At 49.8% G+C, this 68,592-nt stretch overlaps 3 protein-coding genes and 1 long non-coding RNA gene across 9 annotated transcripts; 3 read left to right on the top strand and 1 right to left on the bottom strand.

Moving 5' to 3' along the window:
• Positions 1-15,845: 15,845 nt before the first annotated feature.
• MFAP3 (microfibril associated protein 3) lies at positions 15,846-27,606 on the bottom strand. Of its 4 annotated transcripts, none has more exons than XM_053990821.1 (3): positions 27,546-27,606; positions 22,566-23,026; positions 15,846-21,211 (listed from the first exon to the last, which is right to left on the bottom strand). In XM_053990821.1, exons 2-3 carry the CDS (start codon positions 22,843-22,845, stop codon positions 20,439-20,441), a joined length of 1,053 nt encoding a protein of 350 aa, XP_053846796.1. In that variant the 5' UTR covers positions 22,846-23,026; positions 27,546-27,606; the 3' UTR covers positions 15,846-20,438. The 4 variants fall into 4 exon arrangements, with proteins under 4 accessions (XP_053846796.1, XP_053846799.1, XP_053846797.1 ...); XM_053990824.1 differs by having other exon boundaries at positions 15,846-21,184; XM_053990822.1 differs by lacking the exon at positions 27,546-27,606 and adding an exon at positions 27,357-27,397.
• Positions 27,442-37,939, top strand: FAM114A2 (family with sequence similarity 114 member A2). 3 transcript variants are annotated; one of them, XM_053990819.1, is made up of 14 exons: positions 27,442-27,517; positions 28,732-28,937; positions 29,142-29,238; positions 29,680-29,775; positions 30,069-30,181; positions 31,140-31,274; positions 31,440-31,598; positions 31,953-32,076; positions 33,040-33,119; positions 33,731-33,859; positions 34,073-34,212; positions 34,960-35,032; positions 35,577-35,630; positions 36,359-37,939. In XM_053990819.1, the coding sequence occupies exons 2-14, from the start codon at positions 28,734-28,736 to the stop codon at positions 36,455-36,457; spliced, it is 1,503 nt and encodes a 500-aa protein (XP_053846794.1). In that variant the 5' UTR covers positions 27,442-27,517; positions 28,732-28,733; the 3' UTR covers positions 36,458-37,939. The 3 variants fall into 3 exon arrangements, with proteins under 3 accessions (XP_053846794.1, XP_053846793.1, XP_053846795.1); XM_053990818.1 differs by lacking the exon at positions 27,442-27,517 and adding an exon at positions 27,648-27,730; XM_053990820.1 differs by lacking the exon at positions 27,442-27,517 and adding an exon at positions 28,285-28,617.
• Positions 37,940-42,472: 4,533 nt separating this feature from the next.
• LOC128814705 (uncharacterized) lies at positions 42,473-43,378 on the top strand. Its single transcript, XR_008439461.1, has 3 exons — positions 42,473-42,591; positions 43,029-43,085; positions 43,243-43,378. It is a non-coding gene; the product is annotated as an uncharacterized LOC128814705 (long non-coding RNA).
• Positions 43,379-53,168: 9,790 nt separating this feature from the next.
• On the top strand, positions 53,169-66,734 carry LOC128815037 (LON peptidase N-terminal domain and RING finger protein 1-like). The gene is made up of 12 exons (XM_053991421.1): positions 53,169-53,638; positions 57,295-57,413; positions 57,835-57,957; positions 58,167-58,280; positions 58,935-59,070; positions 59,844-59,937; positions 61,070-61,184; positions 61,816-61,937; positions 62,337-62,495; positions 62,969-63,131; positions 63,217-63,363; positions 64,474-66,734. Exons 1-12 carry the CDS (start codon positions 53,266-53,268, stop codon positions 64,669-64,671), a joined length of 1,863 nt encoding a protein of 620 aa, XP_053847396.1. The 5' UTR covers positions 53,169-53,265; the 3' UTR covers positions 64,672-66,734.
• Positions 66,735-68,592: the final 1,858 nt, after the last annotated feature.

Raw genomic sequence — 68,592 nt, 5'->3', positions numbered from 1 at the left:
AGTCCCTTACAAATAAATGACTTGGAAAACATATAGGGGTGTTGGGGGGATGTGCTGCTGTGTATTTCCATAGAGGTTAGAGAGGGAACTGGAATGGTCCTGTGGGAACAGGGCTCTGGGATTCTGCACCCAGGGTGCCCCATCCCAACATGCAGGCTGTGGAACCGAAGAGGGTTTGACAAAAAATGAAGTGGCTAATTAAGAGCCTCTATAGATGAAAATGTTGTGATGGGAGCATGGGGACAAGAACAATTCCCACTGAACGTCTCCAAAACATCTGGGCTTTGGATGGCTTTGCCTGCAGTCGGTTTGGGAATTTAACACGACACTCAAGAGCAGGGGTGGGAAACCCAGAACCTGCTTTGCCTTTTCTCCATATGTGCTCACAGGCTCCCTGTCATTTTTGTGGTGTGTTTGCTCTTTTTTTTCCAACAGCTTGTGTCTTATTGAGGAATTATGATCTAAACCACTGAGGCCCTGAGGGACCAGGGCTCTGAGCAGAGAATTGCTGTGTAACACCTCCCAGGGCAGATGAATGCTGGCAGACACTGCACTAGAACAAGAAGTTCAGGTGGTTTAAGATAAATGGCGTGTGCTGGGTTTTAATGCGTATGCAGAGCTGCTCTGGTTTCTGACAAAGGCAAGAGACTGGCACTTCTGAATCTGCAGCTCATGAAAATTACTTACAGCAAAAATGATTAATATTACCTACAGGAAGCTGTGCATGCAGCCCTTGATCAGCACGGCGTCCCACAACGGAGATTTCTGCTTTCTTGGAGTATTTGTTCAGTGTCCAGAGCTGAGCAGCTGCTCGAGGCAAGAGCAGTTTTGCCTGGTGATGGAGCAGCCACAGAGCTGGGTGTGAGCTCTGCCAGGAGCAGCATTACAGGGGGTGATTGTCCCAAAGGGAACAGAGCCAGCCCCTCGTTCTCTCTCACGTCTCAGGCAGATCATCTGGAGGCACATCAGAAGGAAAGGAAACCCACAATCACAAAGAAGGAAACCCTTTTCCAACCAGTGGGTCTGTGCACTAAACATTGCAACTCACAATATTTTCTGGGCAGCTCACCTCAAGCCCCTCATCTCCCTGGATGTCCTTGTCTGTGTTTGGCATCCCTTTGCTCCCTGGTACATGCAGAAGTGTTTGCCACCCCTGCTGTGCAGCTCTTGTACCGGAGTCCCAAGTGTGAGCAGAGCCCTTGAGCATCTAATTTTTAAGAAATCAAAGCACTATTTCTCCAGCACTGAGCCTTCCCCCTGTCCCCTTGCTGCCTGCATGTTCAGTGAGGCAGCAAAGGCTGCTGAGAGTATCAAGGGGACCCTGCAGGGCACCTGTGACTCAGGATAAATCCTGGTTGCTAACCCTAAAATCTTTAAAAACATAAACAACTGATATGCCCTGGACTACTTCTCCTCTCTGGCTCCCAGATACCTTGGGAGTGCATGAACAAAGGGCTGTGTTCCACATATGAATCCACTATAGTGATCAGCTGTGTTGAGCAGGAGCAGGTAAGGAGCAGGTAAGTACTGTCGATGGACTTAGGATTGCAACCTGATGAGTCCTCTCCTCTCCTCTCCTCTCCTCTCCTCTCCTCTCCTCTCCTCTCCTCTCCTCTCCTCTCCTCTCCTCTCCTCTCCTCTCCTCTCCTCTCCTCTCCTCTCCTCTCCTCTCCTCTCCTCTCCTCTCCTCTCCTCTCCTCTCCTCTCCTCTCCTCTCCTCTCCTCTCCTCTCCTCTCCTCTCCTCTCCTCTCCTCTCCTCTCCTCTCCTCTCCTCTCCTCTCCTCTCCTCTCCTCTCCTCTCCTCTCCTCTCCTCTCCTCCTTTGCTGCAGCCAGACGTTGATGGCTCCATAACTCAGGGCTGGTGGAGCACAGCACAGTCCCAGTGTGTTACAAGGTGATCAATAATGAGTAGGAATTAATGCACTGGAAATGATGGATTCTGAGTCAGTTTGGAGTGTGGCTGTGGGCTGTCACTGTTGCTTGGCCTCGTGGGGACAGCAGAGCAAGTCGTGGGTCACAGGCAGCTCCCAGGGCACTCCCTGCATCTGTCTGGGCTCAGAGATGTGCACCCCATCTTGGCTGAGCTGGCTGCAGTCAAACAGCTCATGCAGACCTTCCCAGGAGCCTGGGGATGTCTGACCACGGTGATAAAGGTGAAATAAATCCCAACCTCAAGGCACCTCATGCCTAGGCTTCCAGGCAGAAAAGCAAAGCTCTTTATGGACTGGAGATAAAACTGAGACCCTGTTGAAGCTCTTTAAAGAGTGGCTGGCTGCAGCTCAGCGTGGGCAGAGCAGCCTTGATGTGGCAGCAGGACCCTTCCTAGCTTTTCCCTGGGTGATGCACAGTCTCAGCTGTGGTGGCTGCACTCCACTGGGTCGGCTGAAGGAGTCCTGGCTCTGTGTTTAGCAGGGAAAAGCAGCAGCATTTCCTCTCCTGCAGCCACCAAATATTGCTCTAATAATCAAAAGGCTTTTCATCACTGTAAACCATGTCCTGCTAATTCTTCCTGCAGACACAACCCAGAACCCATCCTCTCCCACCTCACTCATTTTCCACTTTCTCTGACCCTTTATTGCCTAATAAATGTTGTCTGATTCAATTCTGGAATCTGCTGCTACGGTGGTGGTCCTGCCCAGGACAGGCACCACCCCTGGCTTGCCTGGGCTCCTGCCCCCACGTCCTGCAGGAGCAGCACTGCCGAGGGGATGGGGCTGAGTGGAGAGGCTGGAGCTGGAGCAGAAAGCTCCTGGGTCCCTCCAGTGAGGAGGTGGAAGCTGTTTCTGAGTGAGCCCTGATCAGGAGATGACCTCTCTCAGTGCAGAACTGGTTCATCTCTTTGGCCAAGCATGCAAAACGGATCCACATTTTGGCCTGTCACCCCAAAGCAGTGATTGATGGCACCGAGGGGACAGGGGCCATGGGAACTGTGTGACAATTCAGAGACTTCAGCCCCAGATCAGGCCAGGGGCTCTCTGGGGTGATGAGTGGCCTCAGAGCTCCAGGAAGGGTGGAGGGTGGCACAGTGTGGGCCGTGGTACTGGCACACACCCAGAGGTGGTCCCTGCCTTTGCCTCCCCCCTGGGAGGCACTGGGGGAGGCAGCACTCACAGCAGACACATCTGCACCTCTCCACGTCCTGGGTTTGCCAGTGCTGCTGTCATCTAAACATCTTCTGGTCTCTTCTGCATCAAAGAGGGATCTCTCCATTTGCAGCAAGCAAGCCAGAGGGTCCTGTGTTTCCAGCAGCTGCTGAGATGAGGAGTCTGCAGGAAGCTTCGTGCATCGTCTGCCATGGTGAGCCCACCAGCTCCAAATGTCTTCTGTGAGCTGGAGACAGCAAGTGGCTCCTTTGGCAGGCAGAGCCCATCCTGACACCCTGAACTGTAATGTTATAAACATGGAATCTCATCAGGGCTGCCAAGGAAAAAGCTCCAAATCACAAATACCTGCCATTACAGCCACATGGCCAAGCAAACAGCTTCTTGCACCAGTGCTGCCTCTTAAGTGCTCTCAGCTGGGGTCTGTTGCAGCTTCTTTAGGTTTGTGGTTCAAGAGAGAGAAAACAAATCCATTTTTATTTTAAACAGCAAAATCTTGGTCACTGCCCAGATTCACTGACTCAAACCCCTTTGGCATGATGAATGTTTTAGCCAGGGAGCAAGAAAAGTGTTTCTCTTTTGTGGGGAGGGGGTGGGTGCCTGGTCCCATCCCTTCCCTGCAGGAGCTCTGTGCACATTGCTCCCAGCAGCTCTCCAGGCACTGTGGTGAGCTTCCCCGAACACTTTAGTGCATAATAGGACTGGTTCAATAATCCCATTACAGCCTGTCTTCAGGATGCCAGGACTAATTGGCAGGCACTGGGACCTTCATCCCCAGCTGGAATTTTATTGCTCATCACAATTAACCACAATGCTAACGTCCCTCAGCCGCACATGTGCCATTAGCTCAGTCTGGAGCTGTGTCCTCGCTGGGCACTTTGGGGGTCCCACTGCACCCTGTCCCCAGCCTCCAGCAGGGAAAGTTCCCACTTATTGCTGCAGCTGATTTTCTTTACTTCAAGCAGTTTGCAGCTTAATGGGATTTATTTTGCGCATGTCCGGTTGGAGCCACTTCTGCACGGAGCACTGGCTGGCAGCCACTGTGCCAGCAGAGCTGGGGAAGCCAAGGACAGCCCCAGCCTGGTGCTGTGGCCATGGGATGGGGAAGAACAGCCTGAGCTGGCACTGCCAGCCTGAGGGGCCGTGGGAGGGGCTGTCATTAGGCTTTGCTGGGCTGGTGACATCTCTCTATCGCAGCTCTTGCCCTCACCAGACTGCCCTTCCCCGCTGAGCACTTGACATGTGCTCCACTTGGAAGGCAGCCAGAGGCACAGCCCACCCCAGTGCAACGGGCACCTTTGTTAAAGTCTGGGCTTTGGGTTTTTCCCTGCTCTAAAGCAGTTAAACAGCAACTGTGGCTCATGCTGGTGGCTTGTTTTCATCTGGGATGGATCTTTTAGGGAGAGAGCAGAGAGCTGAGGACAAACTCTGATAACACAGCTGGTGTTGGTTTTATTTCCTCTTAAGTCTGAAGAGAGTCTCAGACTTCAGAGACTCTGTTCCCACTGGGGCACTTGGTGGTGATGAGGAGTAAACTCCTGGCCTCTGTGTTTGTGTTTCCCATCTTCAGATGTGTCTCAGATCCCAGTGTCACAGACTGAGCCTTTGGAAATACACAAAGCTCCACCCACAACGTGTCCTTCAGCTGGAGACTAATTACAAGATGATACTGGACATGCCAAAACTTTACAAGGCTTCAGAAAGTGATTAGACAAATTCTAAGAAGAAAAAAGATCCATCAAGAGCTATTAAGCATCAAGACAAGGTACCCAGATGGGAGGATGCCAGGAAAAAGTCCCTCTAGACTGTCTGTTCTCTCCACTACATCCATCCACTCTTCCAGAACCAGAACTGGGATGTTGGGCTAAAGAGACCTTTAATCTGGCTCAGACACACTAATTTTGGCCTCCTCTCCTCTCCTCTCCTCTCCTCTCCTCTCCTCTCCTCTCCTCTCCTCTCCTCTCCTCTCCTCTCCTCTCCTCTCCTCTCCTCTCCTCTCCTCTCCTCTCCTCTCCTCTCCTCTCCTCTCCTCTCCTCTCCTCTCCTCTCCTCTCCTCTCCTCTCCTCTCCTCTCCTCTCCTCTCCTCTCCTCTCCTCTCCTCTCCTCTCCTCTCCTCTCCTCTCCTCTCCTCTCCTCATTCACTAGGGATTATTTCAGGGTCTGTGTGCTGTGCAGGGCTCTTTGCCATCAGTTTCTGGAGGTTTTTTTACTCAAGAGCTGGTATCTCTTGGTGCTGGAGCAGAATGTCAGGCGCATCTGGAGTGCTGCATAGAAGCCTTTGGGATGAGGATCTGTCATGGGGAAAGCAAAGTGTGGCTCTTCAGACAAAAACTTGTTGAAAAGAGGAGAAAAAGGAGGCTGGAAGAGACTTCTCTCGGTTTTCACAGCTGAAGCTGGCATGCAGGAGTGACAAAGCCTAAAAGCCCACAGGATGCAGCTGGGGAGGGCTGTGCCATCAAGCTGCACCAGCAGCTGGCAGGGTTCAGCTGCTGCTGGAGAAACCACACCACAGGAGTGATGGCTTTTATGTTAGATGTGGGCTACAGAATCAGGTATCCACTGAGCAGCAACCTCAAGTACATTTCAGTACTGTCTTCATTGCTTTTAGATTGGATAAACCCCTGGTTCAGTCCATTTCTCCCAGCTAGAGCTGTTAGTCTAAATAAAAGCCTGCCCTCTTTCTGGCTCCAGGTCCTGCTGTCTTGGTTTCAAGCCCATCACCCTGCCCTGCCAGAACCTGGCAGCACAGTGGGGTGCTGTGCCTAAAGCCACCCCTGGGAGCCTGCCATGCCCCAGGAGAGGCAATGTGCCTGATCCCTTTGGTGCCCAGCTCCTGTGGATCCCCCCTGCCTGTGCCTGCCCAGGGCTGCCCAGCAGTGCACTCACCAGTGTTACTTTTTCCCAAATAACTGAGCCACTCCCGTGTCCATCACCTTTTGGAGGATGAGATGTTGGTCACACAGGTGTGGTTCACTGCCTCTTCCCTGCCCAGCTGGGAGGTGCTGCTGGCTTTGGGCTGCCTGCCCCTGGCCCTGTCCCAGGAGGGGACCTGGGGATGGGGAGAGGTGAGCGCTTGGCTTCTGCCTCCTCATCTGGGTTTGAGCTGTGATTCCAGCACAGAGCTCTGTGTTGGGGCAGTATTTCATGCTTGCTGGTGTCGGCTGATAAACCTTTGATTTTCACTTCTGGGAATAATAGCACAGTAATGAATTATATTCACAAGAATAACTGTAATAGTCATAAAACCGCAAATAGAAGAAAATTGTAAATCAGTCACCCCCTTGTAATGTGCTTGCTTCATCTGAATCACCCTCCCTGGGCAGATTATCAATTTTATTTGGCTTTTCCATCCTAAACTTTTATTAAGTGGGGTGCCTCATGCGTAAAGATACCGAGCACAGGCCATATGTTCCAGGGATTTATCTGTTTACTTTGCCTTCCTTCCCTCCCTCCCCCCTCCCTCTCATGGCTCTCAGGACCCACAGGCAGCTGACCTCGGACCATAAAAGACACATGTCCCCAATGTCACTTTACCTTTATTATGCAAAAAAAAAAAAAAAAAAAAAAGAAAAAAAAGAAAGAAAAATCAGGCTGACAGTGATGCAGAGGCCTTCCTCTGTGCCATGCAGCATTAGCCAGACCCTGCAGCTTGTTTAGACTTCCATGTAATTAAAAAAGAAAGCCATTAGCATAGCTCCAGGGTAATCAAGAGGACACATCCTCAACTCCAGCGTTTCCTGGACTGTGGCATGAAGATGCTGCTGCTCCCAGTCCATGGGACAATGCTCATCCTGAGCCCTGTGTGTAAATGGGACAGCCCCTGTGCTCAGAGAGGGGTGGGAGGCAGCAGGGAAGCATCAGGGGCAGGATGGTGACAATTTACTGCTGTGCTGGTGAGAATTTGCCCCTGTGCTGCTGGGACTGAGCAGATGGAGAGTGTGGCTCTGAAGGCAGAGCCATGGCACCAAGTGCTGTCTGTGTCTCTGCTGTGGCACTCCCTGTGTTTTATCCTGGCCGTGGAGGGGGCAGCAGCAGACAAAACTTCTGGGCCCAAAAATCTTCTCTTGCTTGGTGCTGCACAGTAATTTTTAGCAAAGTCTTCATCTTCTCCCTTTCTACTCCAGAATCATATTAAAAAAAAAAAAATCCCTTTCTTTTTCCCCTAAAAGCCACCTGTTCATGCCTTTTTCCTTGTCTTCCATCCTCTCCAGAAATCCTCTGGTTTCAGTTGTGTTCAAGGGGTGCAAGGCTGGCACACAACCAACTCTAAATCAATGCTGATGGGAAAGAGGTGAGAGCAGCCCAGTGAGCTGGGGAAAGGTGCAAATTCCAGTCAGCAAAACACAGCTGTTGGGTTCAGTGACCCTTTTGGAGACAAGCTGCATGCAGGAGTGGAGTTTGCTTCAGCTGGATGTGAACCTGCCAGGGCCTGCATAGTATTTCATGGCTTTTGGAAACACTGACTGCAATTTTCCATCATAACACAGCAGGGGAAAAGGGAAAAACCACAGACCGTGTGATTTACGAGATGCTTCTCTTGGATTTCCATCTGTGATCTGAAATTACCAAGTAATGTAGAAACCCCAAATTGTTGCTCCAACTGCTCCCATCGTGGGTGCTTTTGCCATGATTTTTCATGCAGCTCCAGTTTCTCCTTCCCCATGCCCAGCAGAGCCGTCTCTGGCCCCTTGCCCAGCAGCAGGTTGGTTTTGTGGTTCACGATGGTCAGAGCATTTTGGGTTGTTACTGATGGCTAGTGGAGCTGAAACCATCTGCACCCATCAGAGACTCTTGGTCAGTCTTTTTAGAGCTTAGCAGGACCTGGAACATCTGTTGAGTGGAGGATGTGCTGGAGACCAACATTTTCTGCTCTGGCAAATAGCTCCTTGCAAACTCAGGCTCATTTGGCTGAGCAACAGGGTCTTGGCAATCACTGGAGCTGTGAGTGTGTGTTAGTGCAGGCACCACCCTGGGCTCGTCCTCCTGGCCCTGCACACGTGGCCATTGCCTGGCTTGTCATGAGTGCAGGCTCAGGAGTGACCACAGAGGGGTCAGGGGGTTCTGTCCAGCTCCCCCATTCCTCCTCTCATCTCTTCTGCTGAGGGGTTGGGCCAAAGCCAGGCATGTAATGTGGTTTTCTCAGTCTTCCTGGAGGGGCTTGCATTTTCAGCCTGGAGCTATCTCAGATCAGCAGCCCTGCTCCTGCTGCTGCTGGATTCATTTGGGCTTTTCCAGAGCTCCTGTTTGGCCTCATCTAAGGAAAACCAGAGCCTGCCAGGCATGCACCATCAGGAAGGCTCCAGCCCTGCTGTGCAGCTCAAATTGTTCCTGGCTTTGGCAGAGCTGGAAAACAGGCTGAGAGCACCTGAGCTGCAGAGGTGGCTGGGCAGGGGGTGGGTGGAGGACAGGCACGGGGCACAAGGTCACTGTGACTCCTGCAGGTGCTTCACTTAGCACCCAGCACCAGGCATTACCTGCTCCTCTGTGATCCAAGAGGCTCATCAGGGGGGAAGAACTGTCACTGGGGCATGGAGAAGGGAGGTGGGAGTGGGAAAGCTTGAAAATACCACAGCATCTGCTGGCAGCTCAGCCCAAGAGCTCCTCCCCAGAGAGGGTCTTGCTTGCATTTTCCGGGTGATGGATTGACATGTGCTCCCCAGTCCTCTGTTTCCAGGGATGCCAGAGGCTGGGGGGAGCCCATGATGAGAGCATGAGAGCAGAAAATCCCTTGTGGGATTCCTGCAGGGTGTGTGAACTGCCCTTGCTCCTCCAAAAAGCACTGTGGGAGTGAGTTGCTCGTGCTGCTTCACAGCACTGCAAGGGGTTGGGACAAAAACCTCACAGGAATTGGATTTTAAAGGCAAGTTCAGAGTTCAAAAGTAGCTGTAATGTGAACAGAAATCTGCTCTTTGCAGCCAATTAGCAAGGCTGTGAAAGCAGCAGGAGCATCTCATGTTTTGACAGCATTAAAAAGGCAACAAAACTAAACAGTGTGGATTGAACATGGCACTCACAAGAGCTGCTCAGAACCGATCTGGTGCTGGCTGCAGCAGCACAGCAGGTCCAGGGACCAGCAAGGTCCCAGCAAAGTCCCAGCCTGCCCACCAGAACCAGCATCCCTGCCCTGCCCTGCCTGGCTGCTGTTGGCAGGAGAAAATGACACATTTTTTGTTGACTCCATCCAGAGCAGTTTTGTGTGCAAGGGTCTGTGTTTGCTCCACGTGGTCCCCTCTTTATTCTTTTTGGGTTGAAAATTTTCTTGGGTGGAGAGGTCTGGTTTTGGGCTGTCTCTGTGCAGGGCAGGCAGCATAAGGGGATGCTCTGTCTGCCTGGCTGTGCTTGCATGAACAGATGAGTATGCAGCTGTTTCACTGTCCCAGCAGAGTGAATCAATGAGTCTTCAATTAATTTATTAATAAAATAATATTAGTTAGTTTACATTAATTATTTTAGCAGACTTGGGGAATTGCACAGGTCTGGCACAGTATCCAGGGTGTCACCTAGGGAGGACAGGAGGAGGATTCTTCCTGAGAGGGGCTTCCCTGTGTGTAGGGTGAGGGATGCTCCATTGTCCTGAGGATGCAGGAGACGGTTCCTCAGGTGATTCCTTTAGGGCCTATGAAACACTGAGGCTCCCAAAGAGACAGATTTTGCTTCTTTTTGACTAACAAATAGTGAAAGGTTCCACTTTTGCTGTCTGGGGCTCACACACACAGAGTCCCTCTGGGACCTGCTCGTATCAAGAACCTCTTGATGCAATCCCCTATGTTTTTTTTTTTTTTTGTGAAAAGGGGCTGATGTGGTCACCACAGTGCAGGTGTGCCTGTAAGTGAGGGCTCCAAGTGCCTTTTGTCCCAGCTGGGGCAACAGGAGGCTCTCCAGACACTTGTTGCACGTGGCAGGAACGGGAGCAAGCAGGATCTAAGCCCCCTTTATTTTGGCACCTGAGAAGGGTGGAGACCCCGTCCCTGGGGACCGTCCTGCCCCACTGATGAGCTGTGTCCCCTTCTCGGGATGCTGCTCCAGCAACAGCAAGCGACCAAGCCAGTGGCTTTGGGAACGGCACTTGGAGGCAGCTCCGGTCCCAGGCGGAGCCGGGGTGGAACCGCAGCCCCCGCAGCAGCCCCAGCTCCCGGCTCCGCAAGCGGATAAACGAGGAGCAGCAGCGGGAAGGGAGGATGTTCTCGGTGGCTCAGTGAGCCGCTCCCTGCTCAGGGCTTCTGTTCTGGAGGTGAGCACTGGAAAGCAGCTCCCTCCTTCCCTCCCTCTCCCCTCCAAGCCAAAAAAAAAAAAAAAAAAAAAAAAAAAGCGGTGACAGCTTGATTTAGGGCTGGATAATGAGACAATTGCGAGGAGGATGGGTACAGCGGGAGCCGTCGCTTGCCAAATCATTTGGCTTAATTGATCAAATATTTTTATGCATCGTTTATTCCTTTAAGGTGACCACAAGCCGCTTCTCCTGCAGCTCTGAAATGAACAGAGCAAGGCTGGAACTCACCCAGGCTGAACCCGGCGCGACAGAGAGGGGTGGGTGGCCCCAGGGACCTCCTGGCCACCGAGGACTCGCCTGGCGGCCGGCGCTGCCCGCGCCAAGCGGAGGTGGGCGAGCGGATCCGGCCTATCCAGGGCCTCCCGGGGCACGCAGCGGGCAGGGGCACCGCTGCAGGTGCCATCCGTCTGGCGGGGCTTGTGCCACCCGGGCTGTGGCTGCCCTTCCCCGGGGACGGCTGTGTGCCGGGCCAGGCTGCTCCTGCCATCCGCCGTGCGAGGGAAACACCCGGCGAGCCAAGGCGGGCACGCGAGAAATTGCCAGGAAATGTGTTCCCTGTGCAATTAAGTCACTGTGATCGCTAAATACTTCACTCAGAGCTGGATCTGTTAAGCTACAGAGGAAAAAAGGACAAATCAAATCCGTTCCTTGTCGGCTGTTAGCTCCCACCTTCCCGCTGCAGGATTCCAGGGGTGGGAATTGCTCTCGGTGCGGGCAGGAGGGGGGCACACACCTCAAATTCCAACCTTCTCCTCCGGGTATCGCTGCTCCCAGGTGCCCACTTCAGCCCCCGGAGCCCCCCATGTCCCTGCAACCCCTCGTCCTTTGGGTTCAGGCTGGCTCCCACGGGGGTTTCTTCGCCCACGCAGGCTTTAACACACGGTGTGTGGAGAAAAGCGGCTGCTGAGGGTGCTCTAGGATCCTGGCTAGGCTGTGGCGAGGGGCTGCAGCTCCCCGGCGGAGGAAGGGCCGGCAGGAGCAGCTCCATCGCTCCGGGCACAGCGCTCGGCTGCTGCTCCGTGCTCACAGCAAACCAAGAGCTGCCTCTAGCGGGGCTTCGCGGGGCTCCAGGCGAGGAGCTCCTGCCCGGCCCTGCCCCGGGGATGCTGCCTGGCTGCGGTGTGTCCCCATCACCCAACAACGGCCCGGAGAGGGATCCCACCGCATCCCACCGCATCCCACCGCATCCCATCCCGTCCCGTCCCGTCCCATCCCGTCCCGTCCCGTCCCCACCTGCATCTCCCTTTGTTATCCATGTTTCCCTGGTCCCTGGCACGGTGCTGCTCCTCCTGCCGCTGTCAGCCCAGATCCTGGCTCTGAGCTCACCTGCATGTTCTCGTGTTTGGATTCTGCATGGCAGATAAAAACCTTGACCCAGGCTCCCTTTGAGCTGAACAAAAGAAAGCCCTGGCTGCTGAGATGAGAGCGGCAGCAAAGGTACACCTGGCACTTTGCTGCGTCACTCCAAGGACAGTTAAAGGGAAGAAAAGCACAGGTGCTCACAGGAAAGGGAGAGAACAGCAGGGATGGCTGGCAAAGGATAAACACGTGGAACATGTGTGCTCCTTTCCAGGGGTGGCTTCACTGGTGTCCCAGGAAATGTCAGGGATTGAAGAGAATTGGTCCGTCCCGTTGTCCCCATGCCCGAGAGCTCCTGCTCAGCCCTCAGCATTGTCCCCTCACACACTGTGTCCTGTTCTGCCTCTAAGTGTTGCATGTAGGTAAAACCTTACAAAGTAACCTTACAAACCTTGTAAAACCATGGTTCAGGCCTGCTACTTTGGCTAAGCAGAAAAGGACTCCGGGAAAGTGACTCAGCTGAGTTAGAGGGAGAAAAACAAGTCATGTAACCATCTTGTGTTCATGTCGTGGTGTGTGGTGGTTGGTTGAATGATGTTTGTTATGATTTAAAGCTATGTAGCTGATAACAGCTTATTGCTTTTAAAGGCTGGGTTTTTGCTGTCCTTTGCACCTGCTTGGGGACCCTGTGTCACTACGGACCCTCACCTCACATCTAAGGACACCTTTCCAAGCCAGGGGATGCTGGAACATGCTCTCTTAAGATGGGGCAGCTCATGAGTACAACATCCCCAGGTGCTAATTTGGACTCTCACAGCCACCAGATTCTGTTTTCTCTTAGTCAAAAACCTCCCTGTGACAAACCTCCACTAACTGTCCTCTTGCTTCACCTAGAGAATCAGCAGGCAGAAAACCTCCTGGTCCTTCTGGAGCTCCTGGCCAGGTGAGCTCCACCAGCACCCACGGGAAGCAGGGGTCTCCTCTCCCACATGCTGCTGGTCCCCTGCCCTTCCCCCTTTGTTCAGAGCAAGTCAAGTGACATAAGATTGCCTTGATCACACACCCAGGGGTGCTGCTCTAAACTTCTGTGCTTGAGGAATGAGCAACTAGACTGTGGGGCTTCAGAAGAAGGCTGGAAATCCTGGAAACATTGGAATTGAAATGCAGGGAAGAAGACAACGAGATAGAGGTGAATTGGCAGCTGGGGCTGACAGTGCCAGCCCAGACTCATAGGAGGAAGAGGGGCTGGCCTGTGCTCCCTGCTGCCAGTCAAGGAAGGTCACTGTGGCTGAGGCATGTCAAGAGAGCTCTCATTCTCTATGACCACTAATGGTATTTGCAGCTCTGCATTTAAAAATGATGATAAAGGTCATCAAACTGTCAGGAACAAAGACAGATGGGGAGCTCCCTGGAGCCAGTGAGGGATTCCCTGCTTTCAGTGAGCAGCAGCCATTTATATTTCACTTGCACTATGGACTCAGAGCAAGGAGCAGGGCAGAAGTGCTTTGCAAAAACACAGTAGGAAGGAGCACACAGACACTGAATGTGTCTCTGCTTGAGCTTCTAGACCTTTTTATGCCTCTTTAGACATCACCAGGAGATATTGCAGGGATTATAAACTTTTCCCAGAAAATACTTTGATGAGCAGAAGTCCCTGATGGGATAACAACAGGTAACTTGCTGCAGCCAGGTGCATTCTTTCCTTCCTTTTCCTCTCTCATTAATGAGGTCCTGCTGGCAGGAACTGCAGCTCTTTAAATCTACCTGAGCTATGAGGTTCAAGGTTCTTTCAGAAATACAGTCTGCAACACCAGTGGTGGAGATGAAGGCAGGGGAGAGAGGTGAGAGGACTCCCAGGTGCAGAGCCATTGACCTTGGCCCGCCAGCCAGATCCACAGCTCAGGTCTTTGATCCAGGCTGTGGATCCAGAGCTGTAGAGTGGAGACCTCTCTTGCTATTCTCTGAATTCTCTCTTTGTCACAACTATGGCCCCCCTCCTGTCTTCTGTCTTCAGATGTTGTCTCTTTTCTCCCCTTACCTTTGTGAGCTGTCAGGCTGGCAGAGGGGACAGCTGGCAGCGGGGACAGCTGGCAGCCTTTCTTCCTTTGTGACACAGAGTCATCCAGCACGGGGCTGCGTCTGTGCTGATACCACATCCATGCAACCCTGTGTTTCAAGGACCGTGTTTACTTTATTTCTGTGGGTTAAAAAAAAAAAGCCCCAAAACCCAGTAAGAAAACAGCCTTGCTCAGAAGAGTTCTAGCAGTTAATTAGTTTCAGCATTGCAAGGCCCACTGCCCAGCAGCTAAAAATCATCGTGTTTGAATGGTGAATTAAGTCAGCCAAGCAATAAATCTGAGCAACAAAACAGTCCCTTTAGCTCAGAGAAGTTCTCTTTCCCCAAAACACTGAGAAATGGCTTTTTCTGAGAGCTCACAAGGTCATCGAATTAATAAAGCATTTCAAGTAATCTGTGGAAGTGAAGTGACACCCTGCTGCAAGAGATTTGCTGTTAAGGCCAACTTTCTGTAACAGAGTGTGATGCATATAGGATTTCCAAAGCAAACCTGTCCTCTAATTTAGGACAGTTGTCCAAACTCCTTCATGTCTGTTCTGGTCCATTGTCTCCCTCCCTAGTCATTATTTAGGAGAGTTAAGCTTGAGAAAAACTCAGAAGAGAAAAGAAAAAAAAGAAAACTTGGGTTCTTCCATTGACCAGGCAGGATACTTCTGAATATTTGTGTGCACTAAAGGGAAGACACCAAAGAGAGAAAGTGAATGAAATGCTGAGAATCTCTTGAGATAATGGTGGGACAGACTCATGTGCTTTGCAGTGGCTGCTTTCCATTCCCCTACCACATACAGATACAAAGCTATCACGAGACTGCTGCACCCAGAATACTGGAGCTACTCCTTTGATACGAACAGCTCTAGTGTCAGGGACATTTCCATCACCCAGCACAGACAGCAAGAAGGTCCAAAGCCCAAGAAGCATCACTCAGACATCCAGGCATTAAATAAACAAAAGGAGTTTGACTTCCAGTTAAATTCTACCAGCTTAGGCTGAGCACAGAAGGATCTCTCCAGGCAAGGCAGGCACATGGAGCCAGGTATGCTTTGTGCTGCCCTCCAATTCCTTTCCTGCATGTTTGGGGTGGCTCTGATTTGGGCTGCAGATGTAGCAGCAGTAGGCATGGAAAGGATGAGATGGGTGATGCATTAAGAGATGCTTTGTGGCAGATATTAGGGAAATCTTTCCAGTAGTCTGGAGGGTTTAGCAGAACAGATTGCCTGGGAGATGCCAGCAGCTGTTTTTAAGCCAGGATGGACATCTGTGGCTGAGAACATGTCCTAGGTGGCCTCTCATGCTCCCTTCAAACCCACGGCTGTTCTCAGTGTCCTGATCTTTAGAAGAGAAAGTAGGACAGGACAGAATTTTCACTTTCAGCTCTTGCAGATTGCCCATAACAGGTGTTATAGGAGAGCGGGGAGCTCTCCTCATAGGAAGGCAGGAGGAACTCCACCCAGTTATCTCCAACCCCTTCAGTGGAAGTTTGTGTAATGGCAGCCTCTGCCTTGCACTTAGAGCTGAGTATGTTCCTTCACTTTCCACTGAAATGGCTTTTTGCACGTTTGTAGAACAATTTAACATGAAATATATACTTAATAATATGGTAGCACAAAGAGGCACTAAATAGGACAAACATAAAGAGATGGCAATAGCCTCTGCAATATTGTGTCCACTGGGTCCCTTCTCCATGAAATCCTAGCCCAGGTTCCATTTGCCTTGAATTCACTCAGTACAAACCTCTTCAGAGAGTGTCCAGTGGCAGAGCTCTGCCCTCCCAGCACCACAGCTCACAATGACCGTGCTGCTGCAGGCAGCTGAAATCCGAGGGATGCTCATCCCTCTGCAGCCCCTGACAGCACTGACATCCAAACCCTGCAGCACACACGACGTGGCTGCAGCCTCTGCACGCTCATTGCCATGCAGCAGGACCCCCAGACCCCATCTGGAGCGTGGCTGCAGATGGATGGACATATGTGGATGTGTTCACATCCCCACTGATGGAGACATCCCTGAGCAGCCGTAACGCTCGAGTGTGTGGTTTGCGTTTGGGGCAACACAGGATTTTTCTCCCATTAAATAAATAAAAGACGTTCAGAGCAACTTGGGATAAAGCCATTCTAATCCTTTTATTCTTTCCAAAAGGAAAATGATTCCATATTCAGGGCACTGTGCAAACAATTAATTAGCCTAACACAAATGAAAGGCCTAATTGCTCAGCATTATTGCGCTCATTGGCAGCCAGGCATGACCAAAGAATAGGTACTGTTTTACCAGGGATAAAGAACAACTTCCCAGCTTTTAGGGCTTTTTTGAAATTTCAGCATCTAGCAGAATTATTTTTTTTTTGAACGACGGTGTAATTCTCACTTCCACATGCAAAAAAAGCTGGCAGTATTTGGAGACATCTGAATGAGCTGCTATCCAATTAAAAAAAGAGGAGAGGAAAGAGACTCAGCTGGTGTGAAATGACCTGGCTGAAGGGAAGTCGATAAAGCTGCAACTTGCCTGAGTTGAATGACACTGTGGCGTCTCCAGCTGGAGACTTCACTCACAGAAGTGCTGTAACATTGAGAAAAAAATTGCATTTTTTAAGGCGTGCACCTAAAATTAAAGTACAATCATCCTTAATGCAGTTCCCTTTGCAATGATCTGTTGTTACCAGATGGAAAAGTGCTCTAAATGGATGCAGATGAATTTGTTCACTGTGGATAGGATCATGAGGGATCAGATTACAGGAGCTTTAAAAAACTGAACTGTTATCATTAATGCATCTCTCACAACAAGGAGATAGAAAGCAGATGCTGACTGAGTATTGACCGAGCCTGAGGAGTATGGGTCCAATAATTCTTCCTTTAGGCAGCTGATTCTCATGGGAAAATCCCCAAATATTCAGCTGTAATGCCATTCTCTGCCCTGTGCAGAGACTGGCAAACAGAGACTCTTCTTTAAAAGCAATCTGGGTGAATTCTGCTCTCATTCACACTTGCACACCCTCATGGAAGGCACTACAGAGAGCTCCTCAGCAAGGTGGATTTTGGAGTTTGGGGTGAGGGATTACAAAAAGAAAGGTGCTTACAATACAGAATAGTACCAGCATGTGAAAAAGTTAAGAACAAATAAAACAGATTCCCGGTTGAAGGTCACACACACAATGTGAAACAAAGAAGTAAAGGTTTGAGGGCCTTCCTGAAACCATTTCAGGTCTGTACCTGTTTGTATATGCCGCTGGGAACCATTATTAGATGCTGCTGAAGACTGTGAGAGAAAAAAAAAAAAAAAAAAGTCACAGCAGGAATGGTCCTTCAGATGACTGAATATCCCAATGACCTCTGTCAGGCTGATTAACAACATTTTGCTGAGCTCAATACAGCTGCTATGTAACCTTAGAGAGACAGGCACTCCTCACTTGTAAAACAGAAATTCCAGCAGAACAAGGTTGTTTTTTTTTCGATTTATTTTGCAAATCTACCAATTCATTTTATGAAAGTATGAAATCCTATGTGGTTACATTGAACAGTTACATTACAATCCAGGTAAATACAAATAATCACTACAAAGTTAGTTTTAGGTACTCTTGGATAACAAGTAGATTTTATATTTTTTAAAGTAAGTCACAAGAGATAGAATAGCCTTGTGATTGTCAGAGACTTTAGTTTAAAGCAAGGAAACCACTGTAGATTCTCCTCGTCCTACAGAAAGTTGAGAAACACTTTCAATGTTAATGTTGAATTAAATTCATCAAAGACATTAAGTGCACACATCTACTCTCAGGGTAACAAGAATAGTTCACAAGTTGTTTGGAAACTGGTTTGGAAACTGGTGTCAAATTTCATTCTCTGGAAATCACTTTTACCATGTAACATCACCTTCGTCCTTGCTTTCAGATCCATAAAAATCCTGTAAAATGCACAGAGCTCCAAATCCTCCCTAACTGAATTCAGTGGGGGTAGGATCAGTTCCTCCATTCAGAAGGTACTCCTGATATACTGAAATCCTTACAACACAATCTCCTTCCCAGGAATGAAATTCATGTAAGGAATAAAATACTGTAGTAATTTAGGAAAACTCTCAGCTTTGCCATCCAGCAATTGACACTGCAACTGCATTTCTGAGGACTTCATGCATGGTCACTCTTTCCTCTCAACCAGCAATAGGATGTATGAAGACACCAGGTAACTGTGCTCAGTAAGAACTTGGAGCTATGTAAATAAAGTATAAAAATCAAAAAAAAGAGATCAAATCAGTCTCGAAACTGCTCTCCTGGCACTCATCTGACACACCTCCAATGTCATTCTGCTGCCTGTAAGCTGCCACTTCTGATGTGACATCTGTCAATCATAACTGCTTCTTAGGAAGCAATTAAATAGTTTAGATTTTGTAGTGGCATCTCACACTGTTTGTATATTTAGGGGTAACACATCCATATGTTGAATATCAGTTCCAGAAACAAGGAGAGCTGTTTATAAGGAAATAAGGCAGGTGCAGCTACATTCTGATGGCCTGTGGCACAAAGGAGATTGAAGCAGATCATTCTCTCTTGTAGCCTTCACCTCTTTGGACCAGTGCATCCTAAAGGCTGCAAACTCCCAAATCCCAAATCTCCCCTCACACAAACCTGCAGAAGCCATTGTAGCACAGAAGTGAAGCTAGCAGCTTCCTTCTTCTAAGAGAAATAGGTATTTATCCACAGAGTATCTTTTAACACTGATAACATCAAAAAACTTAAAAGAAACTAGACAGGTCACACAAAACTATGCAAAATTTTCACCTGGACATAAAGTGCCATCAAACTATGGAAACAAAAAAAGAAGTCACTGTTGAGGCAGCTACTTGAAGTAGGTACAGAAGGTTTTATTCCCCTGAAACAATGTTTGCTACAGTCTTGGAAATGGCACCAAGCTGGTGGGAATGTTACTGTAATAAAGGCTAGCATTTTCCTTCCTGACTAACACTACTCTTACCTGACAGGCCAAAGGCAACTAGGGTGATTTAACTGGTGGCTGACTGCAGGAATTTCCCCAGAAGGTAGTTTAGAATGGTAATAGATGCTGTCATTTCCCTGTCTCTGATATGGTAACTATAATTCATTCAGCCCCTTCTTTCTGAGCATGTATTACCACAGAGAGCCCCACCCTCCTATTACCACTGTGCCTGCTTGTTTTCCACCTCTACTCATGTAAATGTAATGTCAAATCCTCTTAAGAATCCTGAGCAGTCCTCCAGAATCACTTGTTAAACTGACATTTCTGTAATAATAAGGAAAGAAAAAAGAGTTGTGTGAAATTAAATGGCACTCCTGTTGCCAAGCTGTTAAAATTATATGGCAATATGCTTCCAGTAGTTGTAAGAAATTAATATGTGGAGTGCTTACAAGCTTTACATCTACTAAATCTCAACAGGATATAAAATGCTATTTAAGTCGTACAAATGTTAAGGAGAAAAAAAACAGCACCAAAGAGTGGAAGAAGAAAGTAGATTCTTGTCTGCACTCTGATTCCTGGAGCCTGGATCTCTACAGCTGAGGAAGCCAGGTGGGAGATCCTTGGTGAAGTACTTGTGTACATATGCCAGCAGCTGCAGCTCTCCCTTCTGCCACCTCTGCAGCACACAAGGCTGGGCTCTATCAGTGAGTCACTCCCCTCCTGCAAACAGTGGCTGGCAAACAGCTCAGCCAGCCCCACTCTCTGCCGCTGCCTTCTGACAGGACCAGCCGGAGCAGAGCGACTCAGTGTCACTACTTTTCACCTGCTTTATTATAATGCTGTTCAGGAAGATGTGCCTGAGACACCTGTCTGTAGATGATGAATTCATTTCTTAGTTTTGCCACGATGTGATTACTGTCATCCTTTTCTCACCACAACGTCAAATACAATATAAAACTTTGGATTTCCTATAGTGAGTGAAATCAGCATAATGAAAAGCCAGGCAGTGCCAGAAGTGCTGTCACTGCTCCTTTCTGTGGGACAGGACTGGGGTAAGGCGCTTTGGCAATCAGCACCAAGTTTAAGCAACAAGCTTTTAAAATACCCACAAGTTTCCTGCAGATGCACAGAAAACTCAGACCTCCTGGTTGTTCTCTAAGCTGCTTTGAAACTACAACAATTCATTTAATCCAGCAGCAGATTCTGGCACTATTCTTTTCTAAGTACAGTACATTTTGATAGCAACACAAGCATGTGACACAAACCAGATTTGTTCAAGCTCACTGTGGTTCTGATGGGCTACACGCACCAAGAGGCAACTCAAAAAGAGCACAGAACTCAATTCATCAGGACAACACCACCGACTCAAAGGAATTTCAGCACAACTTTGTGAAGAAAGAAGGAGCTCACAAAGGAAAAGTTCTTATTGCAAGTTGTACAGCTCAGCTTGGTCACTCCTCACACAGATCTGAAGTATCAAAAGCTACCAAGGAGCCAAGGACAAAGAATTCCTGTTTTGTGACTATTTTAAATATAGCAAGCCTGCTTTAGAAAGTAAAGCCCCCGCACAATATTCCAAATGGCCTTTTCTAGCAGACTGGAATTGTTAAATCAACACTGACAGAAAATACACACTTCAGAAGTACTTCTGGCACCTTGCAATTTGGAAAACTGTTGTGCACATGGGATGAGGCAGCTTGTTTGCAGACCCTTTTCTCACAGTACCCTTGGATCCCCTGAGCTTCCTTCACCCCCTCTGTGGATCACCAGGCTCAGCAGGTGCCTTCCTCAGCAGGCACAGAGTGGCAGCTGCCGTGAGACACGGTGTCGATGCTCTGCCCTTGGCACTGGGGGTGGATGGACACCTGCACAGCGATCTCCTGGCCCTGCTCGCTCAGGGAGCCATCGTCCGAGTCCACGGCCGGGGAATCGCTGCGCTTCAGCTCCGCGCTCCCGGGGAACAGCGCGGCCTGGGCCCCGCAGCCGGGGGGCTGCTTGTCCTCCTTGCCCACCTCGTCGGGGTCGTCCACCCGCACGGCCTCGAAGATCTCCTCCATGAACGCCCTGCAGTTAAGGATCAGAGGCGGGAGGGGAATGCTCCTGGCGAGCTCTTCGATGTAGCGAGCAAACTCCATGGTCTTAAACTGAGTGACTTTGGCCAGCTCGAGCGTTTTGGCAGATGTGATGATGGGGATACGCTTGGCTATCTCGAAAGCCTTCTGCAGCTTCTCAGCCCCTTCCGTCCGGAAGAACTCGTTGATGGCCTTCTCCGTTTTGCGGAGGTGGCTGCTCATCATGCACAGGCGGGTGATGTTCAAAATGAGGGTGATGGCAAAGGCAACGAGGCACACAATCATGTAGTAGATGCTCATGTCCCCGGAGGTGAAGATAACCCTCAGGGTGACTGTGTAGTACAAGGTCTCGTTATGATTAATGCCTGCACACGTGTACCGGCCCCGGTCAGCAAAGCTGACCTTTGTGATGTTGAGGGAATTATCAGCAATCCTCCACCGGTCATCTGCAGAGGGGCAAGAAATAAGCAGAGCTCATGAAACAAAAATCCCAGGGTAAACATCATCAGGAGTCAAAGCTTGGCAGCGAGCAGTCCACTTCTAGCATAGTAACAGTACACCAAGGACTGAAATGTCCTTTTCACGCCTGTGACACAGAAAGCCATAACCCACTTACCCATCCTACTGCTTAATGGTAAATTATTCTGCATGCTTGTTACACTACTTTTACTTCCTTCTCTCATCTGCACTTTCCAGTGTGCTTCTGTTTTTTTCTGATAGGGATCCTAATTCTTAACTAGGGCTTCTCACCCTATGTTAAAAGACTGTTCTCTATAAAGTCTAATTTTCCATACATTCAGAGTCAAAAGTCAAGTGACCCATGAAAAAGATCAGTCTGTAAATGGCTCTGTTGGCAAAAGAACCCAGAATTTTCTTGAGCCAGTTTTCTGCTGAGCATGCAGTGCTGACATGCAAAACCCAAGTAAAAGAGAAATCAATACAAGAAGCTTTATACAGCATTTGCTGTGCATTTATAACTTAGGGGGAAAACTGTTTTCATAATTCATTTCTTCTAATTACTCTGCTTTGAACTGTTTTCATAACTTATTCTTCTAATTACTCTACTTTGAACTAATCTCCAGATGGCATTATAACTACAAAAAGGTTACTGAATACTTAAGGCAGAAAGATGGCCTCCAACAAGATCCTATCAATTAGTTCGATGACCTTCATTAATACTAATAGAGAAAAACACATGTATCTCTAAAACATTTTTTTTAAATTAAAAACTGCAGGGATAAAACTGTAAGAGACAATAGCTAGGAAAATATATTCCTCTTCAGTTCAAAATGGTTAAATAGCATGAATTTCACCGTTGGCCATTACGTATCGTGTTACTTTCCACAGTCTCACTGGTGCATAAACAAAAAAATAAATGTATGAAGTATGTTTTAAAACATATCCTGTAACAAAATTAAAGCACCAACTGCCAGCTCAAAAGGTCAAAAGCAAGTTGTGGAGAATTGTGTTTAATTCGTGCATTTGGAAAAATATAATTTCAACCAGAGCAATAATAAATAAAACCATCAGCTAGTATTGGGTAAGATGAAGACTCATTTCATGTGTACACTGGGAACACTGGGATGACTCTTGAACAACATCATTCTGTGGGGCACCAAAGCAGGATGGATGGGCTGGGACAGAAGTACTCAGGTGTAATTCCCATGCAACATTTCAGAGGGCAAAGGACTTTGTTTTGCTCTCTCCTTATCTCCCAGTTGTAAAAATGGGAGGATAGGAAGAGAAAATTATAATAAAGTCCCAGGGGTTTTCCAGTACTGTTTAAAAGGGGAATAATGATGGATAGAAAACAGCAGGAAAACTCACCTTCATCTTTCTGTTCAAGCAGGTGTCCTCTGGAGTTATACCAAAGGATACGTTCATACTGGCTGATGTTCAGTTTACATTCAATTAAAACACTGCTCCCCTCTTTGGCTATGATATCATGGTGTGCTGAAGAACTCGTTAAAGCTTGAGACACTGCATGAAGTGATGCATTGAAAGATCTAAAAGCAACTGTCCTGTTAAAAGCTACATTTTCCACTGTGAATCCAACTGAAAGACCAGCACTAACAGTCAAAATTAACAGGCAATAGCTGAGCTTCATGGAAAGCTAGTGAAAATTCTTCTTTCATTTAATTTGGAGAAATGAGGTCATATGATATTAAGCTGTCTGCATTGCTCTGAGATAGGAGAGGAGCTCTTGATTTGTTCTGTGATGGAAAATGTCTGGGATCCAAATGCACTTTCAAGACCATCAATATTTGAAGTGGAAAGTGGAAGTAAAACTGGAAAAAAAAGGCAATAAGTTTATTAACGACAGCAAGGTTACCATGTATTTAAATTTAATTTCCAGTAAACAGGTTTCAAATATCATAATATAAACTGTCAGCTGAGAGGTTCCAAATCAGAGCTTTGCTCAGAACACAGTGATAAAATGAGGGTAAGAAGGCATTAGCACAACCTCCAGTCCACTAGATGTTCATCTTCCCAACCAAATAAATAATCTCTGGAACAATAATCATTAAGGGGAAAAAGGTTTTACAAAAAGAACAAATTGTTCAGATTACTCGAAATGCACAATTATCTTTAAAAGTGGATTCTGCATTTGTTACTAGAGAAAAAGTGCTTTCTTAATAGAGGAAGAAAAGCACGAAAGAGGATGTAATTTCTGCCTCCCTCTCTGCCAATATCTAAGTGCTTTTAAGCCCTGGTTTTCTAAAGCCAGTCTTTCATTTACTACCCAGAGGAAAACCAAAGGATACACACACACATCTGATTTTCAGCATTTACAGCTATGATGTAGGGGCACAACTGGTATTAGACGTCTAAATACTATATAATATGATTTAATTACTGGTTGTTATCTACAGCCAGAAGAGGAAATCCCTTTCTGAACAGGACACTGATGTCTACACATATTTCCTTTTTTTGCAATATCTCTTGCTGCTGCTGCATTTTCTAAGTCTGCTCTCTGTTATTCTTGTTTGTTTTACAATGAGCTCCTGTTGAAAATCTTTTATTTTAGGCCACTTCCATCTCAGCAGTCATATATTCTTGTCTTCTCTACCCAAACTTCATAAACTGTGAAAAAAATTGTTTTGTCTAGGGACAGATACTCTTCAAATTAATGTGCACAAAAGATATTTTAAGACATTAGGATACAGCCTTTAATTTTCTGTCTTTTGCACACAAGCCAGAATAAAACCAACTTGTAACAAAATGAAATGACACTGATAAGAGACAATCTGTAATCAATTTTCCTGGAAGCCTGATTCAAGAAAATTTCTAATCCAATATATGTTCCCTGAAGTTATGATTCCATTTAGACAGCTCCAGAGCCTTAAAAAAACATTTACAAAGTACAGAAGCCACAAGCTCAAATATTATCCTAAAAAATATCTCACTTCATACGACTCACTGTGTGACTTCAAATTTATCATCTTTTCTTCTACAAATAACAGATGTTAGTGGAAGGGAATTTCAAAAATATCACAACACAAAGGGATCCATTTACTTAATAAATAATGCAGACACTTTTCATCCTTTTAGAATTACCAGTTAACACTAGCTAAAGCACTTCTGAAAAATAATGCAACATGCATAAAACCAGGTGATTTCTAGTAATTGTCCTTCATCAGAGACAAACTAAGCATATTCAAAAGGGGGAATTCTGCTGATGCTATCCAGACTGGGAATTTTATTCAGTGGAAGTTAATTTGTCGAAGGTCAAATCAGATTCCAGACTTGACATCTGATGAGAAATGTGTTATCTGACCCATTTCCATTTCTGTTGCAGCTATTGCCAAAACCAGTTTAACAAAGAAGGCAAAGAAGACAGCTGTGTCCAACTCTCCTTCAAGCTTGACTAACCAACTCACCCACTGAATCCTGCAAGAGAAACTGGAAAACAGGCTCCCTACTTGTTTCTCTGTAAACAGCAATCCCTTCATCTGCTGCCTTCTTTTTTTTTTTTTTTTTTAATCATTGGCCCTACTCTGTTTTCTATCATGCCTCTTGTCCTTTCATTTAAGATGAGACCAGTGCAGAGAACTCAATTATACCATTGTGCTGGAGGAGCTACTTTCCCACAGCTAAACAGTTCAAAACACTACCAAGGCCTCTTTCATTCCTGTTTTTCACCAGCTACACTTTAGGGAAAGCGTTACTGAGTCCTGCTGCCTCTGAAGAAGAGCATCCCATCCACAGCAACAGCACAGGTCTGAAAAAAAATACTAAGGCTGCTGTTGATCAGCAACTATTCTTCTGTTTGGGGGGAGTAGTTTTACCTTCCAGTTTTAGACCCCTGGTATTTTCAGGGTGTTTCAGAGCCTGCAAAAGGCTGCTGACACTGACCTATTTGTTTCATGCAGACCCCACACAGACAGGCTGTGGACTGGTAATGGTTTGTGGACCACTGACATTTGGGTTGCTTTAAAGGTCTGTCACAGCTTGTGGTGGCAAGCAAGGTGCTGTGGTCCCAGACCTCCAGCAGACATCGCCCTATGACCCAGCTGCCTTCAGCTAAAAATGCACTTTTGCAGGCATCAGACTTCACAGAGCCTGATGCAGTTAAAACTGACCACATGAGCACAGTCCTGCAGCAAACACAATCCCTCATCTTCACCCTTGAATCACAGGCACATTATAACTTCCAGTCTTCTAAAACAATAACATCCCAACTGATACTTTAGATTTATTAGAGAATAATCCCAGTGCCTCTTGTACTTTGCCTGTGCTATTGTAATTTTAAATTATTAAATTTGAATTGTTAAGGTTTCCAAGCGTCTGTGACGTCTGTTCCTAAATGACATTAGGAATCTCACTCATTTATTTAACATGAGAAATACTCAGCAACATTTTCCCTCATAAGAATAATTATCTTCAGTAATTGCATATGCTCTCCACTATACTTGCACTGAGCCTGCATAATGCATAAACCGTTGGTGATGGGTCATTTAATTTTACTATTAAATTCTTCGAGGTCTGATTTATTAGAAATTGTTTGTCTTTTGGAAAAGCCATTATTGCTAAGCAGACAATGATCTCTCACTGCCGAGTGCTGGGAACAATAAAATGATTTGCAAAATCCATATTCTCCATCCATTGCGCTTATGCAAAACAGCTGCTAAAGGATCCAAAAAGGATAAAGTGTGATCAGCGCCAACACCACAATTCTTCAACAAAGTGTTAAGCTCAATCAAGATGAAATGTGCCAGAATAGAAACTGGCTATTTTACAACTGAACCTGAAGCTGAACTCAACACATTTAACCTTTATTAAACCATAAGTTGCAACAACAAATAGCAGTGGAAAGATAAAAATCTGTAATGCATGTGCTTGTATGAGTCATCCTTGGCTCCTACCCTGAAGAAGTGTATTTGTGTCCAACTTAGAGCACTCTAAGTAGTCCCACTGAGGTCAGTGGAAGCACTGATAGTACTTAAAATTACACACATTTATATGGCACTGCAAAATTGGGGCCCAAGAGGTTGCAAGTTATATGGTTTTACATTCACTGCTTATAACATCACTTCATACCTGGAGTAACGTGAGGCAATAAACCGAGACACACCTGACAGAGCACAGGCTGCTGATGTCTTGCAGAAATACCATTTGCAAGCCCCTCTGACCCTCTGTCAAACCAGGGAGACTCATTTTGCTGAGCCCTGCAAACAGGAACTCTTGGGAAGTTTATGAACACAGATAGCATACAAGAGCCATTCCAGGTGCCCCCAGCATGGGAGAGGCTGCACGGAGGGCTCACCTTCTGCTGGCACCAGCCAAAGCTCTGGGGGGGGATGGCAGCACCCACAGCCCAAAAACCAACCTAAGGGGCAAATCCACAGCACCCCAGGGCCAGCCTCACTGCTGCCTGATGGGATTTGTTGTTTTCCCGTGCACATCCCCTGGCTGCCTGACAGGACACGGTGTTTTGCTGTGCTTATCCCTCACCTGTCACGGGCTAACTTGCCATGACCTGGCATCGGCTCCGCACCAAAACAGGTTTTTTTTTGTCCTGTCAGCTAAAAACGACCAGGCACAAAATTTCACTTAACATTGCACTGTCCTCACACCCCCTGTATGCTCCAAGTTCACTGGTGGAAAAGCCCTGGTCCCAGCTGGTGGTGGCAGTGGGACACAGGACACGCGACATGACCACACCGCAGCCGAGGGCACCGGCCCGCGGGGGGTGACGTCACGCGGGCTGGTGCCACTGGGGCATGACGTCATGCCAGAAACACAAACAGAATATTCTGAGTTGGAAGAAAACCTCAGGGATCATCCAGTCCAACTCCTGGCCCTGCTCAGGACACCCCAACAGTCCCACCCCGTGCCGGGCAGCGCTGTCCAAACGCCCCTGGAGCTCTGGCAGCCTCGGGCCCTGCCCATTCCCTGGGGAGCCTGGGCAGTGCCCAGCACCCTCTGGGGGGAAAAACCTTTCCCTGATCTGCAACCTAAACCTCCCTGGCACAGCTCCAGCCGTTCCCAGGGTGCTGTCACTGTCACACAAGCAGAGCTCGGAGCTGTCCCTCCGCTGCCCCTCGGGAGGAACCGCGGACCCCGATGAGCTCTGCCCTCAGTCTCCCGCTCTCCGGCCTGACCAGAGTAACTGACCTCAGCCGCTCCTCCCGTGGCTTCCCCTCGAGGCCCTCCACCGCCTTCGCTGCCCTCCAAACCTGCCCCTACTGCCCCTATTTCCACGCCAAAACAGCGAGGCAGGACATGGGTCCGCGGCCTCTCCCTCCGCCGCTGCCCTCCGACCCCGTCCTTGCCAGGTGAACCTGGCGGTACCGCCGCTCTCACCGGGACGAGGGTGCCCGGCTCGGCCTGGCCCGTCCCGCAGCTCCGCCGCCGCCACCACCGGCCCCGCCGCCCGGACGCGCTTCCCCGAGCTGAGGCCGCTTCCGGGGCAGCGCCGGGGCCGCTCTGCGCCGGCCTCGCTGGTCTCGGTCCGCCCGGAGCCGCGGGGGCCGCGCCGGCCGCCGACGGTGAGGGGCGGCACAGGGTCTGGGGCTCCGCGGGGCACAGCGAGCCCCGCGGGGAGACGGGCGCTGGGGGGCCGCTGTGGGGCAGGCGGGACCGTGGCGGGGTGCTGTGGGCACCTGGCGGGCTCCTGGCGCGGCAGGAGCCCCACGGGGAGGTTTAGGGAACTTGGGGTGCCATATGGGGCAGCGCCGTGTGGGCGCTACGGGACTTTGGGGGTGTCCCGGGGAAGCGGAGGCACAGGGAGGCCTCCAGGGCCGCGGGGTGGGGAGGGTGCCGGGGGTGACCCGGGGGTCGCGGTAGTCGCTGTGGAGGGTCCTGGCAGATGGGTGGCGGTCCCGGAGCTGTCGCGTTCCTTCGCTTGAGGCCATCGCTGCCCCGTGGCGGGGGGAAACTGCCCCGATTGCAGCACTGAGCGCCTGGCCGGGGACGCAGCAGTGCCAGTGTGATCCCGGGGACCCTGCGGTTCTCGGCTTGTCCCTGCCTGGCCCCGCAAGTCACTTGAGCCGCAGCTGCTGCCAGAGGAGCCCGGACGGGTGACACGGGGGCCCCGAGAGCCCCGTGACAGCCCCGCTCCCGGCTGGTTCTCATGCCCTGCAGTGCTCATCCCCAAGTACAGGAGTGAGCCAGTCGCTGCCCCCATTTGTCTCCTACACTCCTCAAACCAGCCATCCCAAGCGATTTGTTTTCACTTTTATTTTGGTGGGACATGTAATGGATTTAATTATCTGAGGCCTTTTGTACCTTCATTTGTTTTTCAGAGTTAGCAAACTGGTTTATTTTCCTGTGGAGAGGGTGTATCAGTTAGATAAAGCCACGTGTTCCTGTGGGACTTTAAACTTCCAAGTGTGCCATTTTGGAGTCAGACGTAACTTGGTGTACACACATGAGGGTACATGTGGCAACATTGTTGTGTTTAATTATTTAAATCGCCAACGTGATGCTCTTGAACTAAAGTGGGGGGAGTGATTATTTTATTTACTTTGCTTTCTATGGATGTTTGTAGTCATGTCTGAGAAAGACAGTTGTGAAAATCTGAAAGATGAAACCTGTTATGAAGCTGAAAATGAACAGAAGACAGAGGAACTTGGCTGCTCTGAGAGCAATGAAGGGAGAGAACAAGAGACTGTGCCTGTGACTCGGAAAAGACCTGAACCCAAGCCCCCAAGCCAACCTGCTGCCACAGAAAAGCCTGCAGGTGAAACCATCAAGGTATGTTCCTATGCTTGCTTGGAGAGATGGGACTTCACATTTCATGGCTTTGAGCGCAGGAGAACTCTGAGCATAAGCCCCACTCCTTTCACATTGCTGTTCTCTGGAATGAAAAAGCTGCACAAAAGTCACATGTCACAGATTGCTTGTGTTCCTTTCCTCACCGTAATGCCTGCATCACTCTTCTGTTTTTCTTCATTAAAGGTCTCAGATCCTCCTGCAGTTCAGACAGGGTGGGGCTACTGGGGAAGCTGGGGGAAATCTCTTCTGTCAACTGCATCTGCTACCGTAGCTACCGTAGGTAAGGCTCTTTCTGGTATTTGATAAATATTTTAATCATGTTTTGTGTCTCAAGCTGGTGCTTTAGAACTTGTTTGTAGAGAAGAGGATTTCAGTTATAGCAGCCATTATTGGAAAAATGTCAAGAGAATTGTTCAAGTAATGGGAAAAGCTTGTACCAAAAGGTACAGTGAGATTGAGGAGATATGTAGAGACAGAATTACTTGCAGGTTTTTAAGGCGTTTGTGTAATTTTCACCTGGTATTTTAAACTAGTATTCTGCCAGTATTTACAACTTTATTTAAAAGCTAAGATGAAATCTTGGTTCATTACATTGGTAGGTGAGCTCGATAGAAGGAGATTTTAGTGCTGGTTAAACTGTTTTGAAGAGAAGGAATTTGGAATAATGAAAAAGAATATGCAGCTCTAATTCTGTTTCTGTTCTGATTTCTGTCTTCTCTAGGTCAAGGTATTTCAAATGTCATAGAAAAAGCAGAAACAACCCTTGGGATCCCCAGTCCCAGTGAAATCTCATCAGAGTCTAAAGATGCTGCAAGAGGTCAGTTTTGTACTGCATAAGAACAACCCTGGAATGTTTTTCACAACATACTGAGTCCCAAAATAACATCACCTTACTCTGCACCTTGCACCTTGAGACTGATAATAAAATCATATAAATAATACTCTCTTGATTAGTTCTGTTAGCTCTGAAAAATAGAGAGGAAAATAATCTGAATTGTAGGCTTGTTCCTAACTGATATTTTGTGTCTGTTGATTTTCTCCACTCTGTGGCTGACAGGATTTTTTTTTTTTTTTGAAGTCAGGAAGTTAATTTTCTGCCTTCTAATGCAGGAAGTGAGAATCTTGCTGCCAGCAACGGTGATGCAGCTGATGATGGCAGCTCCTTCCCTATTGCTGGTGCTCTTGAAGTTTTATCAACCATCTCTACTGCTGTCCAAAGCACAGTGAGTGAGTTGGGAATGCAGGAGAAAATGGGTTTAAGGGAGCTTTGGGGTTTTGGCCTTTGATCTGAAACATTGTAAGAAGAAACTTAATTTTGGCATTTGTGGGATGCATGGTGATAAACTCTTCCAGCCTTCAGACAACCATTATCCTGGGCCTTGCTTCTGACTGGCTCCTAATGTGAAAGATATTATGGACTTTGATAGTTCTGTACTGAATGTTGGTACCTAACAAAAAAATCCTAACGGTGGCTTGTGCAGAGCGTGCATTTCTGTACATGTCACCTCTGTACTCTGTCATCTCTGCCTTGCCTTTGGAGTAGTCAGCTAAATGCAGGGTCTGACTCATTCCTGGAGTATTTCCACCGATTTCCACAGAACTAGAGATGAAATCCATTCTCCTCTTCAAAACACCTATGTGAAACTAGCTCAGTTCGCTTGGAAATCAGCTTGCTCCTGTGACCATGGGAAATGCACTTCAAAGGAAGCCATTACCCTTAGAAACTGCTTTTGTGATCTGCTGTCTTGTCAATTTGCCTGGGAATCTGAAAGAGCTGCAGATGGAAAGCTGGCTTCTATTTCTGCTTTTAAGGCTCAAACAAAAGTTAGCAGTCAAAATCCACAGGTCTGGTGTTTTCTCATTGGAAGGATGAGAACTGAATACTGTAATGTGCTGAGACCCAGCTTGTTCACAAACTAAAAAAATGTATTTCCCATCAGATTGCTGCAGCTGTCTGGGTGCTGTAATAAGCTGTTGGGTGATAATGTGTTGTGGCTCTTTCCATGTCCTACTGCTCTCTTTGTGATGACTAGGGTTGAATTTAGGGTGACAAGGACCACTTTGGCTTTTATGTGAGTGCCCAGCATAAGATTGCTGATAAAACCCTCCCAATTCAATTTCTTCCATTGTGTAATCTTCTCTGAGTTTTATGCGCTGTCTTTATCCAAATCTGATTCCTAGGGTAAAAGTGTTATTAGTGGAGGTCTGGATGCCTTGGAATTCATCGGCAAAAAGACAATGGATGTAATAGCTGAGGGAGACCCTGGATTCAAAAAAACAAAGGGCTTAATAAACAGAACCTCTACATTATCTCAGGTACAGCACTTCCCTATCAGCACCTCATTGGTTTCTCTCATCTCTTCTCCCTTCTTTTGTGGTCCTGTCATTAAGCAACCGTTTTTTGCTATTGAGCCAAAAGCCTTCTCCTCCTGTATTCTCTATCTCCTGGCACTGTCACGAGGCCTCTGCTTTCTTTTTCAGGTCTTACGAGAGGCAAAGGAGAAAGAAGAGCAGCAGACAGCTACCGAGGTTGCCATGGCTACTGAGAAGAAAGCCCATTATGGGTTACTGTTTGATGAGTTTCAGGGTCTTTCGCATCTGGAGGCCTTAGAGATGCTTTCCAGAGAGAGTGAATCAAAGGTAATGGCCTTGAGCATTTTGCTTTCTATTTTGAGTTCAGCTGAGCAGGGGAAAAAAGATTAGAAATGTATGTATATACATGTAAAATCAAGTGCTCAGAACTTGCTGTAAAATGATTACAGAACTTCACTTTGATCCTTGTATTAGGACCTGGTGTTTACCTTGGTAGCAGTTTGTCCTGTCCTCAGCTCCTAAAACCATTCCCTTTACCTCAGCTAGTCCCAGTTTCTGCAGCTCTCCAACTTCTCACACCTTACTCTCCTCACACCTGCTGGTTTGCTACCTTGGCCTGCATTTTCCATCCTGTTGGATGGATTTATTGATTCTCTCTTTGGCTGTGCTGCCTCTAACCAGGTGAAAGCAGTTCTGAATGCCCTCTCTGGAGAGGAGTTGGACATGCTGAAGGAGGAAATGGAACAACTCAAAGAAGCATTTTCTTTACCTGAATTCTTTGAAGAAGAAGAGGAAGAAAAGAAAGGTAAGAGAGCCCCAAGTTCTGAGAAGAGAAGCTGGTCCTTAGTGCAGAACCAGCCAGCCCTGATCACTAGCAATGGGCATGATGCCAAATTTAAATTATTCTTTAGCTGGATATTTAATCCTAAAGCCATCTCTGTCCAAGGGCATGACAGTTAGCAACACTCTTCATCTCTGAGAAGCTGTGCAGTAATTCTGTAGCAGGAATGATTTCTTGCCAGAGCAGGGTTAGAGTTGTTTGACTCATGGGCACTTCATACAACTGACCCTGAGCCAAGATGCTAATTTAGAGAGAGAGTGGGTTTCCTTGACCAGGAAGGGAAAACTGTGAACAGAGTTGTCCAACACGTGGGAGAGCAAAAAGCCTTTTTATTTGTTTTTTAAATGAGAGTTAGCCACACAGAGCAAAAGATTCACAGATACCTTTGCACACAAGAGCCCTGATTCTTGAGAATTACATGGATTTAAATGTAAATTTCTTGCATTGCTTTTACCTAAATGCTCATCAGGGAGGGCTTACACACCTGCACTTGCTATCATTCAACATTTAATGTATCTTTTATATTTGCACATAATGGATCTCACATCTGCTGTGCCATATATAATAGGAGAACCGTAGGCTCTAAGTGATATTTCAGACTCTCCAAGGTGATGTGCAAGTTAGTGTGTTGTAAAAGGCTGCCTGTAAAAAAATAAAAAATAAAAAAAGGAGTTACCTTAGCTACAAAACCAGAATTGAGAAAGCAGGAACTAACCTTCAGGCACTGATGTCTCCACCTTTGCAGAACTTACCTTAGAAATTGTATTTGGAAAGACTGGGTTTGATGCATTCTTGCCTGAGGTGATGATTCAAAGAGAAATAAAGGAAACAGTTGACAGACTTGAGCAGAACTAGTTGTGCATTGAAGTGCTGCTTATTCCTGAATCTGTCCTTTGTGTGGATTGTTTAACCTTTCCTGTCCTTTAGGAGATGAAGAGTTCACAAAAGAAGTGACAGAGTTGTTTTCAGAATTGCACATCTCCTCCACGCCAGACAAAGTGATCATGGTGAGTTATTTTCCATATTCTAAAAGATGGAGAGTTTCCTCACAGGAAAGGCTTCTCTTCACCTGCTTTGCTTGTGAAAACATAAAATGCATGAAAACAAGCCATATTTTAGATATTTTTGCAATGGTAGGTAAAGGAGATGGGCCTTTAACTTTATGGGGCAGCATCATGTGAGCCCTTCAGCTGCCACAGTCAAAAAACCTGCAGTCATGAACTGAAGGCCTGCTCTTGGTACAAAGCACCTCGTTTTACTGTGTTCAGGAGCTGGTATGAGGAAGAATCATCTTTTTTGCCATCATTTCACTACCCTTCAGATCCACCAAGTGGCAGCAGCATTCTGCAGACATGTTTTTAAAGCACCTCTGATAGTTTGATCTTGTTGGTAAACTCCAGCCCCTGGTGCTAGAGAAACAAATGCCCTCAACTACATCAGTGCAGCCAAACTTCTGCAAAATTCTGAAGGCACTGGGATCATTTGTCCTGGTTCTTCTCAGAAGCTCAAAAGGAGTTGTAGCTGCTTCTTTCCTCTATAGCTGCTTCTTTCCATTGTGTTGTGGTGTGCAGGGGGGCTTCATTCCAGTCATTAAATATTATGGCACATCTTGCTCCAGGTGAGGACATCTGCTCATGAGTGGATAGCACGATTCAACAGCAGTCTTCCTAAAGAAGAAAAAGAAAATGAAGAAAACCAAGAAGTAGAATCCAGAGATGGTGACCAGGATGCTAAGAAATCAGTAGAGGTAACTGGGTAATCAAGGAAAAGAATACTTGCCTGCAGAGTGTTTGTCTGGCTGCTGAGTTACAGTTGTGACTTACAGGGTTTATGGGTTTCTATTTCTGTGGGGTTCTGAGGTCTGAAAGGGTAGTGATAGTATGTTGTGTGATTGACTTGTTTTAAATAATAAAAGCTGCTATTTTTTGTATTGTATGCAGAAGTTTTGTCACTCTTGCAGGATATTCATGCATTTGCCATAAGAAGCCTGGCAGAACTGACGGCCTGCTCCATTGAAATGTTTCACAAAACTGCAGCTTTGTTTCTCTATGGTCAGAAACAGGAGGTGACAGTCACAGACAGAGCCAAGTCCCTGTCACAGTGAGTTCATCTCTCAGTAAATGGATAGCATATAATTACTTGATTATATATAATGATTAAACTGTCTAATAATTCTTTGGAAATCCATACAATGCAGAGCTCTTGAATTCTGCATAGGTGTTTAAATTTGGGAATTGGGCAAATCTGTGAATTTGTGATGGGTGGCATCATTATCTTCCAACAGAACTCAGCTGTCTCTTTCCAGCTTAAAGACATTTCTTGATAAGAAAGAGGAAACTCTTCTTGAAAGCTTTGTGTAGCCTAGAAGAATATTTGCATTAAGGTTGTGCTAGTCAGTAGGCAGAGATTTAAAGCATGACAAAACAGTTGTACAAAAGTGATTTCTGATTACATCTTTGTTAATCATTTAGTATGCTTGGTACATGAGATGGCAAAATTACTGCACAGGAGACAGTCAGCATGTGTCTGAAATGTGCAGTACTTTCTAATTCAGAAAATGACACTTGCCAGTAAAAAAAGGCAAGTTAGCATTGTTCCTTCTGGAATGGATGTGTGTCCTCTGAGTGCTCTTTAAGATCTTCTGCTTTAATTATTTATTTCCCCATCTTTTCCCTCTCTGTTTTATTTGGGGAACTTCTGAATCTTCATACACTGTTTATATAAATTTTGGTTTAATTTAACTTAGTAAGCATAGAAATAGAGCATTTATGTTTTAGAGGAATGCTGAAAGAAATTTAATCTCGAGGACTGTGTTTACTTCATTGTTTTCCCTGTCTTCTTCCACAGACTGACGATCATGCTGTGCAAAGAACTGTCAGCTTTCTCTAAAGAGTTCACAACATGCTTAACGACTGCAGGGGTAAGAGTTACACCATAGTTCTTAGGAATGAGATGTGGTTATTTGATAACAGCCTTGGGATCTTTGCCAAGAACTGCTTTTTGGTTTTGCATGTTTACATATGCAGTTTTTAACTTGTGAAGTGATCTTTTAGGCCAGGGTTCCTCAAACTGTGGCCTCTGAGCTTTTGAGAGCCTGGCACAGAGTAGGGGTGGGAATTGATGCTTACAGTGCTAAGGAGACAGAGGCAAATGAAGTTTGTGAGCCTGTTGTGGGTTTTCCAAAACACTCGGTGTTCCTGAAGATGGTAGCATCATCTCTGGATTCCCCACTTGTCCCCAGTTCATTTGAAGATGTGATGTGTATTCATACCCGACCTGTGCTGGGCACACGCAGGTTACTTTGTTCTTATTTGCATGCTGCAAGGCTGCTAAGCTTGTGGCTTAGCTTTCCTCTAGTTAAGGGAGCAGTGGTGGTTTTAAACTTACTGGGGATTTAGCTTTATCTTGCTTGAAGAAATGTGATCAAATTTTCAATCAGGATAATATATGTCTGATCTCTGCAGGTCAAAGAGAAAGCAGATGTGCTTAATCCCTTAATCACTGGAGTGTTTTTGGAGGTCAGTTATGCTAACGTTTAAACTTTAAGCTAATACTTTAAAAATAGATGTGCTGGTTCTTCCCACTTTAGGATCCTTATGCATGCCAAGTTCTCTAACCCATGGTCCAAAGTTGTACTTACCTGTCTAATAACTTGAAAGTTTTGATAAATGTCTGTAAATTTGCACAAAAGGTGAGTTAGTTAGTGAGGAGTGAGTGTCAGTTCACAGTTATGATGGGTCAGGAGACACACATTAAATTCAGCAGTCTGGATTTTTAGAACTTAAATGTCCAAAGTAAAATCTTAGACAAGTTCAGAAATTAGCATACAAGAGTCCCAACACTTCCTTACTGTTAAATTGGTTCTCAAGCTTGCAGAGCTCTGAGGCGTGGTAGGAAGGGGATATTTCATGTTTCATGTGTTCTTCCTTCCTGCCACAGCATGCTATGCTTCACTTAGAAAGAAACACTTTTCTTCTCTTGCTGAGAGCAGTATCCTGCATTTGGATTGGAACTGATCTTGTTTGGCAGTCTTTAAGCCATTTGCTTTTTTTTGCCTACTGGCATAAAGCCCCTCAAAAACTTGACATAAAATTGATCTTTAGAATGAAGCCTTTAAAATCCAGCAAGCACTAGGCTTCTGTTTTTTCTGTGCAATAATCAATGCTGTTTGAAATGAGTATGTGATGAGCAAAGCTGATTGGTATCATGGCTATTTATGTGTGTATTTTGATTTTTGTTTTCACAGGCTTCAAACAGTGCTTCCTATATCCAAGACGCCTTCCAGCTCTTGCTGCCTGTACTGCAGATCTCTCTTATTGAGGCTAGAACAGAACTATCACAGTAATAAAAATCCTTCTAATTAAGAACTTTTTGACCTTCCCACTTCGTAGTTTCCATGCTGGAGAATGATGCAATGGCTCTTATTAAAGGGAAAAAGATGAACTCTGCTCACTGCTGCTGCAAGAATGGTGATTAAGTGCAGTCTGGCAATGACATCTCTTACAGCACACTGAGAGATGTGATTAGCATAGTCCAGGCTGGTGGACAACGTGACAGACTTAAAGTGCAGATTGCTTCTCTGTTTCATGGACTGTCTGTGTCTTTTCACTGAAATCTCTCTGCTGTATGTGTTAACAAGCTCTTTGTGTTCACAGTCCAGAGAGCTTCTCCGTGCTGAAGAGGAGAGTAGCAGCTGGCTAGTTAGTTAGCTAAAATCATGGTGTGATTTTTAAGTCAGGCATAATTGGGTTCCCAATAGCTCTGCATTTGTGTTGAAATGAATATTAGATAGGAGGTGCAAGAAAAGGCAAATTTTTGTGATTATGAACCTTGCAGTTCCTAGACTGGGCAGAACAGAGCAGAGAGGATTCCTGATCCAGCTGTTGCTGAAGAGAAGCTCAGCTTCCTGAAGACGTCTGTACTGACTCAGGGATGTGGGACAGGGACTCTCACCAGGGTGCTGTTTCTCATTCTCTCACGCTGTGCTTGCTTCAGCACGAGCTGGGAAAATGCTGATCTGGCCCTGAGAATGCAGGTACTTGGCTTTATAGCAATAAATGAGAACTGACTAAAAGGGATTGATTCGTGTTTGGGCACTTTAATGAGAGAATTCAGCAGGAGGATTCCAGTTTTTCAGTGCAGCTTGACATGTCAGCCACAGACTGTTCACAGATTCACATACTGCTTGTCTTCTCTTTCTGTGGAAAAACACTATAATGCAATGCTCCTTCTTGGAAGGTATATATTAAAGTAGGGAGAGAGGCAGCAATTTGGTTCTGTTAGTAGGAGTCCTAATTTGCCTCAGAAGCTGCTCCACGTATGGTATCTGTTTCTTTGTGCTGTGCAAGTTCCCTGCTTTGTTCCTTTATCTTTTGAGCTTGCCCATGGGGAGGCAGCAGCCTCTGTTGGAATCACAAGAGCAGAAATGCACAGCTAAAATGGAATTTCAAGAAGTCCATAATAGCTAATCAGAGGTGACTGAGTGTCACACCTGCCTCTGCACTTGCTCATTGGTAACAATGATGCTCAAATCCCCTTTTGAAAATCCTCTGGGTTTTAGCAGGTCTTGCTCATCTCTGCTATACTGAAGGTGTAGAACATTCCTCTGCTCTAGTTGTGCAGTAGAGAAGTGTTTTTTGTATTAGAATACCTTTTGGTTAATACTCTGATTTTATATATATATATGGAAAAAAATCTGCCTTAGTCATGGTTAGAGTAATTGGATCTCAAAAGGGAAAGCTTTTTCTGGCATCTTAAAACTGGACTTGAAAGGAGTGTGTCCGGGTTAAAAAAATCTGCACTACAATAAAATCTGTATTTTTTTCTTCTTTTGGTTGATAGCATTATTAAATAAAGGATTTGTTTTGACAACCGTTTCAGTTACAAGCTATCAAGGTAGCAGTGGGCACAAATGAAATAAGAGAACTGTGGGGTTTTTTTCTCAGCCCTGAATGTGTTTTTTGGGGCAGAGCTGGGTGCAGCTCTGGGGCCAGGACAGCTGGGATTTTTCTCATGGCAGGAAACGGTGCTCTGGACCCAGGCTCGGGAGTGAGAGCTCCCACAGACGAGCTCCCAGTTCCTGTGTCAGTGCAAAAAGGCATCTTTGCTCCTGCCAAAAAGCCAAAATGTACAGGAATGTCAGAAGAGAAGAAATAAAGGTAATGGAGTTTTATGAAGCAGCAGCTGCTTTTTTGCAGATAAATTCTACTGACCTGGAGTGCTTTAGTGTAGAGTAGTTTAATAATTAAGGGAAATGAGGTGATTTTTTTTAACATGCAGACAGTAATTCCTTCAGTCATGTGCCCACATGGATTTTGTTATAGCAGCCAGAAATCAAACATGCACCAGCTTCATTTGTGTGCCAGTGCAAGGACTGCAATAGATAGACAACAAAAACAGATCCACGATTGCTGAAATCTTTCTACCCAAAGGATTCATCAGAATTCAGCATCCAACTGTCTGGAGGTCTTCCTGCTTGGCCTTACCTTCCGTGTGAATCTAATGAAAGCTGACAGTAATTTGAACACTTCTGGTAGTGTTTGGGGAGGTGAGAGGTGGCTGAGAATAGATAAGAGTCAGCTAAGATGCTGGCAGTGACTCGGAGGGGGAAAAAAAAAAGCCTTCCACAATTGTTTTCTTTCCTTTGGAGTGATTTAGTTGCAGCTGTAAAAGCTGCTTCCTGGCAGCTGCTGTGGAAAGGTTCAAAACATAAAAAAGGCTTGGGCTTCCCAATGGGCTTTGGGATGTGCTCCCAGACCTTGCCAACCACCTTCCCAGGAACTCCATTTCCATTATTAAAACACGCATGGTCAGTAGCAGCAGACCCCCTGGCAGTTGTCCTGATGTGGAAGAAGCAGCAGCTATGCTGCCACTGGTGGCCCTGACTAAAGGGACACCTGTCCCAGGTCACCCACAGCACAGATTAAAGGGTCTGACTCAGAGGCTGGCACAGATGGGACTGCTGCTAGCATTTATCCCAAGACCAAGTGCTGGCAGCAGGAGTTCCCTGAGTGATTTGTGTGCGAGCTGTAGCATCTCTGTAAGAGACCAGAGCTACTGATTGTAAACTGGGCAACAACAGAGACTCTGCTACCAGCTTGGCTGAGCTGCTCCAGGGTTTATCTGCCCTGCATGTTGAAACCCGTCCCTCATTTCTGACCTAGACTTGCCTTGCTCTGGGTTTGGGCCCAGTGCAGGCTGAGGTGGAGCAGGTCTGGGGCAGAAATAGCCAGGTTTTTGGGACAAGTGACTCCTGCAGAGCTGCTTGCTCCCTGCATGGGTTGCCCAGAGTTAGTTCACTCTGTCGGTGGGGGCTCCACACACCCTGCAATTACTGAAAATGAAAGTGAAATGATTGTGGGAGCAACTTTGTTGTAGAGTTGAAGGCGTTAAATGGGACAAATCTTATGGGAGAGCTAATTCCTTTTATTAGAGGTGGAAAACAAATTAGCTGGGTACACAAGCCCTTTCTGACACTATTGTTACTGTTATTATCCCTTACTGGTGCTGTTAGAAATGAGGGCATTGCATTAGAGGGAAGGCACATTATGCAAGTATTTAGATGTGCTGGTAACTGCTCTCTGCTGACAGGTATTTACTTAATGATAGGTTGGAGTGAAAGCCAGCAGCAAGGACAAGCTTTGGAGGGAGCTGGGAATGCTGAGCTCTGCCTGGTCCAGCCTTGCCTGGACCTCCTGGAGCTGCCTGACACCTCCCACCCACAGTAGGCATCTCCCAAAGCCCCTTTTCTGTACTTCCAGCAGGGTCCTGACCATAGCATGTTCCCAGACTGTGTCCCCAGTGCTCTCACCCTGGTTCCCATGGATGTCTGCAGCCTCCAGAGCTGCCCTGACTTGCTTGCAAAAGGTCTTTCTGCTCCTGCCTGTGCTGGAGGCAATGCCTCCTGTGGGTACCAGTGGGACTGGTCACGTTTCCGGTGTCATGTGCTGTCCATGACGGATGGCAGAGCCAGTTTTTCTGCTCCAAAAGTGGGACTGGGGAGGAGACCGCAACACTCAAATACCTGGAGCCCTGGTTGCTGCCAGCCAGCCATCGAGGAGATCAGTTCTTTTTCAGCTCCAGGTAAGGCTCTTCCCTTTCTCCCTTATGCCATCCAGGGAATTTACAGACTCACCTGTGTATTTTAGAGGCTGGAGAAGCAGAGCAAGACAGCAGGGTGAATGAGGGTGCAGCAGGAGCATCCCTGGGACAGCTCATGCTCCATGTGGTCTTGGGGATAGCAATGGGGGCCTGAGCTTTGTGGGAAGGACTTCAGTCCCCTGGCTGAGGTGGGAGTGGGCTCACTGTGAGCCTGTTGTACCTGGGGGGGGGGGGGGGGTGGTAAGGCCTCTCAGGCTTCTTCTAGAAGGGTGTGAATGCACAGGTTTGCCCCGTTAGCCAGAGGTCTGATCCAACTGCACCTCATGCCCAGCTTGGCGATGGACAATTGCAGCTGCTCCGTGGGGACCATCAGCTGCTCTCTGGGTTTTGCTGGTTTGTCTGCCTGGGCTTTAGGAAACCAGCTCATCTGGGGCAGGCAAACCTGCCTGCGTGAAATGCCAGGCTCCAGAGGAACAGGCAAAACCAGATCTGCTGGTTGGGAGTGGGGTGAAAAGGGAAAAAGCTGAGCATTGGCAGCCATCAGGAGCCAGCACCCACGGCAGGGGCTGCACTGGGTGCTGGGTGGCACCCCCAGACAGGAGCTTGTCAGAGCCCGCCCCATCTCTTGCAAATCAGCAGGGTTGGTCCTGCAGGTCCCCAGCAGGGTTAAAGGTTTAACCCCCCATAGAAGCATTTCTTGGCATGGGTTGGGGTGGAGCTATCCCTTCCCAGCCCTGGCTGCTGGACTTTGGTCTGGTTGTCCATCTCCTAGTGCAAAGCTCGATGTCCACCTCTGTGCCTTCCCTATCTGTACCCATCTGTACCTTGTGCCTTCCCTAACTGCTCCCCTCTGGCAGTGAAGGCACAAGGCAGGTGAATCCTCATGGATTCGGGGCTGGGCACACCATGGGAGCCATGGGGCAGCTTTGGTGAGCAGGACCTGGGGCCAGAGCATCACCTGCACCTTCTCCTATTCCTTCCCAGGGCTGCCTTTTCTTTTGTTAATGTTTGATTATTTTTAACGATTTTAGATTAAAATGTGATTATTTTCAATTAGTAGTTGCACTTCTTAATTACGGAGATGAATTAGATTGCTGTTCATTTTTAATTAGATTTTAACTTTGCACTGATTACATCTTCTATCAGTCACTTCTCACACTCCTTTCCTTCCCATCCAAACTCCCTCTCCCCCTGTGCCACCCCAAAACCCACTGCTTCCTGCTCCCCTGCAGCATCCTGGAGGTTTAAAAACCTTCCTAGAAAATACAAATCAATGTTATTGGCTCAGAGGCTGCAATTGGCTCCTTTAGAAGGGCCAATAACACCAACCAGATGATGTCATTTTGTGGTGAAAAACCATTAAAAGGAAGCATTAATATTCTGCCTCCCCACAACACTTGCTGGAAGAGAAACTATTTCCTAATTACCTGCTGCCACAGGGGCAGATCTGCTCTTCCCAGTGAGCAGAAGGGACCTGATCCCCTCACCCCTGCTGCCCTATTTGTGTATGAGAGGGAGGATTTGACCTGCCCAGGCTATTTCTTAGGCTTTGTTTGGGCCTCCTATTTTTAAAGCAAGCTGTTTCCTTTCCTTTCTTTTCATCTGTCACCTTTCAGGCACCTAATCAATGCTTGGGAATTTTCTTACCCTTGCTTTTGGCTTCTTCTCTGCTCGCTGCTGTCTCCATCTCCCTCTCTGCCATCACCCTGTCCCTCAGGGAAGGTGTCCTTTCTGCTGGGGATTCCTAGAAGCCTGCTCTTTATTGTTTCTTCCTCATTTAATTTGAAATACTTCTGTAATTTGCACCTGCTCATGGTGGGAGGTTATGACATCTCCCTGCACATTTGCCCTGAGATTTCTCTGCCTCCATCCCTCTGCACTTGCTTGCTTTCCCGGGTAGAGGGGGCTGCCTGGGTGGGCACAAAGTCTGGTTCTTTTGGTTTTTGTGTCGTTCACAGATTGTCCCTGCTGTTTTGGGGGGTAGGAATTACAGAGGGCCTCTGTGAAAAGTGCATGTTCCAGGGAGGTGTTTTCATCCCTGAAAAACTCACCTTCCTCCACTCTCTTGTTGCTCCTTCAGGTCCTCTCTGTTCCATAGGTGTGCCTGTCTCGTGCCCCAGAGCTCTTTGGCTTTGGTGACATGTCGACAATCCTGAAATGTGAGTGTTTGGTGTGGGCCCAGGGGCACCTGCAGGGTTTGTGTGTGCTGGGTGCTCCACACTGGCAATGAATCTTCTTCTGTGCCCTGCTGTAGGGTTTGGACGGGAAGATAAGGAGAGAGAGGAGGACAAAAAAGAGAAGGAAGAAAAGGAGAAGGAAAAGACTGAGGGAGAAAAAGAGAAGGAGAAGCAGAAGAGGAGGAAGAAGGAAGAAGAAAAGGTAGGGGAATGATGGAGTTTTCTGCAGAACCATTTACATCCTGGCTGTAAAGGGAAGGCTCATCTGACCCATGGCAAACCCACACCTGTAGTAGATGGAGCTATGCTGCCCACAGCCTAGAAATCACAGTGTCCATGGCTTTTCCAGGAAGAGACAGCTGTCTCTTTGCTCCCAACATTCCTAGTTAGATCTCCCTCCTTTTTCTCTCCAAATGGGATGCTGGTCTGGACAGCGATGCTGCCTGCACTGCACACACCGTGCAATCCTTGTCCTTGGCTCTGGAGAGCTCTGTGGTGCCATGGCCACACGTGGTTCCATTGCAGCACCAGTGGTGCCAAGCCTGGCTCTGCATACCCACAGGACCAGGAGTCTCTCTGACTCCTGACTCTGAACTGCCAGGGCTCCCAGTGATGCTTGTCCCTCTCTCTTCACCCCAGCAGGGAGATGGGGAAGAGGACAGGAGCAGCAGCAGCTCTGACAGTGACTTGGAGGAGGTAACCTCACCCCAGCTCCGTGCTGGGGCCTGGCTCCCCCTTGCACCCCAACCCTATGGGGTTTGCACCTATAAACCCTAGTATGGATGCTACCAAATACCTGGGATGGGACACACAGCACTCCCCTCACATGCTGTCCCTTTTATTTCTGTTCCAGGACCAAGGCGTTGCCAAGGATGATGAGAAGGAAGACAAGGATTAGTCTTTCCGTGCTGGAGCAGCAGCACACGCCAAGGAGGTGGAGATGCAAATAGCAGCTTGGGCTGGAGGGCGACTGGGCCACTCTTAGCCAAATAAAGATATTGTGATCTCCAAAGAGAAATGCTATTTATTCACCCAGTCACACTGCCTACCCAGTTCTATCTGCCCCTCTGCAAAAGGAAACACTCAAGGAAAGGCAATAATAGGTGGGAAGCTGGGACCTGGGTGAGCAGATTTTGTACAAGACCGTGACAGAGTCTGGAGAGAAATGCAGGGGCTTTGTCTGCCTGGCTCTGCAGAGTCCCTCCAGATTTGGCATCACCAACATCCTCCCTGTGCCCTCCACGCTGTTTGTCGTGGGATGGAGCAACGTGAGCAGGGACAGACGCCTGGAGCTGTGCTGAGCTGTTAAAACTGATTTCAAATTTATCAAAAACAAACGAAAAGCAGTTATAGGAGGAAAAACCCTGACAAACCTCTCTCTTTTTGCAGCGCTGACCCCAGCGCAGGGGTCAGCAGCCTGTTCATCCCCAGCCCCGCCGCAGCCGCCAAGGGCTGGCATCGGGCGCGGCGCCAGGAAAAGAATAAGTGGGAAAAATTAGGAAAAATGAGCTGGCACCGCCATCTACCGGGAATGAGACGTCTGGCAGCGGGGCCATGGGTTTCATAACCGCTCGGCTGTTTTGTAAGGCTCCGAAGCGCTCCAGGGGCAGGGAGAGCATCGGGGACAGGGAGAGCATCGGGGACAATGAGAGCATAGGGAGCAGGGAGAGAGCATCGGGGACAGTGAGAGAACATCGGGGACAGTGAGAGAGCATCGGGGACAGGGAGAGCATCGGGGACAGGGAGAGCATCGGAGACAGTGAGAGAGCATCGGGGACAGGGAGAGCATCGGGGACAGGGAGAGCATCGGAGACAGTGAGAGAGCATCGGGGACAGTGAGAGCATCGGGGACAGTGAGAGCATCGGGGACAGTGAGAGAGCATCGGGGACAGTGAGAACATCGGGGACAGGGAGAGCATCGGGGACAGGGAAGAGAGCATCGGGGACAGTGAGAGAGCATCGGGGACAGGGAGAGCATCGGGGACAGTGAGAGAGCATCGGGGACAGTGAGAGCATCGGGGACAGTGAGAGAGCATCGGGGACAGTGAGAGAACATTGGGGACAGGGAGAGAACATCGGGGACAGGGAGAGCATCGGGGACAGGGAAGAGAGCATCGGGGACAGTGAGAGAGCATCGGGGACAGTGAGAGCATCGGGGACAGTGAGAGAGCATCGGGGACAGTGAGAGCATCGGGGACAGGGAAGAGAGCATCGGGGACAGTGAGAGAGCATCGGAGACAGTGAGAGCATCGGGGACAGGGAAGAGAGCATCGGGGACAGTGAGAGAGCATCGGGGACAGGGAAGAGAGCATCGGGGACAGTGAGAGAGCATCGGAGACAGTGAGAGCATCGGGGACAGGGAAGAGAGCATCGGGGACAGGGAGAGAGCATCGGGGACAGGGAAGAGAGCATCGGGGACAGTGAGAGAGCATCGGGGACAGGGAGAGAGCTCCGGGGACAGGGAGAGCTCCGGGGACAGGAAGCGCTCCAGGAACAAGGAGCGCTCCGGGGACAGGGAGAGAGCTCTGGGGGTAGGGAGAGCTCCGGGGACAGGGAGAGCTCCAGGAGCGGGGAGAGCTCCGGGAACAGGGAGCGCTCCGTGGGCCCTGGATGCTGGCAGGGTCCAGCCGGCAGCAAAGGGGACCTCAGAGAGGGACACAAGGCCAGCACCCCGACCCACTGCTGCTGCCGGCAGTATTAGGACAAGCCCAGAAGTCTCATAATCAAAAAACTTAAATGCAAACTTGAGCATAAGCTCTCCCAGCTGTGTTGCTGCCTTGTTTTGTTTTCCTTAAGGAGTCTATTTTTATTAGTATTTTCTTGAGTAATGCAGATTTCAGGCAAACCCAAGATTAAAAGTCAACACTGCGGAGGATTTTACTTGAAACCACAGAATGTGGCTTTGGATGTTCTTTCCGTGGAACAAATGCAGCTGGCTCTTGTATAAACACAACAAGCAGCAGGAAAGATGCTGAGGAATGTTGTCTTAATTATCCAGCACAAAGATTAAAGGGAAAACATGAAGATGGGAAAAACAAACAACCCCAAAAGCTAAACTGGGTTTCAGTGAGCTGGTTTGGCTTCAGCAGGAAAGGATAGATTTTAACTGCCTTATTGTTTCATGAACCCTTGGGTGCGTTACTGTAAAATAATCCTGTGTGGGTTTATTTTACATATTTTACTTTTCCCTCTGTGCAAGTACACAGGACTCTTGCACAAGACACAAGCTACTTCCAAATAGTTAGAAGGAGTTGCAGGATTTTACAGTCCCCTCAGGCCATGCTACTAAAGGATGGGAATATCTTGGAATAAATTCTATGTTTGGACATGAAAAGGAGAGGCCTTGCCTTTGTTTTTCAAGATAAAGGTTGGAAACCTTTCAAGTATGGTGTGCCAGACTCTGAGGTGAAGCCTGCCCCTAGATGCTCAGTTGGAGCTGAGAGGTGCTGCATCTCACTGGAGTGCGATTCTGCTTTCCAGCTGTCAGGTATTTAATCTAAAAGCCCTGAAATTGTCCTCTGTGCCTCGTGCTTCAACTCCCAAAATGTGTGGAGCCTGCAAATGTCTGTCTGCAGCTGACCCCACAGCCATGTCCTCACACTGCCCCAAATCTCAGCATCTTCAAGTGCTCAGGGCCAGCGCTGGGCACTCCCTGCAGTGCTGGGTGATGGTGAGCACCAAACCAGGTGAAATCTTCCTGTTTGCTGCTCGTGTTTTACAGTCCCTGCTTCAGGCCACTGCACCAAGCTCTCTGCAAATCCAGCTTGTGCAGCCAGATCCCCGTGGCACAAGGGCAAAGAACAAAACACACCCAGGGACTGGCTGTGTGAACATCCAGCTGTCTCCTCCAGCAGCTGAGCTTCTCCATCCTGTCTTCAGCACCTTGCCCTGCACTTAGCTCTCTCCCCTCTGCTCCCTTGTCCTACCTTCATAGAACTGGCCGAGTTTGCCCAGAAAGCTGTGGAGGTGGAAACCATTTCAAGTTCCCCAGTGTCCCTAATTCCTCGTTGCATCTCAACCCTGCCTTGAAGCCAGGTGACGTGAATGGGCATACAGCACAAACATTCGTGCCAGTCACGGGGATCATGGCTCTAAAAACACTTAGAGGAGGAGGCAAAAGGCAGGTGGAGCTTTTGGGGATGCTGAGGACCTTCAGTTCAGCAGCTGTCCTGAGGGACATGTCCCCCAGCATGACCTCGGTGTGCTGGGATGAGTGTTTGCCTGCAGACGTGCCAGCCAGCAGTTGCCCAAGCGCTGCTGGGCCTGAGGTCTGACTTCACCGGCGTGTTTGAACCACCTCCCTTGCTTTGCATCTGCAAGGTTCAGCCAGGGGTTCCTTGGAGCTGCTGTGTCTTCAGCTGGCTGGGAGAGGAGCATGGAGCACAGAGCTGGGCCAAATGCCCATCACACCAGGCTCTGGAGGGGTGGAGTAGGAAAAGAAGACCAGCGAGAGGAACTGGCAGCCGTGGAGTTACTTAAGCAAGTCTTGTTTACACAAATTTGTATAATAACTTTGGCTGGTCCTCGGGGAGCAAGAGGGGTTGTGCTGCCCCTGCTCACAGCATCTGGGGGTGCCTGCAGGGATCCTGTACATCATGTGGCTGTCTGGGGTGCCAAGAGGTGCCAAGAGAATTTAGATGTGGAGAAAGAATTGTTTCCTATACCATTTCACACAGAGATGCCCCCAGATAAAGGCATTTTTCTAAATGCCAAAAATTTCAGAACAGAAAGGCTGGGCCTTTCTTTTGTGATGAGACTTTTCATCTTGCATCTAGGGGCTTTATTATATAGTGTCCTATTAGGGAAACAAGGCTCTCTAAGGTAGAGATCAAAAAGAAATCTTTCCTCTGTTCCCAAGTGACCTTCTTCATGGAAAATTTCAAGCTGCTTTTTCATTCCACTAAAAAACGGGAAAAGTTAAAAATCCTCACTTTCCCCAAAAAGCTGGTTCCTGCAGCCCTGCTTATGATCTGCTAATCTCTGCAGAGTGCTGGGCAGAGGTTTCCTATGAAACCACTCTTCTATTTTTGAACTGAATAAAAGAAAAGCAAAATTCAAATGGAACTGGAGTCATACAAGTGAAGGCTGTTTTGGAAGGTGAAATACCTGCTCCTGCACCCCACAGAGAACTCAGACTTGCTCCTCTCTGCGCTGCATCCTTCTACAACTTATCCCTTCATTCTGAATATCTGTAAACTAAGACTCTTTGCTATGTTAATTAGCAGCTAAAAGTTATAGCAAAGCTTTATTAATGGGATTCATTTTCATAAAAATAATGCTAAGGATACACATCTTTCCCAGCACCTTTCCCTCCCTTGCAAACCTCTCTAGGATTCTGTATTTGCTCTTTCAGAAGAGCAGAGCAGGCTCCTTATTCCCCAAACCTTCCTGCAATAGCTTCCTAAAACCCGCAGTGGAATGGTGCCAGGCTTCTTGCGAAGGAAAACCTTCAATTTGCTCTGGCAGATTCACCAGGACAGGTTTCTGGGTGACAAATGCTCCAAGCACTAACAGCTTGACCTCTTTAAAAGCCATGACGTCTGTGCGTTATGAAAGGAGGAGCTGGTGACGGGCTTACCCAAACATGATTCACCTGCTGTTCAAAGTGCAGCAGAGGTGGAGGCCAGCCAGCTCGTGGAACAAGAAGGCACACACAGAAATATTTGTCTGCTCCTTGAGCAGAAAGCTCTGCCCAGGCCACCACTGCTGCAAACAGGCCAGGGGCCCACAGGCAGCTATTTGTAACTGTGGGAGAGACACAGGCCTGCTCATCCTGCCTGAAATCCAGCCCAGAGTGTGTTTAGGGCTTCTTTCTGTCTGGCTGAGGAGAAGGGAAACTGCAGGGAGACCCTGAGAGCCCTCTGCATTTCTCCCCGAGACTTCAAGGTACTTCCTTCTCCACATGGTCAGACACAGCTTTTGGATGGAATTGGGCTTTGCAAGAGCTCTTCTGTCCTCACCAAGGACACATAGGGGTGGTGGAGATGCTGGAGCTGAAGGAACAAGGACCAGGGCAGAGGATGAGGAAGTCAGCCCCTGGATCTGGCCTGGCAGCCCAGAGGCGTTCCTGCAGAGCAGGCTGTGCCAACTGCAGAGCCCACCCGCTGCCACTTGCAGCCTCCTCTGGCAAAGTGAAAAGGCAGTGCTGGGTGCCCGCCAGCCCTGCTGGCATCTCTGTCAGGTGGGTGGGAGCTGCACAGGAAAAGTGGAAAAAGGAAGAACTGAGGGAGGCGGCACGTACTCACTTCTTGCTGAGGCAAGGAGCCAAGGCCACGAGAGCTGGTGAGAGAGTGGGGCAGGGCAGCTGGCGAGTCCCCAGCTGCAGCGGCGGGCCACCACGGCGTCACCCGGGCCACAGACACACAGCAGCTTGTGAAGTGGGCAGCTTCTGTCTGCCCTGCAGTAAAGGCTGATTACAAATCTGCTCTCCCCATCCAGAAGATTAAGAGGCTGATGTGACCTCCAGGTCTGGCCCATGGGGATGCAGCTCCCTCTGGACATCAATCTTCTTGGAAGTGGTACAGTGTAGAGGTGTCCTCAGGGAGTTGTCTTGTTATGACTTTTCCTCCTTAATCACTTTGTTACATTATCCATAACATAGTTTGGGTGGTTTAGGTGGTGCTGAACAAGCGCTGCTGACTTCAGGCTCCTCCTTGGGAGCTCCTATAGATGGAGGATCTTCAGCTTCAATAAAAATACCAATAAAACAATTGCAAGACATCGAGGCAAGCTTACAGCACCCTGCACCACAGCCCATGGTCTTGTTACCCATCCCAGGGCTCCTCCCCAGGATAATGGGGACAGTTCTGATCGGGTTTTGTATTCTCTCCTCAGGGGTATGTGGTTTGTACATGACTGCCCATACTGTGAAAAGACATCTCCATCTATTTTATGTGGGACTTGCTTCCAAGGCTGACTGATAATGTTCTGCCAACCTCTTTGCCAAGATGTTTGGCTCGAGAGACTAAAGAGCCAGATATGAATCTGGGCTGTCCCGCTGTGACTCTCCAGTTTCCAGAAGTTCAGGCATAAGCCTAGTTACATGAACAATGTAACTTGCAGCTCTCTGTCCCACCAATCCATGTGAAAGTCAGCTCCTTTCGCTAGGAATGATGCTGCCTCAGGCAAAGCCTGTATGAGTCAGAAGGAAAAAATATTAAAGTCTTCTTAATCCCCTGACCCTGTTTACATCTGATCCTCTGTACTGAGAGTCAGGACTCCTGTGAGCACTCAAGCAGCAGAGTTTCAGGACTTGGGAACAATACCACGTAATTTATATGATTGCTTCCTGCCCAGTGCCTGGTCAGCACAGCGCAGAACTCGAATCCCAAACCTCACGGAGCACTGTGGCAATCTGCCTGCCTCTGCCAAGAGAAAACCAGCAGTAGCTCCCCCAACTGCACACAGAGACCTGAGAGCAAAGATGCAGGTTATAAAAGATGAGCTCAGGACGAAGAGTCTCCCACACCACCTGCTTCCACTTGCTTTTGCTCCACTTCCCAGGAAAGGCTTTGAACCACATGTAGCAAATGGGGAAACGTGGTGCTTGAATAACATCCTGGATCTAGAAATACTATGATGGAAAGAATGAAAGAAAAATTTCCAGGAAGCTGATGTGTTTGTTGACAGGTTTGGGGAGGGGGTGGGGAGGGGAAGGGGGGATGATGCAAATAATTCCCTGCATGTTACAGGCATGTACTGAGGTGTAAAAATAATTCCTTAGGCCAACTCTCAAGGCTTTCAGACAGGCAGGATCCAGGTGCAGCACTGCTGGGGCACAAGTGTGCCTGCACAGGTGCTGAGGATCTTTGCCTGATCACCCAGCAGGCTGCCTGGCACTTGGACATGCCACTGTGAGCCCAGTGTTGGCCCTTGTTGATAGCAACACTCCCCCTCCTTGGCTGGGGTTCTGACGCTTTCCTCCTTGTGTGGGTTTAGAAATGGGAGAACTTGTTTCACCTCTGTGCAACAGGACTTTCAGGTCTGATGGTGCTGGAGGAAGCTGGTGGGTAGAGCAGGGATAGCAGTGTGGAAAAGGGGTCATGACATTCAGGGTACATGTTCCTGTTTACAAGTGCTTGTGGTGCCTTTGAAGACACCCTCAGGAGCACGCAGGCCTCCTCTCTGAACAAAAAAAGGCAACACTGGGAAGGTGCTGTCACCTCAGAGCCACTCCTTAAACCCTAATGTGTCAAAAACAAGTGTCAATGCTTGCAACAAATATTTATGCACTAAAAGTGAGCAAACACAGCTGGCGTGCAATCCCTGATCCCAGTGTTGGGCTGTCAGCAGTCTGGACCACATTAATGAGGCTGTGCTGGAGCCGAAGCACAAGCGGACGTGTGGCTGGGAGCCAGAGGAGAAGCTGCAGCAACACCTGGAACTCCTCACCCTACACTGACCCTGGGATATTTCCCACCTCTAAACTGAAAAAAAAAAAAAAAATCCAGTTGCGCTTTGCAAATAGTTCCTCCACACAGTGTGATCTGTCCTGTGTTATGCAACACGTGAAGTTCTCATCTGGCCAGCAGAATGGTTAGCATTAAGCATTTAAAGCCTTTTTTTTTTCTTTTTCAGTTATGTACTGAGTCAGCACAAACAGGGCAGTGACAAGAGAAAGCATTCAGAGTTCTGAACCAGCTCAGCTCTGGACGGATTGAAGAAAACAAAATGTTCTTGCACACTGGTGCTAATGAAGCCTGGTTTGCTATGGCCTCGTGTGTCGTGGTTGATTGATTTTAAACTGTATTATGCAAAGCAGCAGCACTTCTGCTCTGCTTGTGAGGCGCTGGAGAGCCCACACATGGTTGTGGAGTGAATCAGGAGGTGAGGGAAAGAAGGAGGCAGGTCCCAGGTGAACAACCTGGTGTCTCCCACAGGAACTGGCTGAGGTGATGAAAGATGCTGTGCTCCTCACCTGAGAGCAGCTGCCCCTGGCAAAGGGCTGCTGCTCCCAGGCTGAGCCACACAAACGGGTTATTGTGCACTTTGCTGCAATGTTGGCTGTGGTAGCTAAAAATCACCCTCATTTCATGGCTCACGAGCCAGGAACGTGCCCTTCTTGAGGGTGAAACCCTCCTGGTGGCAATCTTTTTTTTAGTCATTAGCCAGGTTTTGGTGGGAAAACGAGCCATGGTGACAACTAAACCATGAAAGGAGAGTGTTTGGTGTGAATGAGCTTTGTCCACCCGAGGAATGCCCATGGGAGAACTGCTGGGGGAAGGGATGTGCAAAGTCCGCTGAGGCGGGGGGGAGGGAAGAGCTAAAGACTGACCCTGCAGATGGGAACATGGAAAATGTCCCCTGCTGGGCAGAGTCCCAGACAGACTCCAATGCTCCCAGGGTGACCACTGTGCCTAATGCCACGCTCAGCTTTTCAGGGCAGTGTTACCAAATGTCACCTGAGATTTCTCCAGTCTGGAGGGATCACTTAAAAAGATAACGGAGAAAGCAATGAAGCCTATCAAGCCATTTCAAATGCTTTGTTGAGCTTTTAAAACCACTTATGAGCCGTTTAATGTAATTGCAATAGATTTGGAAACAAAACCTGCTCCACAGCCCAAACCTCCGCCAGCCACTCCCTCAGTGGGTCATGAGTTTCACCAGCACTGACGTCCTACTGGTGATCTCCCTCCCTGAGCAGCCCTGCCAGTGTGTGCGTGGGTTTGGGTTGTTTTTGGGGACACACAAATGAGCCCTTGGGGAATGTGTATCATCCTTATATAAATTCCGATCTACTAAGCTCCAGAAGTGACAGATATCAGCTGTTTTTCTCGGCACCTGCTGTGCAGGAGCTGCTGGCTTTTTTGCTGTATGACTGTGTGGTGAGGGGATGCATCTCCCTTGTGACACCGAGCCCATCCTGGGGGTCTGTGAATGGGAAGGGGATTGTCCACAAACAGGGTTTGAATTCATTCAGTTCTGGGTACGTAGAGCATCTGAGGGAGATGCAGTTTTGCGTGCACATTGGAGGAGTGCCCCTTTGCCCCCAGACGTGATGAGTTTCCATGGAGGGTAATGCAAAGAGGCATCGGGTGCAACCCAGCCTCACCAGCCCGCCCTGCTCTGCAGCACCGCAACAGCCGGCACCTCACTCCCACTCTGGAGAGCCTCAGAGAGCTGAGGGACCCCACGTATCCTGTGCCAGCCACTCTGCAGCATCCCACCCTCCTGTCCCCACCACAGAGCACCCTGTTCCCCCCAGGGCTTGTGCCCCAGCCCTGCTCCACAGCATCTCGGATACCCCAGGCAGCCCGCACCCTGGCTGGCTCCAAATTGCCCTGGCCCCACCCTGGGGCACCCCGAAACACTCCCAGCACTCTGCACCTTGGTCCTGCTTCGGGGTGCCCCAGACCCCCTGGGCCCCCGTGCCCATCTGGTGCGGAGCTCTCCTCGCCCGGCTCACGGCTTCAGAGCCGGTGTCCGCCTCGTACCCGCACCCCGGCTGCTGGGGAGCCCCGCAACATCCCCGCCTCCCGGGAATCGGCAGCGGAGCCCCCCAGCACCCCTGCATCCCGGCTCGGGGGGTCGGCACCCACCCGCGCACCAATCCCCGCCGGGCCCGGCTCCCGTGTCCCGTGTCCCCCGGCCCTCGCCCGCCGCGGCGCCCCCGGTACCGCGGGCTCCGTTACGAAACGCGGCCGGGGCGGGGCGGCCGGGCGGCGGCGGCCAATGGTGGCCCGGGCAGCTCCGCCACCGGCGCCTGCCCCGGGTCCCTCCGGCGGGCCGGGCCGGGCCGGGCCGGCAGCCGCAGCCTCCGCCGGGCCGGCCGGGGCGGGAGCGGCGCGGGGCGGAGCGGGGCAATGCGCGGGGGCGCGGCGGCGGCCGGGGAGTGCGGGCACCGCCGGCTTTAGGGACAGCTCCCCCGACTGCCGCCATGAGCGGCCCCTCCAGCCCGAGCTCCTCTCCGCCCGCGGAGAGCCCTTCCGGGCAGCCCCTCGGGCTGGACCTGCTGCGCTGCCCCTGCTGCCGCCTGCTCCTCTGGGAGCCGGTGACCGCGTCCTGCGGTCACTCCTTCTGCAAGCCGTGCCTCGGCGGGGCCGGGCCGTCCCGCTGCCCGCTGTGCCAGGAGCGGCTGGAGCTGCTGGGCATCGGGGCGGCGCGGTGCAGCGTGGTGCTGTGCGGGATCCTGGAGCGATGCGTGCCGCGGGAGCGGCGGCTGGCCGGGCTGGCGGAGCGCGTCCGGGACCGCCTCGCCCGCGGGGACGCGCGGGAGGCGCTGAGGATGGCGCAGAGAGGGGTCGAGCTGGGTAAGGACCACCGGGCTCGGGGGCTGGGAGTGCGGGTGGTGGGCTGCGGGGTGCGAGGAGCCCGGCAGCCCGAGGGACGGGGATGCACGGGCTGGGCTGTTGCAGCAGGCGAGTACCGATGTGGGTGACAATGTAGGTCACCGTGTCCCTGCAGTTCTGCACAGTCCAGAGATGGAAGACGTGGGAATCTGGAAGTGTTGTAAGGCAGGGCTGGTGGGGATGGGGATGGGAAGGGGGAATGCTGAATTCTTCCATATCCGTGGATGTCCCGAGGTGCTGGGAGCGGTGGGCCACCCGACAAACCGCGCTGCTCGTCCCCTGCCAGGGCCGCGGCCGGGGCGCGCCGCCTGTGTCCCATCGGCCACGTGCTTGTGGAGAGGGAAGAGCAGCAGATACTCACATCTTGCAGCCCGGCAGTATTTCAGGGTCAGAGAAAGAGTTCTGCCCAGGGGTGACCATTACGTAAAGTGGCTGGGACTTGTCCAGTCGGGGGTGGACACGTCCTCTCCCCCAGAGCCTGGCGAGGACACAGCCTTGGCAGAGCTCCTGTGCCAGCCCCGTCGTGCAGGTCAGCGCCCGGCCCGGCCCCTTCTGCAGCCAGCTCTGGACAGACATTTGCCTGCTGGGTCTGGATCGGGCCGGGGGTGGGGGTGGGGTGGGGTTTGATCTGCTTTAATGTGTGGCTGTAAGTGGATTTCTTGGAAAGTAAATAAAAGGGGTTATACAATGCGTCTGGAGCAGGGGGCTGGGGCGACGGAGGCAGAATTTCCTTTCTCCGCGGCGTTTCTATGACAGCGCTGAGCTCTCCTCCCGCAGCGAAGGCTCTTATTCATCCCCTGCTGCGAGACAAGTGCCAGAGGTTCAGGGTAAGCCTGGAAACGAAGGGCTAAGCGGACCGGTCGATCCTGGTGCTGGCAGCAGAAAACAGGTCCTTTTATGCAACCTCCAGAGGCATCCGTGTCTCCCTGCACACCCTCCTTCAGAGTAAAGGCACATGCACGCTCCTCTAGTACTCATTTGCCAGGCTTTTGCCTGGTTGAGGTGTACAATTACACTTTTCTTTAAAAATCCTTTGCTAGCATAAAGAGGAAACATTGCAAACTCTGTCCTCACTCTTCCCCGCACGTCCTGTTCCCCGAAAGACAGGAAAAGTCTGGCTGAGGGCAACGAGGAAATTGCAGTCAGAGCCTCAGCTCCAGTGAACCCGCTCTTGCTGGGGCTGCCAGGCTCAGCCACGTGGGTGGTGCTTTGAGGATGTGTTTTCCAACTCCTGCAGCCAGCTTTCAGCTGCACACTTTTTTACGGGCTGCCTTTCACTTTGAAACAGAACCACTGATAAATGTTTGACCCATGGGCATGTTTTGTTTGTGGTTCAGTGTGGTGTGATAGGTCAGTTTGCAGTGCCCTGCTCAGCCCAGCCTGCAGAGCAGCTCGCTTTGCTTGGGTGGAAATAAACTGTCAACTTTTAATCTTCATTCTTTCTGAGTGAACAACAGAAAAATGCAGTGTAATGTGTAGCACAGGAGGCCCTCTGACATGCCTGGAGCGTGGAGGCTGGCGAGTCTCTGAGGCTGCCAGCTGGCTGATGGCCCCGGTGTGTAATGATATCATAGATCAAAAATAGCTGCAGCAGCAGAGAAATGCAGAATTCATTGCCCTGTTTTACACATCTGGGTTTTTTTTTTTTTTTTTTTTTTTTTTTTTTGCCAAATCAGTCGCTTTATTGCTGGGCTGTGCAAATGCTTGAATGGGTTTGCCGACATGGAAAATAACCCTCTAGACTTTGTACTTATTTGTTCATTCCTACCCATTGTTAGGGGCTGGGATATTTCATCTCTGAATGGGTGCTTGTGGGATGGGGTACTGAGCAGCAAGTCCCCATGTTTCCTCACTTGAGGAAAGGTGTTGGCTAATACTACAAAGGAAAACAAGCTCCCAGGGACCATGATCTGCTGCACAGACCAGCATGGCCAGGGCAGCTTTTGGTGCAGGAGTGGCTGTGCCTGGCTCTGCTGCTCTCTGGGTTAGGCAGGGAGCAAAGTCTCGCTGTGCTCCTTGCTGGGCACGGGGACGAGGAGGCAATGGCCATGGCAGAGTTTGCTCCTCTGTGATAAGAAGTGGTGGGTGCCTGAGCAGGGTGACAGCAGAGGCAGGCAGGGAAATGGGCAGATGCTTCCTGCACTTGGCTGTCGTGGGGCTGCCAGTCCTGACCTGCCGTTTGCTGGCACAGCTGCATCAGCACCGTGTTTGAACCGGGCCAGGAGGAAATGCTGCCGGGTTTGGAAGTGCAGGAGAGACATCATCATCAGTGATGTTTCCTGATGACTGCTGATCAGCTGCCAGCCAGGCCCAGGGACCCAGCTTGCCCCTGAGAGAACTCCTGGCCCTTCTGCAAGGTGGTGTTGCCCTCACCACATTTGCCACAGTAAATGCAGCAGCAGTGCCTGCAAATGGTGCCTAATTTATGATACAAGGCTGCCCTCAGTGCCAGCATCCTGCAGGGCCACCACAAGGTACCTGTGCTGGATCTGCCATCATCCCACAGGGAACTGGGAGCCTGTGGGGGGAACTGCATGACACTGGAGGCCTCCCCAGATGGACCAGGAAGCAACAAGTCCCCAGCCCCAGCCCTCAGCAGCTTTGAGCTGATGCTCAGAGCTGGGGGATGCAGGGCTGGATGCACAGACCTGTTACCTGAGCTGGAACACCAGCACTGCACTGGATGTAGGTCACCTCCATGAGCTGTGATATAACGGGGTGGATCTGGGCATCTCTGCATTTCAAACCCACAAACATTACCACACCTGGTTACTCCATGAGTGTGGGCTCTTGGGGTGCTGCTTCCTTGCTCTACCCAGCATCCCCCAACCCAATTCTGCCACTGGCAGTGCTGGTAGGAAGGAAGGTCTTTATGTGGTTTTCAGAGGCAGGAAAGAAAAGGATCTCACTGCCAATTTTTTAGGAAAAGGCAGGAGCATGTAATGTTTGCTGTCATGACTAGCAATGTCTGTGGGACCTGTGCCCCCCAGCACCCTAACGTCCCATCAGTGACATCTTGCTGACAAGGAACTGGATCCTCAGTTCTCCTCCTCATTTTTGGGAAATCTCAGCCTTTTCTCATACTTGGAAACCCCAGGTCATGTGGTGCAGGCAGATTCTTACACCCCTTTGGCTTCTCATCTGCCCCAGGAGAGCAGTGACAGCCAGGTGGGTCTGGGAATTCAGGTATCCAGCACTGCAGTCCTGTTTGGTAACATGTTATTGTGACTCTGCTGGGTGAGTCACATCACAGAGCCTGCTGTGGCCACAGCCCTGTACGTGTAGGGTAGAGCTTTTTTTGCTACATCCCAAAAAGATGGATGAAAGCCCAGATCCCAGCGTGGCTGAGCCCTGAGGCAGTGGTGGGGCCTCTTGGCTGAGGGTGTTTAGGGGGGAAAAACAAAGGGAAGAGCCTCAAACAATTTAAAACTGGGTATTTAGGGGAAATAACTTCCTTGCAGAGGCTTACAAAGCCAGTGTCTCCCCATGAGGAGCACTGCAGGCTGTGCTCTTCGTGAGGCAGTGGCACAGGGACTGTCCCACTGTGGTGGCCTCTCCCCAGGCTCCTGCAGCCCCTCTGGCCCACCAGGGCTCATGTCACACATTTCTCTTTGCAGCCCTGGACTGCAGCTCCCTGCGGCTGTGCCGGGCAGAGGCCTTGGTGGCACTGGGGCAGTATCCACAGGCACTGGAGGACCTGGATGCTGTGTGCAGGGCTGAGCCTGGAGAGCACGAGGTGAGTGAGGGCCACATGGACTGGAGCCAAACCTTACTGCACAGGAGCAGCTTCCCCTCTCCTCAGTTCTCCATTGGATTCATCCTGCTTGGAAATGCACTTTGCAGACCCATTGGGTTGCTAATCAAGGTGGCAGGTGCTGTGTTGCTCTCACAGGAGAGGTCTGGCACCGTGTCCATCCTTCATTCCTTCTCCAACTCTCCCTAGGCTTGGCTTTTGCAGCTGCTGCACTTTGGAGAGTGCTGGTTTTCTTTAGGCAGATCTAATCAGGGGAGCAGCAACATGTCCAGGTGCTTTGGCTTGGGGTGGGAGCAGGCAGGAGGCAAAGGGACATTCCCTTGGGGCTGGCATAGGAGCTGAAGGGGCACATGCTCAGCTGGTCACTGTCTCATAGTCACCACATGTATTTTCTGCTCTGCAGGCCTTCTTCAGGAAAGGGAAGGTGCTCCTGGAGATGGGGCAGAGAGCTGAAGCCCTGCTGGCGTGGGAACACTGCCTGACGCTCAGTCCCCATTTCCAGCTGGCTCGGAGAGAGATGGAGAAGGTGTGTGGGCTCTGCCGTGTTCCTGTGCTCTCACATCACACAGGGAGATGTCCTTGTCCTCTGAAGGACTCAACAGAGTGCTCAGCCAGCACAGCCACCTCCTGCAGTGAGCAGAAGGGTGCTTTGGGGAAAAAGAGGGAGCCTGGCAGCCCTCCCACCTCCTTGCTTTTTCCTCCTAGCATCCCCCAACCCTTGCTTTGTCCTTGCAGATCATCATGGAAGCTGATGCTCCTCAGCCACACCTGGGTGATGCTCACCTGAGCTCAGCTGGTTCCCAGGTCGATGGAGGGAGCTCAGTGCTCCCGTCTTCCACACAAGCTCAGGTAAGAGCCTGCAATATCTGAGTCTGCAAGGAGACTTCATGTCCCTCTGGCACATCCCAGTTGCCCATTGATGGGAAAGGAGGTGTGATAAGGGGAGGTTGTGCAGGACATGTAGCCATACTTACCTGGTTGTGTGCTGGGATGAGAATCTGCAGCTGGTGGAGGGTGGGAGAGCAGGTGTCATCAGGGCTGAGGCTGTGGGGACTCAGGAACAGAGGAGACTTTCTCTCTCTATTCATCTCACTACATTCAGGAAAAAAAAAAGGAAAACAAAAAGTGAGTTTCAATTTTTTTCATCTAAAAGACACATTTGAGAATAGTTCAGACCATTAGCAGCTATTAAGGAAGTTTTTATGTTCCTCTTTGCCTTCTATAAACAAATTTAGCAGGCTTGGAGAGAGGAGGGAATTCAGAAGATGGGCTCAGATACACCCAAACAGCAGGTGGTATGTCTGGACAGAGTGAACCCATGTTTTAACCATGTGTTGGGCAGCAATGTCTGAAGGCCACTCTCCTGCTGTCCTCAGATGCAAGATGTTAATGTACAGCGACACAGCAGAAAACCTCCCACTGCCATTGGGCTTGGTGGGACAGATGGGGCTGTGCATTCAGAGAGAAGAGGGTTTGGGCTTAATTTCATCTTGCTGTGCCTAGGATCAGGAGGGAGAGCTGGCAGATGGCCGAGGGGCTGCTGGGTCTGAGCACAGGCAGGACACAGCCACCCTTTCCCAGCGGGGACAACAGCCAGAACCGGAGACTTCGGCAGAGAGTCAGGGCCACTGCTTGTTGGGTGAGTGTCATCAGAGGTACCACAATGTTGTGTCATGCAAAATACTTGTTTGAAATCCATTTTGGCACTGAAAATGTGGTGTTTGCACCGTGTCCAGCTCAACAAACAAATATCCCAGGGGCACATGATGGGGCAGCTCTGGCCGGGACATTTGCTGCTTCTCATGCACGTGGGGAGGATCCACCTGCTCTTCCTGTGTGAGCAGGTGAACTTACACCAAACCTTTGCCTGCAGCTTGGTGACAAGTTCTTGCTAAAGCCAGCCATCACTTGTTCCCTGTGTGGAGTCAGGGAGAGGCTTTCTTTGGTTCCCATGTGTTCAGATGGGTTTTGGTTTACATTAAATTTCCATGTGGGGGACAGGACATGCCATGAGCTGGGGCAGCAGCACCTCCATCAGCATTAACTTGCCATCAGTGTCCAGGCAGGTGACTGCCACCTACCTGGGTTTGCATAAAGCAGTGATGGCTCATGGCAGGTCTCCAGAGACTTCCATCCTGGAGCTTTTTGGGCCACTTTGCTGCCCAGTGCCTCAGTTTCCCTGCCTGCAAAAGGAGGAGATACCACCTTCCCCTGCCAAGAACCATGAGACCCACTGACACACCAGCAATGGATGAATGCGGGTGGGTTAATAGAGGGGTTTATGTTGCATTTCCTAGTGCATTTTGTTTTTCTTTGACCCTTTCAAAGCACTTTGTGGGGCCAAACGAGGTCAGAAAGCAAAATTTAATTTCCTATATTGAAATGAGGGATTGTCTTCTCTTTTACCACTAGATAACAAGGAGGAAACAGCAGCAGCAAAGTGTACCCAACCATGCCTTGGAGAGTCACTGAGCATATCTGACTTGGAGTGCTCCCTCTGCATACGGTGAGTCCTGCAGGAGAGCTTTTAGGATGAAGAATTGGCACCTGCTGGGTTTTCTTTGCTGGTGTTCATCTTTCTTCACATCTTAATGGCAAGCTCAGTCCTGAGAATTGCTGAGATGTAGGTTTTGGTACAGATAAGAGGGGAAGGCAGGGCCATGGGGCACCCTGCCAGGCTGCAGGAGCTCAGATCGCCCTGTCTCCGGGTGCAGCATCACTGGGGCTGCATCCCTTGGGACAGAGATGTGGAGTTGGGGATGTTCAGTGGGGTCAAAGACCAAAAGCAGTGGTTGTCCTTTGTATCTGCAGGCTGGAACAGGAAGGGGTTGCCCAGGGAAATTCCCTCCATGTTGGGGATATTGCAGACCAAGAGGGGAGCATTTCGGAGCTCTTTGCCTGGTGCATGTGGAAAAGGGAACGGCATAGAGCCTGTGTTTGTCTGCTGGCTCAGGGCTGGGGAGGGACTGGTGGCACTGCCACAGGGCATGCTGAAACCAGGCTGTTATTCCTGGTGTGTCCCAGGACGTGGAGCAGTTGTGCAAGCAGCTGCTGGCAGAGAGATGGGTGGGTGTTGCACTGCCAGACGTGCAGGTTCGTCAAGGTCTTGCATGGCAGCTTTTTCCAGGTTTGTGCATGGGGGAGAGAGATTTGAGGCTGCATCTGATCTGAATTATGTGAATTTGGGTCTCTTCTGAAAGAAGAAAACAGTGTTTAGGAGGAGTCAGGGCTTTCTTGAGACCTTAATTTAATGTCTGATCCTGGAGCTGCCTGTGAGCAACTTGAGTATTTGCTGCTGGCTCTGCTCCTGGAGCAGGGGAGAAGGAGGAACTGTCCTGTCACTGCCCTTTGGATTACACACCACTGTGGGTGTCTGGGGAACCACAGACCTGGCAGGACCAAGGGGTGCAATGTGTGTACTGATGGGGTCTGCTGGGACTCCATGGAGACCCAGCAGAGAGGGGGAGCAGAGCTCAGGCCTGGAACAGTTCTCATCTTACATCATTGTGCAAGCCCAGCAGACTGAGCCCAGACTTTCTAATTAAAGGGCTAATTAAAGTCTCTCTCTGCCAGACTTATCTGTGCTCCTTTCCCTTTGTTGCTCTCTGCAATCCATTGACTCTGATCATCCTTTGCAGGATGTTCTTCGAGCCGGTGACGACGCCCTGTGGTCACACCTTCTGCAAGGAGTGCCTGGAACGCTGCCTGGACCACCGGCCCAACTGCCCCCTCTGCAAACAGAGCCTGAGAGAGGTGAGGGCACGAGTGCCACGGGATGGAGCCCGAGGGGGAGCTGGGAACCAGCTCCAGCTGCTGGCTGCATGCCAGGGCTGGGGTGGGAAGGTGCAGTGCTCTTACATCAGCAGCTCCCTGGCACAGCAGTGTCAGCTCCACTCACATGGGAATGACCAGACAGTTGATAATTAAGACCAAGAGATTCATTTCCACAAGATGCCACAGTGATTTAGTGAGATTGTAAACAGGAGAGGAGAGAGAGAGAGAGAAGAAAATGCTAATGACTTTAAAAAATGGAAATGGATGGAAAACCTGATAGCCTGGAGATTTGATTTAATCTTTAATGAAAAGGGATTTGGATGAGACCATCAGGGAAATTAGGTTGTCATACAAGGACTGCATCACTGTCAGAGACAGGACGCTGTGTTGGACAGGCCCTGGCTCAGAGCTGTGTCTGGAGGTCTCAGTGGAGCTGACATCCCATCCTGCTCAATGGCTCAACATCCCCTGATAGGTTTTATCCTTGACTTTCTCTGTTCTAAAATTATCTTCAGTTCCAATAAAAGTGAGTGTGATTCAGGGTCCGGCAGGGCCTCAGGGCTTCCTCCCTGCTCTTCTCCAACCTATTTTTGGGTCTAATTCCTTTCAGTACCTGAAGGCTGGGAGGTACAACCCCACGGTGCTGCTGCAGGACATCATGCTGGCCACCTTCCCCACACAGCTGGCTGAGCGCCGGGAGCTGCACCAGGCGGAGATGGCAGAGCTCTCCAAGTAAGCAGGGACTGCTGCTGTGTGTGTGTGGGTGCACATGGGGACTGGAAGGGGCTCTGATAGGGCTCTCCACACCCCATACCATTGCTGTGGCTTGGTTCTGCTCAAGTGATGTCTGTCCCACGTCCAGGACCACATTGCAGCTGTGCTGTGTGGGTGTGGACATGCCCCATGAGGCACCTGGGGGTGAGGGACCATCTTTGCAAGGAGCTGTTTTGTGGGCAGAATCTGTCCTTGGTCTCTTGGCGAGCCAAGTGGGAGCTTTAGTGTTGCTCTGTGCTGGAGGATCACTTCTTGTGGTTAAGGACACACCTGGTTTGGGGGAGCAGCTGATGCAGAGTCATTGGGATGGGATTTGCTTGGGGAGGTATCACAGTGGTTTCTCCTTCTGTCCCTCAGCCTGACCAAGAACATCCCCATCTTTGTGTGCACGATGTCCTTCCCTGGCATCCCCTGCCCTCTGCACGTCTTCGAGCCTCGGTACCGCCTGATGATCCGGCGGTGCCAGGAGAGCGGCACCAGGAGGTTTGGCATGTGCATATATGAGAATGGGAAAAGGTGAGCTTCCCCCTGCCCCAGCTGATTTGCCTCTCTCTGCTCCAGCCCCAAATGTCTAAAATACTGAGTAGTTCTGAAAGATTCCCTATCAGTGCCATCTCGCAGATAAAATCAGCAGGGAGGTGGTGTGTTCCCCACAGTGCAGGGTGAAATGGGATCAATTCCTCAACAAGGAATAAGGCCAGCGCTGGAGCTGGACAGAGCCAGTGGTAGCTGTCAAATACAATTCAATACAATTCTTGGAACAGCTTCTGACTCAGGATGTCTTTGAGCTCCATGGTTCTCTGGCTGTGGCCTTCAGCTCCTCTTAGTGAGCACTGGGAGGAGACTTGATTGAATCTCTGAATTTGCCCCTGCCCTGACATCTTATTCCTGGGCCTTTTCCTGCTTTGGAGACGGTACCTATAGGAGAAGCAGTCTTACCACCCATGACCCCAGCTCAACCCCTGTTTTCTGTCCCTGTGTCCCTGCAGCTTTGCTGACTACGGCTGCATGCTGGAGATCCGTCAGGTGGAGCTGCTGGCCGACGGGAGGTCCTTGGTGGACACCATCGGCCGGCAGCGGTTCCGGGTGCTGAGCCGCGGGCACAGGGACGGCTACCACACCGCTGACATCGAGTACCTGGAGGACAAGAAGGTGAGGGCAGGGCTGGGCAAAATCCTGGGCTCCAGTGGGACAGATCCTCCCCACGGTCACCTGTGTCCCTCTTGCCTCTGTTCAGGTATCTGGGGAGGAGCTGCAGGAGCTGCAGTGCCTGCACGAGAGCACCTATCGCCTGGCCCAGCGGTTCTGTGAGCACGGAGACCTCACCTCCAGGCACATTCTGATGCAGCATGGACCACTGCCAGAGAAGGAAGAAGACATCCAGGTAATGCCCAGAGGGAAGGGATGCACCAAACAGAGTACCAAGAGAGCCTGTGAAGCAGTGCTCCTCCTGCACTAACCACCCTGCTTCCCTACTCGGCTTCCCCCCAGGATGAACAAAAAAAAAAAATCCAGTTTTTCACCCCTGTTACTGCATCTCTCATTCAGAGAGTTGGTAGGGATTGTTTTGCAAAACTGCTTGATGTTTCTTTATGGTTTTAAACTGTTCTTGGAAACTGAGCACTGAGTTCTAAAATCTTTCCCAGAGTCTTTTCCTAAATGAGAACTGAGAAACTGAACTGTGTGTGTTTGAAAACACTTCAGGAAAAAGAAATCAAACAAATTGGCAAAGAGATGAATCCTGCAGCTTGTTGAGCCTGTTCTCACTGTGATCCTTTGAGACAGCCATAGCTGGCCAGAGGTAAGGAGCTAAGAGGACAGGATCCAATTTGCTTATTATACTGCTCTGAAAAATTCAGATTCTGAAGGAGGAAAAAAAATCTCCAAATTTAATTTTCGCTCCTTTAAAAAAGCGTTTCCTCTCTGGATCATTACAAATATACTCTTGCTGGCTTGTCCCAGGCTAAGGCTGTCTTGGCCAGCAGTCATGTTAATGATGTGCTCAGGAATTACAAAACAACTCACCCTCCTTCAGCTGAATCGAGCTTTTCCCTCTTAGTTTGGCTCAGGTTATAGAAAAGCCACTTTACAAAAGCAGTGCCCAACAGCTGTGTCTGCCTGGCCTGCACCTTCAAGTGATGGCCAATGTCCCAAAAACATTGGCCATGCAGGATTTGGTCTGTGTTTGCAAAAAGCACCGGCTTAAACAAGGAAATGCACAAGATATTTCATTGTCTCTTTAGTATAGACTTTTTTCCAGCTACATCTGCATCTGGAGGCTCCCTGGGGAATGCTTGTCTGGAAATTGAATTCGTTTGTCCAGCAGTTTTGAGCTTGGACAGCAAAAGGGCTGTTCAGATGAGTGGCTTGTCCAAAGCTGGTGTTGCTGTCCTGACAAGAGCAACTGTTTGCCATCAGCGATGCTGCCTGAAGGCCACCCCTGCATCCACCTCGCAGCTCCTGACGTGGGGGTCTCTCCCTCTCTCCTCTCCAGGCTTCGGCAGACGGCCCGACGTGGTGCTGGTGGCTCATCTCCATCCTGCCCCTCGACCCGTCCTACCAGCTGAACCTCTTATCCTGCACGTCGCTGCGCGCCCGCCTGTCGCAGCTGCAGCGCATCCTCACGGCCCTGCTGCAGCAGCCCCCGCCCCGCCACCTCCTGCCCGAGCGCAGCCCCCGGGGCCGCGTCTGAGCTCGGGCTCACCTCCACCCTCGGTTTCTCTGTGTGTTCCTCCACGGTTTGTGTGTGGTTTGAGCCCCCTGCTCCATCCCCCCCAGAAAAGTGACCTCAGCGATGAGCTGGGCTCTGCCCAGCTGCGCCGGCAGCGACCCTGTGCCGTCCGTGCCACCCCTGGGAGCTGCTTGGTGCCACTGCTGCTGTGCTGTGCCACCAGAGGGGACACTGGGCTGCAGAGCTGGGTTGTGTCTCCAAAGCCAAAATCGCTTGCTGAGTGGCTTCTGCACTGAGGAGGATTCTCCTTAGGGAGAGGACTGAGTGCAGGGATTGCGTCAGTTTTGGTTCTTCTGCTTTGAAGGACAGCTTAGGGGTTTTGGTAGGTGATCCTGATTCACACAGGAAATTTAGAGGCTGGGGAGAGGTGACACTGGGAAGCAGAGAAGTTCCAAAGGCTTCCCCCAGCCTTGGGAGCTGACCGCCCTGCCACTGCTTACAGCTTTGACTCAGTTTGTGTTTGAACAAGAAGACAGGTTAAATTAAACAATCTGAAATTCATGGTCTTGCTCCCAACCACCTCCATGGCCACATGGTGAGGAGATGGTTCTCTTTGAATGCTCTCAGGTCCAGACACCCCCTTCCCAGTGCTCTGCTCGGTGCTGTGCTTGCCAGACCCTTCCCTGGGACCCTGCCAGCACTCCCCTCACTGCCGGCTCCAATGCTGTGAAGTGCTGTGGGAGGGGGGATTCTGTCAGCTTTGGTGCTTTTCCCCCTACCCAAAGGCTGCTGTTCCCGACCCTGGTTGGGTTCAGGTTACAGGGTTGGACCTGGGTGCTGGGAGGAGCTGATAGCACAAGGGAGTTAAGTGGAAGTTTTGTTGTGAGACTTTCTGCTCCTTGACTAATGCAATTTTCCCCTGTTCCGTGTTTCTTGTGAACTTTCTGCCTCCTCAGGAGAGAATCAGGATCTCAGCCGAGGCTGGACCCTTGCACTTGGGACTCAGAATAGTTCAGGATTCCCCAAAAGAGCACAGAGAAGTCAAAGGGATCCAAATCTGTGGAGAGGCAGGGTGGGGGTAGGATCAGTGACCCAGGCCATGAGCCACATGTCAGGGAAGCAAGTGCTTGGCTGCTGCTTGTCTCTAGACACAGGGCAAAGACTCCCTGGACAGACCAGGAGAGATCCTGAAGATCTGGGATTTTTGTCTTTCATCCATAATTTCAGTGGCTTTGGGTTCAATTGTAGGAGTGACATCCACTTAGTTGTTGGATTAACATTGCTTCTGGAATTTTATCCCTGCATTTCTCAAAGGCACCACACCCCTCAGAGAGCTGTTGGATATGTATGTGGGAGAGAAAATCAGGACACTGATCCTTACTGCAGGTGTTTCTGGGCTGAGCCTGGGTGGGAGACTGGGCATAGCTCCAGAGAGGTCCCTGCTCAGGGCCACCACCTTTCCCTGTCCTTCTGTCTCCAGGAGTGTCCCTGTCCCTCCTCTCCATCAAAGTGCCTCCCTGGAGCAGCAGTCAGGAGCTGAGGGCTCACCTCTGTGAGCACAGGGCAGCTGAGGACAGCTCAGAGCTGGATTTGCTCCTCTACCTTTGAGCCATGGTGCTGGCCCAGGAGCACCAGGACTCCCAAGGAGACATGGGACATCCCTGGGATGTCAGATTGGCAAGGGCTGGGGTGGGTGATGAAGGGATGCTTTGCAGTCCCAGGGCAGGTGGCAGGATGACACTGAAGTTTGGGAAGTGCCTTTCTTTTCCCCAAGGTCAATGTGGGCTCACCCTGTGATATCCCCACCCCAAGCCACTCACCTATCCCCTGAGCTGCCATTTCCCCAGGGTTGAGAGGTCCCTGTGGGTCCCTCCAGCAAGGGGTTGGCATGGGGGGGATGCAGGGAGAAGTGTGGCTCTGTCACACTGGGGAGGAGCCAGGGACTCTGCCTGGCTGCTTTGGGAAGGGATCCGTGCAAATCGCTCCAGTTTGCTTGGAGCACCTTTGTGGTTTTTATTACTGTCTTTGCTCTTGGAATTAAATTTTCTTTCAGGTCATTGAAATAAAAATCTTTGTTGTTGTTATTGTTGTTTTGCTGCTGGTGTTTAACTTTCAGCTGCTCATTAATAAAAGTGCTTGGGCATCCCCAGGGAGATTTGGGGACATGTGGAGAGGTGACACCCTGGTCTTCAGCCAGCAAGGTAGGCCCAGTGACCACGGTCCAGCAAAGGCAGATGGCAACAAGGGGAAATAAAAAAGTGGTTTTGCTCACAGAATGTGTGTGAAACAAGACAGGAGGAATGAGCTATGAGGGTGAGGAATGAGCTGACCAATCTGCCTGTCATTGCAGGTAAAGGCTGTGGGGAAGGATGGGATGGGAGATGAGTCCAGTAGAGATGCTGGCCAGTGTGCGATGACCCTGGAGGCAATGTCCCCAAATGCTGTGGCCAGCATCTGCCCCTGTCCTGCCTTTGCAGCCATGGGCAGAGGGCTGTGAGCTGGGAGTAGGTTAGCTTCTGGCAGCTGCCATTAGGGATGAGAGATGATCCAGGGAGATGTGCATGGGTCTAAAATGAGAGGGTGGTCCTGCATGGAAGGTGATGTCCTGCTGGGACAGCTCTCCCCTCTCTCTTGCTCCCATCTTGCCTCTTCCCTCTGCTTCCCAAAGGTGCCATCCAGAACAAGGACAAGAAGGGAACTGCCCAGCTGTTCTGTGCATCTTTCCTGGGAACATGGAAGAGCTGCAGCAGAGAGGGAGAGGGCTCAAGTGGTCTGAGATGGCAGATAACCCTAAACAGATTCCATGCCTTAGAGCAGTGTCCCTGCTATGCCAACAGTAACTGCCTCCATGAGGAATTACACCTTGAATTCCCTCCCAGCAGTGCTCTGCAGAAGCAGCTGTGCCCTGCTGAAGGCCAGCTGTGAGCTGTGGCTGGTGCCAGCCCGTTTGGTGGCTCTGGCAGCCAGGCCCTGTGCCTGACCTGTGGCTGGTGTGTGCCCCGGAGCCCGGAGCTGACAAGGATCCCTTTGCCGTGCTGCCCGGCTCCCACTAGATGTCAGGAAGAGGCTGAGTGCGGGCGAGGAGGAAGGCACAGCAGAAGGAATGAGCAGCAGCTCTGCTGCCAGAGCCTTGGCTTTTCTCTTCCTCAGCCCCAAAAGCAGCCCTACTCCCAGCCCTGGCCGCAGCCGGGCTGCCCTGAGCTCTCCATCAGCCCAGGAGAGCTGGGGCCCTGTGCGCGTCACTCTGAGTCCACCTCCAGCTCCCCAAGCACGCAAGGTCTGTGCTGCAGGCACCTCTCCCCACTCCAGCCAGTTTGCTCTCTTGGGACTGGAGCAGGCACTGGGGCATTTGGGGGTGTCCTGCTCCCCATCATCAGTGCCCAGGCAGAAAAGGACCTGGGGGCACTGGTCAACAGCCCACTGACCATGAGCCAGCAGTGTGCCCTGGTGGCCAAGAAGGCCGAAGGCATCCTGGCCTGGATGAGGAATGGTGTGGGCAGCAGGAGCAGGGAGGGCATTCTTCTCCTGTACTCAGCACTGGTGAGGGCACACCTCGAGTGCTGTGTCCAGTTCTGGGCCCTCAGTTTGGGAAGGACGTTGAGACCCTTGAGCCCATCCAGAGAAGAGTGACAAGGCTGGTGAGGGGCTGGGAGCACAAACCCTGTGAGGAACGGCTGAGGGAGCTGGGGGTGCTCAGCCTGGAGAAAAGGAGACTCAGGGGTGACCTTATCACTCTTTACAGCTCCTGAAAGGTGGCTGTGCTCAGGTGGGGTTGGTCTCTTTCTCCAGGCAGCACTGACAGAACCAGAGGACACAGTCTCAAGCTGCACCAAGGGAAATATAGGTTGGATATTAGGAAAAAGTTTTTTATGTAAAGTGATAAAGTACTGGAATTGCCTGCCTGGGGAGGTGGTGGAGTCATCATCCCTGGATGTGTTTAAA

Source organism: Vidua macroura, chromosome 15 (genome assembly GCF_024509145.1).
Source record: "Vidua macroura isolate BioBank_ID:100142 chromosome 15, ASM2450914v1, whole genome shotgun sequence".
NCBI classification, from domain to species: Eukaryota; Metazoa; Chordata; class Aves; order Passeriformes; family Viduidae; genus Vidua; species Vidua macroura.
Note: the sequence above shows the minus strand (reverse complement) of the source record. Positions and strands in the feature narration are given on the sequence as shown.

Bases quoted from the DNA above. Each gene is read 5' to 3' on its own strand.
- FAM114A2 (XM_053990819.1), top strand. From the start codon at position 28,734: ATGTCTGAGAAAGACAGTTGTGAAAATCTGAAAGATGAAACCTGTTAT. The intron at 30,182-31,139 runs GTGAGTGAGTTG...TCTGATTCCTAG, and splicing joins CTACTGCTGTCCAAAGCACA to GGTAAAAGTGTTATTAGTGG. The intron at 34,213-34,959 runs GTGAGTTCATCT...CTTCTTCCACAG, and splicing joins AGAGCCAAGTCCCTGTCACA to ACTGACGATCATGCTGTGCA.
- LOC128815037 (XM_053991421.1), top strand. From the start codon at position 53,266: ATGAGCGGCCCCTCCAGCCCGAGCTCCTCTCCGCCCGCGGAGAGCCCT. The intron at 57,414-57,834 runs GTGAGTGAGGGC...TCTGCTCTGCAG, and splicing joins CTGAGCCTGGAGAGCACGAG to GCCTTCTTCAGGAAAGGGAA. The intron at 58,281-58,934 runs GTAAGAGCCTGC...TGCTGTGCCTAG, and splicing joins CGTCTTCCACACAAGCTCAG to GATCAGGAGGGAGAGCTGGC.
- MFAP3 (XM_053990821.1), bottom strand. From the start codon at position 22,845: ATGAAGCTCAGCTATTGCCTGTTAATTTTGACTGTTAGTGCTGGTCTT. The intron at 21,212-22,565 runs GTGAGTTTTCCT...TTGTTTCATGAG, and splicing joins GCTTGAACAGAAAGATGAAG to CTCTGCTTATTTCTTGCCCC.